The 66,989-nt window shown below is 50.4% G+C and overlaps 2 protein-coding genes across 4 annotated transcripts; both read right to left on the bottom strand.

Annotated features, from left to right (window-relative positions):
- Positions 1–11,977: 11,977 nt before the first annotated feature.
- On the bottom strand, positions 11,978–32,178 carry LOC143837017 (protein BTG3-like). The gene is made up of 5 exons (XM_077336418.1): positions 32,071–32,178; positions 20,534–20,715; positions 15,866–16,003; positions 14,340–14,544; positions 11,978–13,422 (listed from the first exon to the last, which is right to left on the bottom strand). The coding sequence occupies exons 2-5, from the start codon at positions 20,704–20,706 to the stop codon at positions 13,237–13,239; spliced, it is 702 nt and encodes a 233-aa protein (XP_077192533.1). The 5' UTR covers positions 20,707–20,715; positions 32,071–32,178; the 3' UTR covers positions 11,978–13,236.
- Positions 32,179–44,220: 12,042 nt separating this feature from the next.
- Positions 44,221–59,178, bottom strand: LOC143837016 (sperm acrosome membrane-associated protein 6-like). Of its 3 annotated transcripts, none has more exons than XM_077336415.1 (9): positions 58,951–59,178; positions 57,942–58,019; positions 56,129–56,197; positions 53,961–53,984; positions 53,764–53,841; positions 50,390–50,493; positions 46,746–46,902; positions 44,993–45,206; positions 44,221–44,284 (listed from the first exon to the last, which is right to left on the bottom strand). In XM_077336415.1, the coding sequence occupies exons 1-9, from the start codon at positions 59,144–59,146 to the stop codon at positions 44,251–44,253; spliced, it is 954 nt and encodes a 317-aa protein (XP_077192530.1). In that variant the 5' UTR covers positions 59,147–59,178; the 3' UTR covers positions 44,221–44,250. The 3 variants fall into 3 exon arrangements, with proteins under 3 accessions (XP_077192530.1, XP_077192532.1, XP_077192531.1); XM_077336417.1 differs by having other exon boundaries at positions 58,955–59,063; XM_077336416.1 differs by lacking the exon at positions 57,942–58,019.
- Between the last annotated feature and the right edge of the window lie 7,811 nt (positions 59,179–66,989).

Here is a 66,989-nt window from a genome sequence, read left to right as displayed (position 1 = left end):
ACATTGGGGTCACAAAACTGCAAAGTGTGCATACTGGATGAGAGATACACTTCTCGGTAGCAGGGTGCATGAACGAGATCTTGCGGTATTTGTGGACTGTAAGCCAAATACGAACAGCGGGATGCGGTGATATAGAAGGCAAATGCAGTCTCGGGCTGCATCAATGGAGGCATCACATCAAAATCGCAAAATGTCACCGTACCGCTGTAGACCTGCATTGGTGAGACCCCACCTGGAGTACTGTGTGTACAGTTCTGGAGGCCTCCCTTCAAAAAGGACACAGACCAAATGGAGAGGGTGCCGAAGAGAGCGACAAGGATGATCAAGGGCAGGGGTAGTCAAAATGTGACCCTCCAGATGTCCATGGACTACAATTCCCAGGAGCCCCTGCCAGCGAATGCTGGCAGGGGCTCCTGGGAATTGTAGTCCATGGACATCTGGAGGGCCACATTTTGACTACCCCTGATCTAGGGCCTGGGGACCAAGCCCTATTTTTCTTCTGGAAAGCCGTATTTTTCTTCTCCTGATTATCTTGGGGGCTGGACTTTAGGGCACTGTACCCCACTGAGGTCCCTATCCTCCCCAGGCTCTACCGCCAAATCTCCAGGGATCTCCAAATCTAATCTGGCAACCCTACACCCCCCCCCCACCATTCCCAGGTAGTGGCCGGGGGGGGGGGATCTGGGAACTCTCCTAGCAAGATCAAAGCACATTGGGGACACAAAAAAAATGTGTGATTCTTTGGCAGAGAGAGAAGACATGAGAGCATAAAAGAAGTGCCAAAGAACGGAAGGAGTTCTAAAAGTCAGCCTGTTCTTAAAAGCCTTCTGTAGGGTTGGCAAACTCCCAGTGGGGCCAGCTGGAGAGGTCCTCAAATTACAACTGACCCCCAGACATCAGTTCCCCTGGGGGAGATTGCAGCTGTGAAGGGTGGCCTCCATTGCATTATACGCCACTGATGAGGTCCCTCCCTGCCCCACATCCCTTCCCTCCCGGCTCCACCCCCAAACTCCCCAGTCATTTCCCAGGCCTAATCCCTGCACTGCTGCATTACAAAACTCCAGATCTGAGCCTGCTAATTAGGTCCGGTTGCCTTGCAAATCCGGGGAAGAATTTTAATCGGCAGGCTGAAAAAACGAGCCTTTGCAGTTTGCTCTCCCCCTCTGACCCCGTTGGCAGAACTCTAAAGGTAAAGGTAAAGGTATCCTCTGTGCAAGCACCGAGTCATGTCTGACCCTTGGGGTGACGCCCTCCAGCGTTTTGTTGGCAGACTCAATACGGGGTGGTTTGCCAGTGCCTTCCCCAGTCATTACCGTTTACCCTCCAGCAAGCTGGGTCCTCATTTTACCGACCTCGGAAGGATGGACGGCTGAGTCAACCTTCAGCCAACTGCTGTGATTGAACTCCCAGCCTCATGGACATCACTTCAGACAGCATTTCTGCTGCTTACCATTCTGCGCCAGAAGAGGCTTCCTTGGCAGAACTCTGGTGCCTTGCAAAGAGAAATGTAGCCCCTGGAATCTTTTTTTCCCCTCACCTGCCAGGAGCCCCTTCACTTGCTAGATTATTTGGGGGAGAGGAGCAGCAAGGAAAGGAAGAAGACACCTGGCAAAGCTTGCCCCGGCATGGAGATGGGAGGGATTGCAGAAGCTTCATTGATAGAATTTCTGCCTGTCAACTAAATATAAAAGGCCCAGGAACAGGGCAGGGATGGTGGGGAGGGGGCCGGCCTTGCACCACAAACTGTGAAATGTTTGGGCGTGTCCTGAGTCTCTTCAGAATGACCATCTTGTGCCTTTCCAAGGTTGCACACTTGGCAGGACTCCAACAGGTGCAGATTAGCTATTCCCTCCTTTCTTTCAGGCAGAAAGATTGCAGACTTGCAAAAACATTTCAAAGAGGGCAGCATTAGCTCCTAAAGTTGGTGGGCGGAGTCAGGGTTGCCGCTAAAGATGCCTAAGAGGTCCTGAAGGAGAGCAGCCGTCCATCCACCAGCACAGAATTCTCTAAACCTCAGAATTATTGTAGAACTCTCAGAATTCTCTCTGCATTGATCAATCTTTAAAAACCTGGGGAAGGGGGGAACTTTGCAAAGGGAGAGAAGTGAAATCCACAGCCAGTGTAGGGTAACCAGACCCCCTGGGTCACAGGCAAGGGGTGGGGTTAGGCTGCCAGATCAGTTTCCGGAGATTTCGGGGTAGAGTTGGGGAGAACATGGACCTCAGTGGAGTACAAGGCCGTAGGGTCCACCCCCCAAAGCAGCCCCTTCCTCCAGAGTGGCTGATCTCTGGAGTGTGGAGACGAGCCTTAATTCCTGGAGAGCTCCAGGCCCCACCAGGAGTCTGCCCTAGATTTGCCATCTATCGTTCGGGAAATACCTGGAGACGGGAGGGGGGGGATCTGGAGATGTTTGGAGAGGGGAAGGAATCTTGTGGGGTTCAGTTGTCAACTTTGGGCTCAAAAGTAACTGGAGATTCTGGAGGCGGAGCCTGGAGAGGCTAGGATTTAGGGAGGGGAGTGACCCATATGGGGTATAATGCCATAGCGTTGGCCTTCTAAGCAGCCACTTTCTCCAGGGGAACAGATCTCTGTCATCATCTGTCATTCCAGAAGATCTCCAGCGACCCCCTGGACCAGGGGTAGTCAAACTGCGGCCCTCCAGATGTCCATGGACCACAATTCCCAGAAGCCCCTGCCAGCGAATGCTGGCAGGGGCTTCTGGGAATTGTGGTCCATGGACATCTGGAGGGCCGCAGTTTGACTACCCCTGACCTGGACCCTGGCGATAGGTGTTGCCAGAACCTCCCTGTCAAAGCTGCCTTTGATTGGTTGATTTGGGGATTTGTACCCCAACCCTCCCAGCCGGCTGCCTTGGGGTGGCTTTCACACATGCATAGCTCTGCAGTACTATTTATCTATTTATCTATCTCACATTTCCAGGGCAGATACGCTCATTTGTAATCTGTAATTTATAATGAGATCATTTGTAATTCCAGGAGAACTGCAGGTCATGCGTATCTCTGGGGTTGCCAGGTTCTCTCCAGCCTCCAGCAGGGGATTGTGGAGGGGGAGAGGAGAAGGAGAAGGAGAAGGAGAAGAAGAAGAAGAAGAAGAAGAAGAAGAAGAAGAAGAAGAAGAAGAAGAAGAAGAAGAAGAAGAAGAAGAAGAAGAAGAAGAAGAAGAAGAAGAAGAAGATTTACCAATAAGGTAAGTAGGCTGAAGCCTAGGGCCTCAAAATCTTGGGAGCCTCCAGCCAAAGTGCACATTTTTGACATATAGACCTTTCTTACACATGCTGTCATAACTCACTGCTCTAAACAAACCTTCAGCAATTTATTCCACATATTGGTCACTCTTTTAATTGGGTGGGTTGTTTGGCTGCTGGGGACGGTTCTGAAGCCTCCGATTGGTGGAATCTCCCTCCCCCCCACCAAGGGCCAATTGCTGCTCCTGCTCTGGATTCCGCACACACACCCCTTCCCTTCAGGCCTGCTGTGAAGGGAGCCTCTAACAGCCCCTGACTGAGGGGAGGGAGGCATTTCCTCTCAAGAACCACGCAGGGGGGTCAGGGGACATGGGCATGCTTTCCTTTTGAGGGGTGGAAGCTTTCCCCTTCTGCCTAACCATTGGCTGACAGGGAGGCCACCGAAAAGCCCCTTCTCACTTAAAATACTGCTGTGGCCATCCTCACTGCTCAGTCAAACCATGCATGTCTCTTCTCTGCAACACTCTGAACATTTGAGACCTACTGTGCAAGGTTGTGCAGATGAAACTGGATGCTGTTGCAGGGGTTCTTTTGTCTCCTGTTTCAACTGCACAACAATCTTCTTCAGTAGGCCTCAAGTGTTTCCTCCCTACAACAACCTGTGGGAGGCCTCAAATGTTTCTTTTGCACAATAGCCTTGTTAATCCTCCAAAGCATCAGTTTTTGCCTGCAGAGATGATCTTTATAGTCTAGAGATAAGCAGCGATAGTAAAGACAATGGTAGAGGCTTGCAGGCTGAGGTTTGGGGTGGAGTGGTGCAGGTGTGTCCCACCTGGGCCGTGGGCTCTGCCAACTCTTACTAGCAACAATTTGTATTTTTTGGCATAGACAGACAGACCAGCAAGGGTCCTGAGAATCTGGAAAGTGCAGGGAGATCTAAATAAGGAGTATTTAGACGCTATAACTGTAAATGGCGAACAAGCAACTGACTGGAGAGACACAGGAGCTGAATTGACTTTGCTCAAGCCTTGCCTGATAAACAAAAATCACTATTTGCCATGAAGGTCCTATGAAATAAAAGGCATCAGTGGCCCAGAATTTCAAGTGGACTTAGCTTGGAAGTTCACATACAAAGGGTTAACAGGAAAGTAGACAGTGAGACCTTGGGGGAGCAGGGGGGGGGGAAAACTAGCTAAACCCAATGAAAGTGAGGTTTGAAAGTGGGGCTTCAAAAGGGTACCATGCCTCAGATTCCCCCCTGCAAAAGAGCCATTTCTGCCTGGGGAGCTGATCTTTATACTCTGGAGATGAGCAGTCATTCCAGAAGATCTCCAGGTCCTACCTGAAGATTGGCTACCCCTGGGCTGGAAATATTCCTTGAGGTTTGAAGAGGTCTCCAAAGGGTGCATACCTCCACAGTCACCCAACCAGCCACATAGCACCCCCTGAGCTATTTCAGGTCAAGAAAACATTGCAGAGAAGAGGTAAGGTTGCCAGGTTGGTGTAGGTTCACGTTCTGGAATTCCACACTTCCTAGGTGTGCTTGAACCTGACTTGGATCAGGACTGCTGTGCACAGAGAGATCTCCTCTTAGGGCTGGCAGCTTCTAAGTGAGTCACAAAACCCACACTAAACCATGAGCTAGCACCTGTTGCATTACAGCACACAATGGGCTTTACTACTAGGTATCAATGAAACGTATACCTTCTTTTCATTCTCCACAAAGAGATTCTAAAATCATTTTTGCAACCTTAGTCAAAAGGGCCTAGTCAGACACTCGGTAGGAAAAGCCACAGAAGCTATTCTGGAAAGTTACTACAGTACATTGATAAGGTACTATAGTAGTACACTGATGCCCTCCGTCATTTGTACTCTGATGTTAGTGGGAAGGATGGTGTTAAGCGTCAAGGTAACAATCTTTTGCAGAAAGTGGAAGAACTGGAATTTGTGTTTATGCTGCATTTTTGGACCCATGTGCCAGGTCATTTTCACCAGGTCAGCAAAGCCATTAAGAAAACAGAACTGTTATTGAAGACTTGTGCACGTTTGTGCAGTTCACTTCAGGATTTTTAAAGCAAGACCAGAGAAGATTTTGGTGAGCTTGAGCAACAAGGGAAAGTCACCTTGCCAAAGGTCAGCTGCCACAAGGAGACAAAGAGTAAGGAAATGACAGAAGTGCAGCTGGCCCTGATGGTTTGGATGAACCCTTTTCAAGAGACACGTTTAGGATAAAATCCTTTATTCCTGTCCTGATGGTCTTCAAGCCAATTTAAGGAGGAGAGCTACTACGGACACTGCTTGTGGCACAAATGTTTTCCTTTCTTGCTAATCTGGCAGCATCTAAGAAAATAATTCGGCAAGGTTTTGAGCTGTTGATGGAAGCATACTCAGAAGATGTTGACCTGAAACTTACTGATCAACTTTTGCACTTTTACTGGTATAAGAGACCAAGCCATAGGCCTACAGATGAGCACCCTCTGTCATACAGAGCTTTATCAACTTATATACAAGGGGGAAATGCAGATGGCCTTCCCTGATGTGGAAGCAATCTTGCAGCTATTTCTCAGCTCATTTGGAAATATAAAGCAAAATCTAATTCTGCTAAATGAGTAAACTGTGTCACAACATCCAGATTCAGCCCTATGGTGCCATAGGATAATTCTTTGCTCTCTATCAGGGCTGTGACAAGCCCAAGGCCTCCCCGCTGGCTGCATGTGGGGAAATAGGGAATCAAACCTGGTTTGCCAGATTAGAAGCTGCCAAACCTAACCACTACACCAAACTGTCCCAGATTCAGGTTGGGAGATTTGGGAATGGAACCTGGGAAGGAAGCTTGAAGTCTGACATCCCTACTTGAGATTAGTAACTCAAGTAGTCTGCCCACCTGCTTTACTTTACTCTCTTCTCAGCTGCAGCTTTTTGATATAAAGCTGTACCTCTCATACCAACTGGAGCACCTAACAGGTAAAGGGAGATAAGCTTTGTCGGCTGCTAATTGCTGGAGATATTAAACTGTTTACTTAAAGGAGCAAAGCAGCTCCCCACCACCACACAGGGAAAACTAAAGTTAGCCTTTTTGGGCTCCTGCCCTGCCTAGGTAAACTACTTTGCAACTGTCATTTTAAGAACACAAAAGGATCTTTTATGTGGCTGGATAAAGGTAATCTCAGATTTAAAGCAACCAGTTTGGAAGGGTGTGTGTGTGGGTTTTTTGTTTTTGTTTTTTCCTTCCTGGGCTCCTTGAAATGCAGTTAGGCCAGACAAGGTCGCTGTTATCACCTTTCCTGCGTTATCAGGTGTGAAAAACAGGCTAGAGGGGAAAAGCAATCAAGAGAGAACCCATTTTGGTCACCCTGCAAATCCCTGACCAATTTACCCTGATCTGTGGAAAGTAAGTCTAGCCTGGCCTCCTGCAGCCTGGGGTCTTTGGTGAGAGCACTTATTTATTTGTTTACCCAGCTTTTCTCCCTGAGCAGATTACAAGGATGTTCTTCCCTCCTTCACTTTATCCTTACAACAACCTTGCGAGGTAGGTTAAGCTAAGAACGGCTGGCCCAAGGTCACCCAGCGAGTTTCAGGGGTAGAGTGGAGATTTGAACCTCAGTCTCCCAGATCTTAGTTCACGGGTGGCCAAACTGTAGCTCTCCAGGCATCCATGGTCTACAATTCCCAGTGCTGGCAGGGGCTCATGGGAACTGTAGTCCATGGCCGTCTGGGGAGCCACAGTTTGGCCACCCCTGTGCCCAACAGTCTTAACTGTTTTATCATGCTGATTTCCTAAAACCACCCACAGGGGGAAGAAAAACATAAAGGGAAGTAGCTAAAAGACGGGGCTTTCTATTGGGAAGAAATACGATTGCTTAAGTGATTGTAAGGAAGTCCCTTTGGCACCCTCTTCCCCTTGGGACACGGGACTCCTATCTGCCTACTTTACAGGACTGAGCCAAAATGAAGGGCTTTGCATTCTTAAAAGAGCTGCATGGATGCTCAGGGTTGTGGCCTCAGTCTTGTGTGTGGGGGAAATGGGCTTGTGTAGTTGGGAGGGGAATGGATACAGTGGCCATCAGCCTGCAAGTTATTTTCTTTATGATTTATTTACCAATTTTCTACTTGAGACTCAGGGTGGATTAAAGGTGAAGCAATGATAGTGCTTGTAGCCCAGCCATTCTATGTTGTGACCCAAGTTCTCACTTTCCATTTATGTACCTCATTTATGCTGTCTTTCTCTTCAACGGAGACCGTCCTCCATTTTACCCACACAACAGCCCAGCAAGGTAGGTGAGCCAAAGTAGGCGTGGCCAGCCCAAGGTCACCCACTGAACATCCACGGCAAGGCAGGGATTCGAACCTGAGCCTCCCGGATCGTTCTCCAACACTCTGGTCCAACATCAACATGCTAGCGATGGATGACATGCTGTAGCTATTAATGAATAACAGGAGCGTGTGTACAGATGATAAGGCACCAAGCCAGGAGGAAATGCTAAGCCTGTGGGGGAATGTTCATAGAGAACTGCAGGGCAATGTTCAGAGGGAACAGTGGGAGAAAGTGCACGAAGAGTGCTAGAAGAAGAAGAAGAAGAAGACTCATTACTGAAGAAGAGTTGGTTCTTATATGCCACTTTTCTCTACCCGAAGGAGTCTCAAAACAACTTACAGTCGCCTTCCCTTTCCTCTCCCCACAACAGACACCTTGTGAGGGAGGTGGGGCTGAGAGAGCCCTGATATTCCTGCTCGGTCAGAACAACTTTATTAGTGCTGTGGCAAGCCCTAGGTCACCCAGCTGGCTGCATGTGGGGGAGCGGGGAATCAATCCCGGCTCGCCAGATTAGAAGTCCGCACTCCTAACCACTACACTAAGCTGGCACTCTATTATTATAACATAGATGGGTATAAAGAGATCCAGAGCCTGCCCTTTTAGACTCAACCATGTATTATGAAGGCAAAGGAGGGGAAACTCAAATGCAACAGATTTTGTTCAAAGCTAGATTGTTGATCGAGCTTCAGAACAGACTTTGGCCTGTCTGCAGGACTTTATGTATTACCTCATTCTGAAATGATCATTCTATATCCTGCATGATTCCACCCACATCTGTAATCTCAGGAAGAAAGAAGGGCTGTAATTAGGGTTGCCAATTCCCTGGAGATTTGAGGTGCAGTGTCCCAGGCGATCTCCAGGCCCTACCTGGAATTGGGAAACCCTTGGCATAAATAAGATCTCTAATAATGTCAACAGGAGCGGTAAAGAAATCCACAGTGGATCCTGTAGTCCAGGGATAGTCAAACTGCGGCCCTCCAGATGTCCATGGACTACAATTCCCATGAGCCCCTGCCAGCAGATGCTGGCAGGGGCTCATGGGAATTGTAGTCCATGGACATCTGGAGGGCCGCAGTTTGACTACCCCTGCTGTAGTCCTTTTAGGGTGTTGTCTGGGCAGCAGTTCTTTCCCCATAGTTTTGGATTGTGAAAGTTTTTACCCAAATACACACAATTAGCTGGGGAGGGGGGGAAGCCTGAGAATAAGCGTATTAACTGGAAACCTGCCGCCCGTCATAGACATGCAAGCAAATAGCCCCCTCTGGTGGCCTTAGGCAGAATTGCATCTATGCCGGTCTAGCCAGATTTTAATGCAGGGGTCCCCAACACAGCGCCCGTGTCCGCCGACCCCTTCCTGGTGCCTGCCGACTGGTTTTAGAAAGTGGGCAGGACCAGTTGGTGCTTTTGCCCATTATACAGCTGGCTCCACCTCCATTTTGGGGGGAACTGATCTCTGTAGTCTGGAGATCTGCTGGAATTGAAGGTGACCAGATTGTCCTACTTTTGGAGGAACATCTGGCAAATTGGACTTATGTTGCAAGTCAAAAATATATATTACAATACTATTTTTGCGTTCTATGCATTCTGTGAAAAAATTTGTTGCTCCATATAGACCAAATCTTTAATCAAGAACCCCCCACACACCTGGTCAATGGTGTCCCGCTTTACGAATGTTAAAATCTGGTCACCTTATGAGACCTCCAGCCCGCATCTAGAGGTTGGCAACCCTGCAGTAGAACGTGAAGAAATGCCACAAGAATAATTTAAGGTGGTACAGAACTGTTATGTATCCGGAATGAAGGAGTTATCACTTCCACACATACATTTTTTTTAGCAGGAGATCTGTGCTTTTAACAGTCACTCAACAAAGCTGAGTTTAACTGGGGAAGATTTCCTTGTCTTTAGTGATACACTGACTGAAAAAGTTTCGCCTGTTGGATTTCTCTGTGAAAGATGCAGGAAATCCCATCAGGGAGAGAGCAGAAATGGCAGCTCTGAAGAAGGGGAGGAGAATTGGGTTTTATACTCAGCTTTTCACTGCCCAAAGGAGTCTTAAAGTGACTTATAATCGCCTTCCCTTGCTCTCCCCACAACACACACCCTGCGAGGGAGGTGAGGCTGAGAGAGCCCTGATATTACTGAAGAAGAGAATTGGTTCTTATATGCTGCTTTTCTCTACCCGAAGGATTCTCGAAGGAGCTTATAGTCACCTTCCCTTTCCTCTCCCCACAACAGACACCCTGTGAGGTGGGTGAGCCTGAGAGAACCCTGATATTACTGAAGAGAGAGTTGGTTCTTATATGCCACTTTTCTCTACCCAAAGGAGTCTCAAAGCAGCTTACATTTGCCTTCCCTTTCCTCTCGCCATAACAGATACCCTGTGAGATAAGTGAGGCTGGCAGACCCATGTCAGGACTGCTTGGTCAGAACAGCACTATCAGGACCGTGACTAGCCCAAGTCCACCCAGCTGGCTGCACATGGAGGAGTGGGGAATCACACACGGCTCGCCAGACTTGAAGCTGCCACTCTTCACCACTACGCCACGCTGGTAGGAAGGTCTGATTCAGATATGGAGTTTCTTTGAGACCCAAAGATAGAGTAGAATTTCAGCCCAATGCAGGAAGACATGGTGAGATGTGGCCAGCAGGGCAAGCAAGAGGATCAGGGGGTTGGAGCACCTTCCTTGTGGGGAAAGGGGGAGGAGTCTGGGACTTTTCAGTTTAGAAGAGATGGGGAGGGGGGGATGATGACATGATAGCATTTTGTAAAATTATACATGAAGTAGAGAGGGTTGGTAAAGAGAACTTTTGATCTCTTGCCCCCAAATAGTGGAATTTGAGGAGCATCCAGCGATCAAATCCTGCATCTTCCCCTCTGATAATACCCCCTCCAGTTCACCCCTTCCATCTCATACACCCTGCATGATCCAAAGTTCACAGAAGCCACAAATATCTTCTGGTGAGCTTTCCTAAGGCTGTGCTCCTGGTGCCAGGCAATCCTGGCAAGCTCACCCACCAAATTTGGCATCCACCAGCCATTTGCCTCTAAGGTGAACTGGCCCCGATTTCCCATAAGCTCGACAGTAGCCCCGCCCACACATGAACACAAGAATCGGCTCATATATGCGTACACCAGTTTGCAAGAGAACACCAATACGCATTCACTTGACAAATTAAACTAGGGACCTTCTTCTGGATGGCAGGTTTAGCTGTGCATGCATTGAATGCAACATGAGAATTCCTCAAAGCACAACTAAGTATACAGTCAATATGGATTGTACGTACATTCACTGTAACTTGAACTTATTCTGGACCTTACTTTTCCTAAGTATATTCAAATGACCTGTGAATTTATCATAATCTTGTCTCTTTGCAGGCCAGAGGATATAGGGATGGCCACAGACACAGATGGCTTTAAAAGGGCGCTAGATTCATGGAGGAGAGGTCTATTAGGGGCTGCTAGCCATGGTGACTAATGGGAACCTTCATGTTCAGAGGCAGTGCCGGAAAGCAACATCAGAGGAAGACTTTGGCCTCTATGGACCTGGTTGGCCACCGTGTGAGACTGGCTGTTGGACTAGATGGACCTCTGGTCTGATCCAGCAGGGATCTTCTGATGTTCCTATAAAGGCTTCGGCCTTTATGCCCTGTTGTTGGATGTCCAGAGGACCTGGTTGGCCACTGTGTGAGACAGGCTGCTCGACAAGGTCTGATCCAGCAGGGCTCTTCTGATGTTCTTATGAAGGTCTCAGCCATTATACCTTATTGTTGGGCCGCTAAAGGAACTGGTTGCGTACTGTGTGAGACTAGATGGACCCTCACTGGTCTGATCCAGCAGAGCTCTTATGTTCTTATGAAGATCTAGGGCTTTCCCGCCTGTTGTTGGACCTCCAGAGGACCTGGCTGTCCACTGTGTGAGACAGGCTGCTCGACTAGATGGACCCTCACTGGTCTGATCCAGCAGGGTTCTTCTTATGTTCTTTCTTCTGCCTGCCTAGGGCTTGTTTTTAGATTGCCATCTCTGTGGGGCAGAGATTTTTGTTCTTTTCTGCCTGAGATAACAACCTTCCCATGAACAAATTAAAGGTAAAGGTATCCCCTGTGCGAGCACCGGCTCATGCCTGACCCTTGGGGTGACGCCCTCTAGCATTTTCATGGCAGACTCAATACGGGGTGGTTTGCCAGTGCCTTCCCCAGTCATTGTCTTTTTACCCCCCAGCAGCAAGCTGGGTACTCGTTTTACCGACCTCGGAAGGATGGAAGGCTGAGTCAACCTTGAGCCGGCTGCTGGGATTGAACTCCCAGCCTCATGGGCAGAGCTTCAGACTGCATGTCTGCTGCCTTACCACTCTGCACCACAAGAGGCTCTCTATGAACAAAGTATCAGATATTAATTTATTTATTTCTCTCTCTGACACCCCTCTACCCTGCAAAACACACATCCTTCCGTCACTCAATGTTGTTATCATTTTTTATTTTGTTTTACGCATAGAAAAAAAATCCTTTATTCCTCTTTAAAAAAAAGGGCAACGGTGCATTAAAAACCAGCGGCAGGTAAAAAGTTACTTAAGACAATTATTTGTCATCTTATAAATTAATATTCCCGATTGGTCTGTACAGAAGAAAACAATATATAAACTATCAACATCAAATAATAATATTAATAATACTTGGCCCAACAACAAGTCCTTCCAAAAATGCAAAAATTTTTAAACACCTTCTAATTTCATTCTTGAAAACAGCATCTCTTGAGGTAGGTTAAGTATTATTTGCAGAGTTTGTATGCAGGGATTGCATTGTGCAAGCATAGACATTGGTATCATGTGCCGAATTCTGTACCCTAAAAAAACTCAGCTCTCCTTTCTTTCTTTCTTTCTTTCTTTCTTTCTTTCTTTCTTTCTTTCTTTCTTTCTTTCTTTCTTTCTTTCTTTCTTTCTTTCTTTCTTTCTTTCTTTCTTTCTTTCCGGTAAAACAGCAGAAAGCAGTTGGGTGAAGTTTGTGATCCACGGTGAGGAGGCGGGACTCCGATGTGCTTTGCCCCGCCCACAACTAGCAATGTCCGGAAAAGTTAGGGAAAATAAGCCAACCGTTTACGCATGAGCCAAGCCATGCCTAGTTTTGTTTCAGCCATAATTTAGAAGTGTTTCTTTTGTTTTCCGAAAGCTGCTGTTGCTCTTCCAGTGTTACAGAAACAGGAAATCTCTGAAGGAAAGTCAGAGGCGGAGAAAAGAAGGAGGCAAGAATCCCAGTTTTCTAGATCTTCACAGAATCGTATTCTTCTCCCAAGCTCAAAAAAAAAAAAAAAAAGTACTCCTTTTTGAAAAACCCGCAAATATTTAAAAACGTCTTTACTTTGACGGAGAGGAACTGAAGCCCCCAACAGGTCTGGCTCGAAGTTTCTGGTCCGGACTGTACACACAAGTGCTGGTTAATACACAATCGGAATGCTACACTCATTTCAGCACCACAGGCCCTCCCTCCACGTGCAAAGGGTGGAGGCGGAGGGATTAAGAGACAGCCAGGATCCCTTCTCTTAGCATATACTTCTGAGGAGAATCCCTAGGATTCAGTCCTCACCAAGAGGGAACAAAATGGCCGCTGGGTTCTGAAATTAGGGTCGCCGTTTGTCTCTGCAGACGCTGGAGGGGAGCGTCTCACGGAGAGCACTGAGTGAGGCCTACGGCCTACCGGCTCCACCCAGCCTCTCCCGCCCCCTTCACGCTTTGGACGCCCGGTAGGTGAGCCGCTTCACAAGGTTGGGGTTGGGCTTCCGGCGAGCGGCTGGTTTCGAGGCCACGTCGACGTAGTAGACGGTGACCGGCTGGAAAGCCGGGATGTAGCTGACCAAGGGTTGGGGACACGGGACCCAGAGGGGAGACGGCATGTAGAAGTACTGCGGACCCTGGGGGAAGAAAAGAGGAGTTGAAAGATTGAGGTAGTTAAAAGGAACACACGTCTCCCCTACTGCTTTCGTCTGAAGGCAGCATAGGAGGACTTGTCAGATCTCAAAAGCTAAGCAGAGTTAGCCCTGGTTTGTACTTGGATGGGGGACCACAGAACAGCGTGGCGGCAAGAGAACACCTCTTGCCACAAAAACATAGCACTAATGCAGTGGCCTGCAAGATAACATAGCACTAATGTTAACATAGAGCCTCTTGTGGCGCAGAGTGGTAAGGCAGCCGTCTGAAAGCTCTGCCCATGAGGCTGGGAGTTCGATCCCAGCAGCCGGCTCAAGGTTGACTCAGCCTTCCATCCTTCCGAGGTTGGTAAAATGAGTACCCAGCTTGCTTCTGGGGGGTAAACGGTAATGACTGGGGAAGGCACTGGCAAACCACCCTGTATTGAATCTGCCATGAAAACACTAGAGGGCGTCACTCCAAGGGGCAGACATGACTCGGTGCTTGCACAGGGGATACCTTTACCTTTACCATAGCATTAGTGCTGTTAGCATCAAAGGTAAAGGTATCCCCTGTTTAAGCACCGAGTCATGTCTGACCCTTGGAGTGACGCCCTCTAGCGTTTTCATGGCAGATTCAATACGGGGTGGTTTGCCAGTGCCTTCCCCAGTCATTACTGTTTACTCCCCAGCAAGCTGGGTACTCATTTTACCGACCTCGGAAGGATGGAAGGCTGAGTCAACCTTGAGCCGGCTGCTGGGATCGAACTCCCAGCCTCATGGGCAGAGCCTTCAGACTGCATGTCTGCTGCCTTACCACTCTGCGCCACAAGAGTCTCTAATGCTATGGTAACATAGCACTAATGCAGTGGCCAGCACACCACAGCCGTTCAAAAAAGTAATTCGGATCCTTCTCCCCTCACCTGTTTGGTAGAACTGCTTCCAGGAGGCCGACTTTTGCTTGTCACTACTGGTACGGCTGCCCCAGTTTTAACTGACCCCTCATCCTCCGACGAGCACTCCGAGGGAGATTCGGAATGGTAGTCAGACGTCTCTGGCTCTGGCGATGCTTTGCCGCTGCTTCTCTCTTCATCTTTGACCTTGAAGTACTGGTTGTTCTCCCCCAGCCTGTTGGGGACAGAGTGGGTAGAGGTTAGGCCATTGGTGCTTCCCTGGAGGGCTGACCGTGTGATACTCTAGCAGGCAGAAGATTCAACAGGCGCTTTTGTCCATTCCGGCTTGCTATGCAGCTGATAAAGACAACTGCCAGGAACATTATTACTACCTCTACAGAAGCTTAGATGTGCAGCGATTGGGCTATCGGTACAAGTCCGACATATTAAAATGTGGGGTTCGCTGCCAGAGGATTTTGCGATGGCCACAAGAATAAATAGGGTATGAAGTAGCAACATCAGGAGAGGGCCTCAGCCTGGATGTCCTGTAGTTGGCCGTCCAGAGGAACTTGTTAGGCACTGCATGAGGCAGGATGTGGGACTGGGTGGAACATAAGTCTGATCCAGCAGGGCTCTTCTGAGGTTCTTATGAAGCCTCGTCCTCTGTGCCCTGTTGTTGGCCGTTCAGAGGAACTGTTTGCCCACTGTGTGAGGCAGGATGCTGGACTAGATTGACCCCTGGTCTGATCCAGCAGGGCTCTTCTGAGGTTCTTATGAAGGCCTCGGCCTCTATGCCCTGTTGTTGGCTCTCCAGAGGAACTGGTTGGCCACTGTGTGAGGCAGGATGTGGGAGTAGATGGACCGCAGGTTCCTCTGGAGGGCCAACAGCATGGCATAGAGGCTGAGGCCTTCCCCTTATGTTGCTGCCTCACCCAGCAGGGCTCTTCTAATAAGGCCTCCATTCCCTGTTGCTGGACCTCCAATGGTCAGCCCCTGCGAATTAGGATACTGGACTAGATGGGAGTATTGGTTTGATCCAGCAGGGCTCTTCTAATGTCCTCAGATTCAGGAAACGGCATCTGAACCCAACTCCCCATTTTGTGTTTTCATGTTTGTACCTCATAAGTAACCCTCCCTCCCAATACAGAGCTGCAGTCTGGCAGGATGGCCTTGAGGACAACTGAGGCTGCAGCCCGCATTGAAAGGACATACAGCAGGGGTAGTCAACCCGTGGTCCTACAGATGTTTGTGGACTACAATACCTATGAGCCCCTGCCAGAGTTTGCTGGCAGGGGCTCATGGGAATTGTAGTCCATGAACATCTGGAGGACCACAGGTTGACTACTCCTGACCTAGAGTGTGACCTTTTCTCTTCTGAATCCTGAACCACAAGAAAGGGCTCCCATCATCAAAAGCAAAGAGAGTTGGAACCTGATGGATATCCGCGCCACCCACACAACGCCGCCCCCAGCCACGGACCAACACCCGCATTCATCACCAGATGGCGCTAGAGACTCAGCCCCAAGAGGAAGGAGCTCAATGTTCAAGGACCTCACCTGCAGCTGACTTCGCCAGGGTCGATCCAGATTGAGATTTCCCGGGGCAAGGCCAGCTCCGAATAATCAAGACCGCAGTCCGTGCAAGCTTTCAGGAGGGAGGCATCCACCTTCTGCCATTTGTTGATGCGGATACACCTGAGTGGGAGGAGTCAAAACAGGGCTGAGATGTAGAGCAAGAAGGATCTTGGGAACAGCAACTAGAATCATTTCTAAAAAACATTGATTGCTCAACCTCTAGTATATTTAAATCCTGCTGTGTCCGGGGAACGCGGAATCCATGACTTTTCCCTTCCTCATTATAGCCTCACAACAGCCCTGTGTGGTAGGATAGCCCTGAGGTCACTCGGGGAGCTTCCATGGGAGAGTGAGGATTTTTACCTTGGCCTCCCAGATTCAAGCGCAGCATCCTGATCCGTACATCATACGGACTCTCGCTCCTCATAACAACCCTGCAAGGTAGCCTTCATTGACCTAGGAAGACTAGTGACTTTCATGAGCCAGCTGTGGTGGGAATGGCGGCATACAAATATAAGTAAGACATTAAGACATAATAAATAAATGCCTCAGTGGGAGATAAAGCCACCTAAGCCGGTGGCCACGCCTACTTCTTGCAGCAGTGAGTTCCGTAAGTCCGTCATGTGACGGACTTTGCTTCGTTTGTCTTGAATTAACGGCCCATCATCCGTTTCTACCTGGTCAGCCCCCACCCCCCAAGCCCTAATAATACGGGACATCCCCTCTATTTATTTATCTATATCTATTTTAACATTTATGGCAGCAGAGACTCATGGGAATTGTAGTCCACGGGCATCCAGAAAGCCACAGTTTGGCCACCGCTGCTATAGAGAGCCAGTTTGGTGTAGTGGTTAGGAGTGCAGACTTCTAATCTGGCATGCCGGGTTCGATTCACCACTCCTCCACATGCAGCCAGTTGGGTGACCTTGGGCTCCCCATGGCACTGATAGAACTGTTCTGACCGAGCAGTGATATCAGGGCTCTCTCAGCCTCACCCACCCCACAGGGTGTCTGTTGTGGGGAGAGGAATGGGAAGGCGACTGTAAGCTGCTTTGAGCCTCCTTCGGGTAGGGAAAAGCGGCATATAAGAACCAACTCTTCTTCTTCTTCTTCTTCTTCTTCTTCTTCTTCTTCTTCTTCTTCTTCTTCTTCTTCTTCTTCTTCTTCTTCTTCTTCTTCTTCTTCTTCTTCTTCTTCTTCTATATGGCAATTCCATGGGGTTTTCAAAGCCAGAGACAAGCAGAGGTGGTTTGCCATTGCTTGCCTCTGGGTAGAGATCCTGGAGTTTCTCGGGGGGCTTCCCGTCCATCCAAGAACTCACCAGGACTGACCCCTCTTAGCCTCCAAGACCCGCCAGGATCGAGCTAGCCTGAGCTGCCCAGGTCAGGCTTTGGAGAACTGACTTCTTAAGGCGTTACGGCACCAGTTACCTACACTTGGGACAGTATCTTCGCTCAGGGACACGATGTCCTGTCCAGTGTACTCAGTTGCGTACCGCGGTGCACAATAGAATTGCCGCGTAATAATGGACGGATCCAGCTGGCCTCCTACAGTCCGGCCCCACGCAAGCAGCAGAGCTCTATGACCTGTGGGGGTGGTAGCGACCCAGCAGCCAATCCCTACACAAACAGTGTCCGTATCGGCTATACAAATAGCTCCGAGAGGTACAATACAGCTATTTTCACAGCTCGCTCGGCAAACAATTGCACTCCAGAAAGCGGCATTAGGCCACCGGTCTGCCATGCACTCCGGCGAACGACATGGCTGCGTTGGGAGCGCCTAAACAGCCCTCTGCTGCCAGGCCACACCCCATCGAGAACGGCCTCCAGCGCAGAGCATAACTCCTGCAGCTCCTCCTTTCCTGCAATCTGCTCCCCGCGATTACAGAAACAAACGCAGAATCTGGCGCCCCCTGGTGGCAGCCACTGGCTCAACTGGCATCATTTCTGGGAACAAAGAGCAGGAAGGAATGGGCAGGGTGGCCAATGCCCAAGTGGGGCCCTGGAGATCTGGAATGGTTACTGATCTCCAGATTACGGAGATCAGTTTCCCTGACGAAAAAAAATGCCTGCAATGGACAGGGGAGCCAATGAGATGATGCACTGCTGAGGTTCCTTCCGTCCCTAAGCTCCACCCCCAAAATCTCCAGGTATTTTCCAGTTCAGAGTTGCTGACTTAAGAAACAGAAGACCTCGGGAGGTTAAACAAGCAAGGCAATGTCTGAAGCGCCCGTGGAAGTGCCACAAAAGGACAATTTGGCTAAACATTGACTGGGCTCCCTCTGCATCATGGTGTCTAAACTTCGGCTCTCCAGATGTATGTGGACTACAATTCCCATGATACCATGCCAGTACTATCAGGGGATCATGGGAACTGTAGTCCGCATACATCTGGGGAGCCACACTTTGGCCACCCCTGCTATGCATGGCCATCTCCCCATCCCAAAAAAACCCTGAAATGAAGAACTAAATGCTCTTGAACGTGCCAACTAGCAGATTCGCTGGCACAACTGATTTTAAGGGTTTTTTATGATTTGAAGGTTTTAATAATATATCATGTAAAGTTAAAATTATTGATAAATTGTATTGTTTTGTGTGGTTGCCCTCCAATGCAGCTGTTCTCGCCAAGGCAACTATTGCCTAGAGATCAGTTGTAATTCCTGAAAGTCTCCAGGAGGTTGGCAACCCAGCTGGCTGCACCTGGAGGACTCGAACCCAGCTTTTGAGGTTAGAGTCTGCCACTCTGTATTACACCATGCTGGATCTCAAGACTGAGTGGGAACCGGGGCGGGGGTGGGAGGGAGGAGGGGTGTCAAAAACATGATTTATGCCAGGGGTAGTCAAACGGTGGCCCTCCAGATGTCCATGGACTACAATTCCCAGGAAATGCTTTTGCCCCCAGGAAGGCCACAGAGCAGGCAGGCCTCCTAGCACCCGTTCTTTCCCTGGGTGCAATGAGCTTTGCCCCCAGTGCTAAATTAACCCGATCCCCTGCAGTTCTCTGGGGAGAAGGAATGCAGGATAAATCAATATGTCCCATCCCCCACACAGTCAAAAAAGAAATAGGAGTAATAAAGAGGAGATAAAAGGAATAAACATATCAAAACTGAGACTCAATTTGCAGACCAGCTGGTAGGTGAATTCCAGTTCTGAAGAGTCGAAAGTTACTGCTTAAGATGTAAACCACAAACAGAGCTTTTTAAGCAATTCATTCTGACTTCATCACTTCCTCAGACCTCAATACAGGTGTTTGAGGGGGGGGTTGTTTGTGCTCTGAAGGAAGTGAGAAATGACTATATAATGTTGAAACTCAGAGCGGAGTTTCTCACTGCGGAGGGGCAATATTAAGATTGTACAACTGGAATTGGAACAGCCTCATGAAAAGTGGGGGGGGGGAGTGGCGAGCAGACGCTTAACTGATCCCTACCAGACTTGAACTCGGGTCTCTGACCACATGCCCCAGAGAGCACTGCAATCTAGAAATACCAATCAGATAAGACCCCCAGTCCCAAAGAAATACATCCGGCCTCAACCAAAACCTGGTAGAATTAGCTTCCCCAGGGAGATCAAGTTCCGCCAGAACTGCAAGACAGAGCTCTTCTGCCAGGCCTGTGGCTAAGGTCAGCTAGGAAGTCACACCATCTGAATACCCTCCCATCCCTCCTTCTGCCTAGTTAATATAATCAACGGTAGATTTTGCTGTCATTTACTGGTGCATTGAAAGTGCATTGTTGATTGTACTGCTGTCTTAATATTATATTATACTTGTTGTCCACCTCTGTGATTTGGCAACTCCAAGAGGGGTGATATAGTAATAATAATAATAATAATAATAATAATAATAATAATAATAATAATAATAATAATAATAATAGGAAAAGCAAGAAACTGTTACAAATAGTTATTCTTCATGCTATGCAGAAAGTTGCTGCATTAAAATGAACCGCCACCCCCCAGGGGAGGGCTTTTTAAGAACTGTAACCTCCGTAAAGCAATCCATTAGGTTGTTCTGGCAGATGCTGTTTAGCGGGGGTAGTCAAACTGCGGCCCTCCAGATGTCCATGGACTACAATTCCCAGAAGCTCCTGCCAGCATTCGCTGGCAGGGGCTTCTGGGAATTGTAGTCCATGGACATCTGGAGGGCCGCAGTTTGACTACCCCTGCTGTTTAGAAACTTTATGACTCTTCGTGTTTAGAAACCGCACAGTGTGGGGCTCAAGGTGTCAGACTAGGCTCCAGGTTCGAATCCCCACTCGTGCCTTGGGAAGCTTGTTGGGCGACCTCAGGCCAGTCACACACTCTCAGCCTCCCCCTCCTCACAAGGTTGTTGTGAGGAAGAAACAGAGGAGAACGACACGAACTAACTTGCTTTGGGTATCCGTTAAGAATAAAGGGGGCCGTTTACATACATTTTAAAAAATTATAATCAAACGCAGGGTTTTAGACCAAGCAAAGGGGTCTCTGTCACTAACGGGCTGGTGTCACGTCATGGCAGAGTGACGGGTTCAAATCCCGTCGAGTCTCATTGAGCCCAAACCCCACCGTCCCAGACGATGCCTCACCTCTTGAACATGGGGATAGGCACTGAAGCGCTACCCCCCCCACCCCCACCCCCTCGGCCACCCACCCTCCACTGAACACGTGGGTGTACCTGTACGCCTGTCCTTTGACGGGGTTCTCGGGGTACCAATGATCGCTGAAGCGTTCGCACAGCACGGTGACCAAACTCTCTCCAAAGCGTTCCACCTGCCCCTTGGCCATCTTGTCATATCGATTCACCAGGCGGGAGAGGAACCTGACGCCCGTTTCCACCTCTTCTTTCATGATGACACCCTGCCAAAGAAACGGGGAGCCCTGGTCAGTGGCCGAGCTCCTCGAGGCCGAGGTTTCCCTTGAAAACATGCCCCTTCCGCCGGGGTCAGGATCCTGCCCTCCCGATAACCCCAACGCCCGGCAGGTAGCTGCGGGTTCCTGCCCGGGCACAAAGCAATCTTTTGTGCTGAAGTTGTGACACAGACCATTAAGAAGGGACTCGAGCTCATGATCTCAGAGTGAGTCACCCGCAAGAAGGGAGATTGCAGAGCTCTTACATCAGTGGCCGGCAACAATTGGGTCATGACTCTGGAAGGGGCCAAAGGCCGTTGGGTCTGACTCGCCTGCCCCCTGGAAAACAAACACTTCCTGCTCCCTTGGACAGCCCCATCCCGAGCAACAGACGCTGCAGGTGGCGAATCTAGGCTTGCCAGCCTCCAGGTGAGCCCTGGAGTTCTCCTGGAATTAGAAGGGTCTCTAGAGAGGTTTCCCTGGAGTAAATGACTGCTCTGGGGGTGGGCATTAGGGCATTATCCTCCCCCCACCCCCAAGGTCGATCTGATCTCCAGACCTCAAAGATCCACCCCTTCCCCCCAGATCTCCAGGAATTTCCCCCCCTAGAGCTGGCAACTGTATGAGGGCTCACAGGAAGCAGGGACGCTTCACTTCTAGGATAAAGCCAGTCTTTCTTCCCTGCCTTGCCAAGATCAGAGTAAAAAATGCTGCAAAGGGACGGTGCTTAGGGTTGCCAACCGCCAGATTCTGCCTGGAGTTCCCCTAAAGTCACAACTGACTCCAAAGATTGGCTCCCCTGGAGGAAATGCCAGCCTTAGAGGCACCACATCCCCCTTGGGCTTCCCTCCTTCCCTACGTTCCACTCTCCCCAAGCTCTGGCCTGAAGCCTCCAGGAATTCCCCGACCCTAAAGAGCAGGGCCACGTTCTGATTGTAGCATAGGTCTTGTCGCTATCCACACACCGTTCCTGAAAAGGCTGGCGAGTGCTGCTGAAAACTAGCCGGATTCAGAGGGTTCAGTGCAAAAACATGTGCCAGACAACTCGTGCAAGTGAGCCAAGCCATGTCTGACAGAACATCGACATTTATCAGCTGTCTGAAGAGGGGACCAACAAATTGTCCATGAGCATGAGGGGGGCATCTTGGTACAGGAGTGTGGGTCAAAACCCAAGCCCAAAATCTCTCTTTGTGATTCAAAGACCATCTCAACAGCAGAGAAGGTTGCGACCACTGGGTTGGGAAATACCTGGAGATTTGGGGGTTGGATCCTGGGGGAGGCAGGGTTTGGGGAGGGGGCGAGATATCCGTGCAGAACAACACTCCGGAATCCATCTTCCAACGCAGCAATTTTCCCCAGAGGAACTGATCTCTAAAGCCTGTAATCCCCAGGGACGTCCAGCCACCACCCGGAGGCTGGCAACCCTAGCCATAGACCCAATTACATAGAATCATAGAGTTGAAGGGCCCTCCAGGGTCATCTAGCCCACCCCCCTGCAGAATGCAGGAAATCCACAGCATCTGTATTTTAAAATGCTGTCTTCTGGCTTTCTCTTGTAGCCCAATCTCCCTTGCAGGAAGGTTGTGAGGCGAATGAGTAACCCAAGGTCCCCTCCTGAGGCAAAACAAATTTGAACCCACGTCTCCCAGCCACTCTACTCCCCCCCCCCCTCCGTGGGGTCTCCTGGCAGCCCCTCCCCCTGCCGTTCTGGGCCACTTTGAGGCGGGACTGGCTTTCGCCTCTCACTCTGACTTCCCGGCACCAACCACCCCTTTCCGCCTGACACTGCGTGGCCCGTTTCCTGGAATGGCCTGACTCTGCAGAGGGCCTGCCCACGTCGGGACACGGAAGTACACACCGAGTTAAGTTGCAAGCAGTTGCAACAGAGAGGGTGGGCCCGAAAGGACCAAAACAAAGGGGGGGGGGAGAAAGGAGGAATGTCGCATGCTCCTTTACATCAGCCTGAGCGCATGATGACAGGCACGTTCACTGCCTCTCGCCAAAGGCGGCTGGCTTGTCCTCCGCCAGAGATTGATGGCTTGTTGTTGCCAGAACTCGAACAGGACATGAATGTAGTCCAGCAGGCTCCTGTGGGGGCATTGTTTTGCTCCGTCGCGGAGGGGAAAGAGAGGAAGAAAAGAGGGTCAGCCTCACCCCAGCCACCCAAGATTTATGATGCTGTTTTGTGCGGCTGGATTTCGGAGGGTGTTTGCAATGAGAGGTGGGGCGGCGCAGCGGTTAGGGCAGGGCTCCCCCCCCACACACACACACAATACACCTTTTTGAGCCTGCGAGCAGCTCTGGAACTCTGGCACAGGAGAAGCCAAGCCCTGGGTGAGAATCCAGACGGTTTATTTACACAGTTGAGTTTTCCGACGGATTCTTCCCAAGGTGTGGGGGAAGGAAGCAACTGCTGAAATCCTAAAGCAGGGGTAGTCAAACTGCGGCCCTCCAGATGTCCATGGACTACAATTCCCATGAGCCCCTGCCATGGGATTTGTAGTCCATGGGCATCTGGAGGGCCGCAGTTTGACTACCCCTGTCCTAAAGTATACTGTAAAAGTATCAACTGCACACATCTGTCAAAAGAGTTTAGACCAACGCTCGGAGGCAAGCTCTACCAAAGGCCAGCCGCCACGCTCACTGAATGGAGCCTCCGTTTCTAGGAGCAGTCTACCTCCAAACACTAGTTGCTTACTGTCGTAAAGAGAACACTGCCCCGAGTCTGAACCTGTCGGGGTGTTCCCCTTTCACTTACAGCCGCTTCACACCAAGAATAACAACTCCCTGTAAGGGGTAGAGCGCCAGCCAAGGGTTCTGGGAAATCTAGGTTCGAATCTTCTCTCCACCATGTGATCTCGGACCTCGCCTCCCTCACAGGGTGGTTGTGAGGAGAAAACCAAGGCGAGGAGACCAATGGAAAGTGGGGAATAAATCTGTTTTTCTGTCTGTCTATCTACGTATTTCATCCTAGCCACTGAAGAACAGCCCCTCCGAAGGAATGTTTAACTGGTGGGAAATTCTACCATGATAAACTTCAAAAAAACAAACAAACAAACAAAGAGGGGGGGGGAGAAAGAAAATGCCACCGTGAAGTAGCCCCAAATTTCTTTTAGGAAGCCTTTTCTTCGTACGGGGGAAGCAGAGAAAGAGAGCCGCCCAGGAGTTATTTAGGGCCAGCTCTTCGTAAGGCTTTCTGGTTCTCAAACAACACCTTGAATTGTGCCCTGAAGATCTGGAGCAGGGGTAGTCAAACTGCGGCCCTCCAGATGTCCATGGACTACAATTCCCAGAAGCCCCTGCCAGCATATGCTGGCAGGGGCTTCTGGAATTGTAGTCCATGGACATCTGGAGGGCCGCAGTTTGACTACCCCTGATCTGGAGGGATAAAAGCACAAATGGAAACGGAGAGGTCAGAACAGGCCAGGGTCCTCGGTGCACCTTCCTGCTCCAGAATCCAACCCATGAAGACCCTGGGGAGTATTCCAAATACGGGATTCGCCAATCCCACCCCAGTGGTCATTCTGCCACCTCGGGTCTCTGCCCCTGCAGGCGCATGAGCTGATGTCTCCTGGCCTCGGCTCAGTTCAGCCGTCTCACCTGCCTTTGTCCCCAGGACGGTGAAAACTGAAGCGACCTCATGCTGGATCCGGGCCAAAAAGGTTGCACAAAGCACATTCTTGGAAACGACGGACAAAGGACCACAAAAACATGACGTCCAAGGACCGCACACCACTTGGGAGGCTGGCCAGAGCGCCAGGGCACCATCCACAACAAACAGCATCACTGAGAGATCCAGGTCTGAATCCTTGCTGTCAGATAGGTGTGCCAACCTCCAGGTGGTGACTGGAGACCTCGTAAGGAAACAAGGACATCAGGAGAGCCCTGCTGGATCAGGCTAATGGACCGTCTAGTCCAGCGTCCTGTCTCCCACAGTGACCAGCCAGTTCCTCGGGAGGACCAACAACAGAACAGAGAAGACCTACTCCTTATGTGGCCTCCTGGATATGGGATTCAGAGGCTTAGTGCCTCTGAAGGGGGAGGTTCACCTCAGCCACCCTGGACTCTTCCTCCATGATTCGATTGAATCCCCTTTTAAAGTCATTTATAATTTTTAAAAAAATCTCCTGCTATTACAATTGAATTGGCCGCTTTGGAGGGTGGACTCTAGAGCAGGGGTAGTCAACCTGTGGTCCTCCAGATGTCCATGGACTACAATTCCCATGAGCCCCTGCCAGCATTTGCTGGCAGGGGCTCATGGGAATTGTAGTCCATGGACATCTAGAGGACCACAGGTTGACTACCCCTGCTCTAGAGCATTATGCTTCATTGAAGCCCCTCCCTCCTCAAGATCAACCTCCCCAAATTTCTCAGCCCAGAGGTGGCAAACCCAGCCAGAGAACAGCTAGATTCGAGTCCAGTAGACCCTCAAGAAGCCCAAAGGATTTTCCAGAGCCCCCTCTAACCTTACTCCGCCATGGAAACTTGTTTTCTCACACTAGCCTACTTTACAGGGTCGTTGTGAAGATAAAATGGAGCAAGGGTGAATGACGTGAGCCACCTTGGGTCCCTGAAGGAGAGAGGTGGGGTATAAATGAACAACCAAGAGATAACCTGGCCCTCTCCCCCCAGCTCCACTCAAAAGACACCCAATGTTGTTCTGAGAGCCCCCCCCCCCCAATCCTTGAGACTCTTCAAAAGGCATTTCAGTTCTCTGAAGACAAGCCGGACAAGCAAAACCAGTCTCTCTCGGCCCTCTATGGTTTTATTTGCCCTGTAGGTCTCTTTGGCCAAACAGGTTTGTGAAATGGTACCAAAGGGGGAAAAAAAGACCCTTCCCAAACTTGTTTTCCAGAAGCGAAAGCACACCTCCCCATTCCCCACCCACTAGTCAAAAAGTATTTCTATTTCAGACAGTGCAGTGTAGAGGTTAAAGAGCAGCGGGCTCTATCGGGAGAACCAGCTTTGATTCCCCACTCCTCCACATGCAGCCAGCTGGGTGACCTTGGGCCAGTCACGGTTCTCTTGGAGCTGTTCTCCCAGAGCTCTCTCACTCCCACCAACCTCCCAGGGTGTCCGTTGTGGACAGAGGAAGGGGAAGGTGTCTGTAAGCCAGTTGGGGGCTCCTTTGGATAGTGAAAAGCAGGGTCCAAAAAAAACAACAACAACCCTTCGTCTTCTTGAGAGAATCCTTTTGCAATCACAAAAATGAGGAGCGAAATTTATGGTAGGGTATGAAGTGAGCAGCAACTCCCGAAAGCTCATCCCCGGACACAAATTTTGTTAGTCTTCAAGGTGCGACTGGACTTGCTCTTTTCTCCTGATACAGATAAACAGGGCTGTCCCTATCAAAAACGAGGCAGCCATTCCAAATCATCCAATTCCGCCCCCCAGGAATCCACTGGAAGCGAAATCACAGGACCTGCGTAACTTTGCACCTTTGCATGGCAGGACCGTGGCACAGAGCCAGCCCATGGCAAACAGGGTCTGACCATCTCTGACCTTGAAAACCCTACCGGGTGGCCGTAGGTCAGCTGTGACTCAGCAGCACTCCCTATACGTCACTTTGGCGCTTCAGCTTTGCGTCAGTTCTGTGGTTTAGACTTGGGATTTTTGCGTTTCTGCAGCCTCTTTCCTCAGTCAGTCCTCCCCCCCCCTTTCATCAGATGCACTGTGCTGAGATGGTCAGGTTCTCAGTCATGAGCCACTGTTCCTGACAGCCCACTGCCCCTATCTTGAAGTTTGGGTCTTTTTGGGAAATACCTGGAGATTTTTTTTTTTTGGGGGGGGGTAGAAGCTGGGGATAGCAAGGTTTAGGAAGGAGAGGAACCCCATTAAGGTACAATGGCTTAAGGCCCACCTAAAACGTAGCCATTTTCTCCAGGGAACCTGATCTTGGTCATCTGGAGATCAGTCCGGATTTCAGGAGATCTCCAGGCCCCACCTGGAGGATGAAACCCTAAAAAATCAAGAGTGGGGCAGTGGGGGTTCCCGGCTTATTTCCTTGGCCAGTAGGGTTTCCAAACTTCCCCCTCCTTCAGCTCCTTGCAAGACTGAAAGCAAAACAAGAACGGAGGTGAAGTTTATTAGCCCTCAGTGTCTTTGCTTCTCCACCAGCCCTCCTGGGGAAACTCTGTCCTTTCCTCAAGTAGGGAGGGAGGGATAGCAGGAAGGGCTTTCCAAAGGCCGGGATCCCCAGGACAAAGTCTGGACTTTCCAGCTTGTTCTTCCCTGTGCCCAAAGCAAAGACAGTGAAAGGTAAAGAGAGAGACGGTGTTTTTCTCTTCTGCAGCTGAGCAGCTCTCCTGTTTCACTTTCTGCTACCCCAGAAGGTGATGAGGCGGCTATCAAGCAGGGGTGGCCAAACTGCACAGTTCCAGATGTCCATGGACTACACTCCCCATGAGCCCCTGCCAGCAGGGGCTTGTGGGAATTGTAGTCTATAGGCATTTGGAGACCACAGTTCGGCATTTCAAGTCTCTGAGACCAAAAGCCAGTTCTGATTCTCCCATACATACAGACTTTGTCCTACACCCCCTCCCTCTAACCCAGGGGTAGTCAAACTGCGGCCCTCCAGATGTCCATGGACTACAATTCCCAGGAAATGCTTTTGCCCCCAGGAAGGCCACAGAGCAGGCAGGCTCATTGCACCCAGGGAAAGAACGGGTGCTAGTAGGCCTGCTGCTCTGTGGCCTTCCTGTGGGCAAAAGCATTTCCTGGGAATTGTAGTCCATGGACATCTGGAGGGCCGCAGTTTGACTACCCCTGCTCTAACCAAACTTGCAATGAGTACATACATAGCTCTGGGAGCATTTTGATCAAAATATGCCCTGCTTTCTGTCCATCGTATTGCTAGATGTTAGAACATTTAAGAAAAGAAAAACCTGCATTGCTAAATAGGGATGTTAGGATAACCCTGCCTCTGATGAAATCGCTGCCCCCCCCCTCTTCCGTTTCCCAAATGGCACTCCAGGGAGGAGGTGGGGGAAGGCCCCAGTGTATATTGTTAAACTCTCCACCTCTGTGGTTTACAACTTCCCCATGGGGAAATCCCTGCTGCACCCACGTGGCATGCCCACACATTCGAAGGGAACTGGGTGGTTAAGAAGGGCAGCGTCCTGGCCAAGCCAGAAGTGAATCTGACAAGCTGTGAATTTTTCCCAGCCATGCGCAGCTCAATCGGGTTCTGGGAACGCACACATGCAAAGTGAACCACTGTACACTCCAGCCCTTAGGAGACCAGTATCCGAAGCTCGCCCCACAGTCCTGGCCAAATCCCTTTTCTTCAGCACCCCAAGGTGTCAAATGGTTACAGGAGGATCACAAGCAGATGGCTGGGAGCGCAAATGCTTCGCGCCACTCCTTTCTGAGAGACAACAGAAACAAAAACCAGCGCCCCACCACAGGGTTCCAGCCCTATGACAAACCCCACCTGGCAGATGTTTCTCAGACATTTCTCAAAGGCAAAAGTGCATGCCCCCCCCCAAAGCAGGAAGGAGAGCTGTTTTTCATACCCCGCTTTCTACTACCTGAAAAAGTGCCAAAGTGGCTTACAAAAAAACATTTCCTTTCATCTCCCCAAAACCAACCCCCTGGGAGTTCTGTGGAGCTGAGAGAGCTCTAAGAGAACTGCTCTGCACAAACAGCTCTAAGCGAACTGTGACCAGCTCAAGGTCACCCAGCTGGCTATATGTGGAGAGTGGGGGATCAAACCCAGTTCTCCAGATTACAGTGTGCCACTACACCACACTGCAACCTCATGTGCACTGCCAACCCTGGCAAACATGTCTTTGTCACACTCCAGAAGACCCTTAAAACATTAGGAGCACCACAGGCAGGCACATGGGATTTCGGGAGGCCGACAGGAACGGTCTTGCTGGGTCAGACCAATGGTCCACCTGAGCCCAGACTTCCAAAGTCAAAGATCTGTTCCGCTGTTGGTCCCACCGAATAGTACACAGACCACACTGCTCCTGATCAAGGAGGTTCAAGCCCCCGAAGGGCTCTCCCTTCACAACCGGGTCTAATCCAATTCTGATCTGAATTAAGAAATATGATCTGCTCTCTCTCATGACTCCACTGCCAGTATGACCTCAAAGCACTATACCACTCTAAAATGTAGAGGTTAAGGAATCAGACTAAGAGCTGGTAGGCCCAGGGTCGAATCCCCCACTTTGCCGTGGAAATTTACTGGGTGACCTTGGGCCAGCCTCTCGGCCTAACCCACCTTGCAGGGTTGTTGTGAGGATAACACAGAGAACAAGGGAAATTGTTTTAGATGGTGGGGATTGAGCCCCTTTGCATGAGAAACAAGGCCTCTGCCCCCCCCCCCCCGATCCTACACTTATTCCAATAGTTTCCTAGGTGATCCTTCTGATTCATAGCATATTCCTTTCGCACCAGTCTAAGCTAGACAATGCAAAAAGCCCTTAATCACATGACAGAGAGAGACAGACAGACAGACAGAGAGAACCTTTATTGGCATAACAGTCACATTATTATGCCAATAAAGGTATTTGATTGATTGATAATGGTCACATGACATTTGGGAGGGTCTCCTTCCATACAAACTGGAAGGAACACAGGTAGGGGCCACAAGGTATGTGAGGTTGCATCCCCCTCAATTTAGCCTCTGGAAAGGTGTATGGGAAAAAAAAAAACCCATGCTACTGTGATCTTGTTTAGAACTTGGGAGCGAACCAGGGTCAGCCCTGGCTAGTATTTGGAAGAGAGACCACCAGGAAGTCTGGAGGCAGGCCACGGCAAACCATCTTTTCCAGTCTCCTCCCTTGAAAACCCCACGGCACATAAAAGAGATGGGGGGGGAAACCACCTGATCAGCTCCTTCTCTTCCTACAATCAAGATTGGGATGCAAAATATTGCGTAGGGTGGGAAGTGCCATCAATTTACCGCTGACTCATCTGCCCTTAGGGGGGCGGGGGCGGGTTTGAGCATGGTCTGCCCGTGGGTAGCAACCCTGGGTCTGCCCTGCAGGAACAAATCAGGCCTACTGAGATCTAACAAGACCGGGCTAATCTGGGGTCAACCAGGCCAGAACAAACGAAAGATTAGCGGACAATGTAATGTACAGATTAGCAGGTCAAGGGAACACCCAAGAAGGGTGAGGGGCTGGGATCAAGTGTCTTAGGGAGGGGTGGCCAAAGGACTACAGTTACCATGAGCCCCTGCCAACCTGTGCGGGCCCAGGCCACCATTTCTGACCTGATGCCACACGTCACAAGGTTTCATTGCTTTGCTCTTCCTGCATCTAAAACCCTTGGCCCACTTGAGAATCCAACTCCCTACCACGGACAGAGGAAGTTGGAGGTCAGGTTGCCAACCTCCTGGTGGGCCCCAGAGATCTCTCCGAATTCCCACTAATCTCTAGACCAGGGGTAGTCAAACTGCAGCCCTCCAGATGTCCATGGACTACAATTCCCATGAGCCCCCTGCCAGCATTCGCTGGCAGGGGGCTCATGGGAATTGTAGTCCATGGACATCTGGAGGGCCGCAGTTTGACTATCCCTGCTCTAGACAAAAGGGGCGAGTTTCTCTGGAGGGGTGGCCTTCAGGGCATCATAGCTCCCTGAGGTCTCTCTCCTCCCCAGACCCGATTGATGGCCCAGGGCAACAAAGTAACACAGGTAGGGTAGTCTCAAAAGAACCTGTGTATAGAACAATAGAGTCACACGAAATTATATAACCGATAACCACCATTTGCACATCCCCCCCCCCCCGGACCACCCTTATACCATTTTGCTAATTCACCGGGAAAGGGTCCCCAAAAGGCAATATCCGTCCCTTTGCCCGTCTCCCCTGGGGAGTATAAACAATTCCAGTTACTTCCACTGGCCTTGGAAACAGAGTAACACATCAACATTGGTAATATTGGCCGCATTTCAAGAGATAGTCAAATACATCCTTCTCATAAACGAGGCCTTGTGATTAAGAAATAATTCCAGAAGCCAAGTCACACAGAAACAAAAAAACAAGTTAACAAAAAGGAGCCAAGTTACAGAACGTTGCATTGTCACATACAAGGTTTTAAACCCTGAAACGGGCATTTTAGGAATCTTAGCATTTCATAGCATAGCAAAAGTTCAAAGTTCACCCCCTACTCCATCACTGCCCCCAAATCTACCTGGATTTTCCAACCCAGAATGGGCAAGATTGGTTCAAGATATGAAGGGGGGGACACCTTATACTGGGGTGGTCACATGTCTCCCCCCCCCCCAGCCACAAGCAGAACATGGGTAGGGATAGGGTTGCCAGATCCAGGTTGGGAAGCACATGGAGACGGAGACTCAGTGGGGCCAGTGCTCTAGTCCAGGGGTAGTCAGCCTGTGGTCATCCAGATACTCATGGACTACAATTGTAGTCCATGAACATCTGGAGGACCACAGGTTGACTACCCCTAGTCCACCCTCCAAATAATCCCTTTTCTCTTGGGGGAGTGACAGGAGAGTGAGGAGTAATACCCGGAGTGGGGTGGGGGCTCCAGGTCCTACCTGGAGGTTGGCATCCCCAGCAACTAATACGACAATAACCGCTCAGTGGTCCCACAGACCTTTGAAGAGTTTGCAATGACTCCGAAATCAATCCGGTTTTTAGCGGCGGGGGGGGGGGCGTCGAAGTTAAAGACTGGCCTGGGGCCCCCAGCGGATGGGTCGTATCTTCAGCTTCGGGGGAGAAAAGAGGAAGAAGCCGGCGGAGAGGCAACGCGAGGGGTCGAGAAGGGGAAGCGGGCGGGCACATTATGGGATGGGCGCGGGGCTTGAGGATCGGGGCAATGACCGGGCAAGGACGGGGTGGGCGGAGGGTCGGTGGCAGACAGAGGGGGTTAGCGGACGGAAGTGGGTCTGGGTTTAGGGGTCAGGATTGAGGTGGGGGCTTTTTTGCCACGGTCAGGCAGAGGGTCTCAGCAGGCAGCCGGAACGATCCAAACCGGGCTACACCGGCGTGACTTACGGGAAACGGTGCGTAGGATCGCGCCCCGTTCGGGGAGAGAATCAACGCAAAAGTCGCGCAAGAACATAGAGAACAAATGGGGCGGCGGGGGAGAGGCTGCCGGTTGCCTACGGGCAGGTAATGACCTCAGCGGAGGGTCCGATCGAATCCCAGTTACGGGAAAATCCTGGGGGCAGAGATTTTTTTTTGGGGGGGGGAGGTAAACACGCAGGCGGAAAGTACTCGACTAGGGTGTGTGTGAGTACACGTGGGTGCCCCCCACCCCACCACAATCTTACTGAAATTAACAAAGTCCGTTCAAATCTGTCAGGCAAATAACCCAAAGTTAAGGAAATCGCCTCCCTAACACCCCCCCCCCCCATCCCGTCCACCCTTGCCCCGATCCCAGCGGCTACCTCGCACGCCTCGTCCTCTCCTCTCGCCGCCACGCGGTTCTCTGTTGCGGTCCAGCGAGTGCGTGTCCCTTCCTGGCTCACGTTGAGTCACTCGGACCGCCCCGCCAGCTGGAAAGGGGAGGGGATTCCCTCGCGTTCCGCATACGTCACGGACCATACAAGGAGATCCTGACCGCGTGGGAACTTCCAGGTATCGGGGAGATGCAAGGGAGCGGAGGGCGGTGCCAGGGGGCGCTGTGGTTGGGAGGGTCTCAAGGTGTTTTTTTTTGGGGGGGGGAGTCGCAGTTAGGAAACGTGTCCCTAACTTTTTATCTTGTTTTCCCCTCCAGATGTTGGTGCTTTCCTATGACGAATGAGATTTCTTTTCCCCAAATATTTGGTAGTTTAGCAATTTATGTGCCTCCTCCTTATGTGCCTAAGGCAGCTTGGGGGTCTCTGTGTTAAAAAATACTGGATATTTAATATTAAAAGCAGCATGAAGAGTTGGATGTGCTGAGAGGAGAACTAGTTCTGTTGGCTTCTTTCACAAGGTGGTGTTAAAGTGCCTGGGGAATCTGGGTTCGAATCTCCACTTGGCTGACCTTGGGCCTGGCAAACTTTTGAGTCCAGCAGCATCTTGAAGACCAACGAAGAAAATGTCCGAGTAGAAGATTTTGGAAGCACATGAAAGCTTCTGCCCAGATTAAAACCTTGTTGGTTTTCATGGGTACACTGGACCCAAATTTTGTTCTGCTGCTTGGTCCAAGACGGCCAACCTCTCTTCTCGAACCAGTCACATCCAGCCTTGATGAAATCAAGTCAATTAATAAAATTATTCCCTCTGGGGACTAGTTCATTGTGGCCTAGCCTCTCTCTCCCATTCGTCCTCCCTAACATTCCCCCTTTGAAAATCGATATTGCAGTATTTCTTTTTTATTATTATTATTTTGTACATTTTATTATGCTTATGAACATCTGCAAGTAACAACATCACCACTGAACAAACAACAACAACATAAAACACATACAAAAATAACACAAACATCACAATCACAACTTAAAATTTGACTTCCCACCCAGCTCACCTTCCTGGACAAAAAAACCCAACTCCTGTGCTAAGAGAAATTAATTAGAGTTCTGTGCTGCTTTCTTTATGCTTTGTAAAATATTGCAGAGTCTGGAAAGATTTTCTTTATGTAGTTCCAGAAAGGTGTCCAGTGTTCATAATATTTCTCCAGGTCATTGTCCTTTAGGAGTGCCATTAATCCAGCTGAGTCTGCAAAGCTCAACATCATCTTTAGCCAGTCTCCTCTGGCAGCAGTTTCTGAACTTCTCCATTTAGCTGCATAGATATTGCAGTATTTCATGCCTAGTGATCTCCGGAACTTAGTGTATGCCATGGGTCGAAATGAATGAGTGTTTCACCTATTTAGGCCACTAAGGAAATAGACATGAAAACGTGTTTTATAACCAGGCCATGTTATGGCATAAATTTATGGCAGTGGTTCTCAACCTCGGGGTCGGGAACCCTTTGGGGGTCGAACGACCCTTTTACAGGGATCGCTGCAGGGCAAGCAGCTTGGCCAGGGGTGGGGGCACCATCCACACAACAGCCTTATGGGGTAGATCGAGATAGAGCCTTCGTCTGTCTGGAGCAGTGAAAAACAGTGAGATCAGCATGGTGGGACAAGAGGCAGAATTGAACTGAGAAACCCTGGGGGGGAGGAAACAATTTATATACAATCATGAACAATGGATCTTCATGCCATTGGTCAGTTTTGGTTTCATTGCTGTGAAAGAACCCTTGCATGATTTTATGGTTAGGGCTCACCACAACATGAGGAACTGTATTATAGGGTCACGGCATTAGGAAGGTTGTGAACCACTGGGGTAGAAGGTTTTGGAGGCACATGAAAGCTTCTGCCCAGACTAAAACCCGATTGATCATGAGGCCACTGGACTCAAACCTTGTTCTGCTGCTTGGTCAAAGACGGCCAACCGCCTGGCTCTCTCTTCTCAAACCAGTCACATCCAGCCTTGACAAAATCAAGTCAATTAATAAAATAATCCCCCTGGGGACTGGTCCAAGGTGGCCTAGCCTACATCTCCCATTTGTCCTTCCAAACAATCCCGTTTTGAAAATCAGTATTGCAGTATGTCATGCCTATGATCTCCGGGATTTAGTGTGTGCCATGTGTCTAAATGAATGAGTGTTTCACCCATTCAGGCCACTGAGGAAACAGACATGAAAACGTATTTTATAACCTGTCCACGTTATGGCATAACCTTATAGGAATAAAGGTGGCTGTTTGGTTCTACACTTTGGTCACCAGGCTCCCAGCGTGGTTCCTTGTCCACCTGGAGATTGGCAGCTGTCGTTGCAAGGAAGATGAAGAAAAAGAAGGCAGCAAGAGATGGAAACAGGAGTTTTGTCAAAGACTGTTTCATTTCTGCTTTTGCTTTGGCAGACTACAGTCCGCTGTTTCACGTACTGGGAGGTAGTCCTGCTATAGAGGGGAAGCCCCCCCACCCCGCCCTACTGCACAGTGAACATCTGCTCCTTTTTTCTTGAGTAGCATAGCAGTTAGAGACCTGGACTTAGGTCTGGGAGACATGAGTTAAAATCTCCACTCTGCCATGGAAGATTGCTTTGGCCAGACACACTCCTAGTTTAACCTACCTCCCAGGAGAAAAAAAACCCAAGAGTCCAAAAACACCTTGAAGAAGGGAAAGATCTGGGGCAGGAGAGGAGCTTTAGTGAGCAGCTGAAGGAACTTTTTCAGATACCTCTTTCAATTCTTCAGGTATCGGGAGGAGTGACTTCCAAATACTCCACACACACCCCGCCACAAATCTTGTTAGCCTTCAAGGTGCTTGTTAGTCTTCAAGGTTAGTTTTGCTCTTTTCTCCTGCTACAGGCAGACTTAAGATGGCTGTCCATCTTGACCTCCCTCACAGGGTTGTTGTGAGGCTTGAATGGGGAAAGGGAGAACAGTGTGAGCCACTTGGGAAGGGGGAAAGTGAGCTATAAATGAGGCAAATACAAAAACCCAACAGTCTGTGGAACTTCATGCTGAAATAAAACTGTATTGAAGAAGAAGGAGGAGAAGGGGGAGGAGTTGGTTCTTATATGCCGCTTTTCTCTACCCGAAGGAGGCTCAAAGCAGTTTACAATCTCCTTCCCTCTCCCCACAACAGACACCCTGTGAGGTGGGTGAGGCTGAGAGAGCCCTGGTATCACTGCTCAGTCATAACAGCTTTATCAGTGCCGTGGCGAGCCGAAGGTCACCCAGCTGGCTGCATGTGAGGGAGTACAGAATCGAACCCGGCTCGCCAGATTAGAAGTCCACACTCCTAAACACAACACCAAACTGGCTCTTGTGGATTATCATAAAAGCCCTGTGTTTGGAGACCCCTGTTTTCTCCTTTGTGCATTGACTTCAAAATGTTACCCTGAGCACTTGGCTCCCAACCAGCACCAAAGATACGCAGCATGAGGGTGACACTTGAAGGAACGGCCCAGAAACCATCAGGGAATTGTCTCACTCCAACAAGGAGCCATTTTTGCTGACCCCCAGGTTGTGGAACCTGACCATGGGGGTTGAGAATGAGATTGGTTTATGGGCAGGGGAGTCACACCCCTCTCCCTGCCCAGCGATTGACTCAGAAGAATCTTTTCTACCATTGAGGGCCATTCACAAGATTCTGTTTAGGGCAGTGGTTCTCTACCTGGGGGTCAGGAACCCTTTGGGGGTCAAACAACTCTTTCCACAGGGGTCATGGCAAGGCAAGCAGCTTGGCCAGGAGGGGGAGCACCATCCACACAACAGCCTTGCGGGGTAGATCGAGATAGAGTGTTCGTCTGTCTGGAGCAGCGGAAAAGAGCGAGATCGGCATGGCGGGACAAGAGGCAGAACTGGACTGAGAAACCCCGGGGGAAAAAAACAATTTATATACAATCATCATGAACCACGGATCTTCATGCCATTGGTCAGTGTCGGTTTAATTTCTGTGGAATTAAACCGAAAATTAATTTCTGTGAAAGACAACTTGCATCATTTCATGGTTGGGGGTCACCACAACATGAGGAACTGGATTAAAGGGTTGCGGAAAGTTGAGAACCACTGGGGTAGTCAAACTGTGGCCCTCCAGATGTCCATGGACTACAATTCCCAGGAGCCCCTGCCAGCGAATGCTGGAGGGCCACAGTTTGACTACCCCTGGGTAAGGGCTTCGATCCCATCTCAGCTATAATCGCTCTGTTAATTATGCCCCAAACTCTAGCTAAACTGTTCTGCCAGTTAACACCCCATTCCACCCCCACTTATACCTGGCTTTCAGATACCCCTGGGGTTTCTTCACAGCCCTGGAAGGGTTTCCCAAATGGGTGGGAGGTAATTTTTAATATATTTTGAAAATTTGTTAAAACATTTATCGGGTGACGTGACCTGATCACATCATGTCATGTCAGCCTGGCCCACCCCTCCCAAAATGGCCAGGGATGGGTCTGGAGGGGCCCTGGGTGGGCGTGTCCACAGCTGGGCTTCCCACCCCTATTTTGCATGATTGCATCATTTCTGGGATTTCTCAAAGCTTGACGAATGTTCCAGGGGTTTCTCAAAAAGTTGAGAACGGCTGACCTATATGTTTTGGGGAAGAAATGCTGTTTGATTATATTTGAAGAAGTAGGCCTGGAACACAGAAGTTTATCCCTTGAAATCTGTTGGTCTGAAAATTGTCCTTGACTCAAACTTTGTTCTGCCCCTTCAGGCCCACAGGGAGACCCACCTGAATCTGTCAGATAAGATGAGCTTCCCTATTATCCATCCCAACATTGTTCCCAATTAGCCCCAAGTGGCTAGCCTGACCGCTCCCTTGAAGCTATGCTGACTGGTTTTGCATCAAAAAGAAGTCTATTGATCAATTGAAGAGCTCACAGTGGCCAAATATTGTCAGAGCTAATCAGAACAAGATATTGGGGGGGTAATTATTCTAGGGTCAGCTCAGTAAGGGACTAAGGGGAAGAGAAGCCTTTCTGCTTACACCCCCCCCCCCCGAAGTGCCTTATGCTCTAGGACTTCCTGGTGATCCCTGGCCCCAGGGAGGCTCATCTGGCCTCAACCAGGGCCAGAGCTTTCTCCATCCTGGTCCCCTACCTGGTGGAACGAGCTCCCGGAGGAGATCAGGGCCCAAACGGAACTCGAACAGTTCCGCAGGGCCTGCAAATGGGAGCTCTCCCGCAAGATATTTGGTTGAAGTCAACTTAAACTGCTGCTTACCATCGCCCCCCCCCATCCTCCCTCCTATAGCACCCACCATAATTCCGCCCAACCCACAGGGCTATCAGTATGAGTTAAATTAATGTTTCCCGCATTTTTTCTACTGTTCCATGTTGCTTGTTTCACTTCATTCATTATTGTTAATCTAAGTTATCTGTATTGTTTCTGTTGTGTTTTATGTGACCCGCCCTGAGCTTTCAGGGAGGGCAACAGATGGATGGATGGATGGATGGATGGATGGATGGATGGATGGATGGATGGATGGATGGATGGATAGATGGATAGATGGATAGATGGATAGATGGATAGATGGATAGATGGATAGATAGATAGATAGATAGATAGATAGATAAATAAATAAATAAATAAATAATAGGGATCATGACAGGAGGTGGACAATGGCAAACCACATCTAGATGCCCCTTGCATCTCCTAGTTACAATACCACCCCATTCAATCAATCAGTCAATCAATCAATGGCAGGGACAAAGGGCCAGAAAAGGCCAGAAGACAAAGGGAGATGTAATTATCTCTGATCGCAATTGAATTAAGCCAAGAGCACTCCCCCTAGCAGTACAAAAGAGCAAGGATCCAGAGGGGGTCTTGAGGTATTGCTCTTTTCTATTGCTACAAACTGACTAAGATGGGGCTACCCATCTTGACCTGATTGAGCCCCGGAGCGCTACTTAAAGATAACGCTGCAATCAGTGGCCCTACCTCACAGGGTTGTTGTGAGGCTGACAAGGTACTGCCTGTGGAGTTCTTCCAACGACTTTAAATAGGATGGTCCCGGTTAAATAACTGGCGGAAATAACAGAGAAGGCTCCAAGCAAATGTGTTGCCCTTGCATCTCCTGTCCTCTGAGACTCTCAGAAGCGAATTGGACCCAACAGCAGCTGAGAAGGGAGGGCGGGTGGGCAGCGAGGCCAGTGGAAGAACAGGAGAGGAAGCCAGTTTGGTGTAGTGGTTAAGAGTGTGGACTTCTATCTAACCTGGCAAGCTGGGTTTGATTCCCCGCTCCCCCACATGCAGCCAGCTGGGTGACCTTGAGCTAGACACAGCACTGATAAAGCTGTTATGACCGAGCAGGAATCTCAGGGCTCTCAGCCTCAAATCCCTCACAGGGTGTCTGTTGTGGGGAGAGGAAAGGGAAGGCGAATGTCAGGCACTTTGAGCCTCCTTTGGGTAGAGAAAGGGGGCATATAAGAACCAACTCTTCTTCTTCTTCAGTAATATCAGGGCTCTCTCAGCCTCACCCACCGCACAGGTGTCTGTTGTGCGGAGAGGGAAGGGAAGGTGAATGTAAGCCGCTTTGAGACTCCTTTGGGTAGAGAAAAGCAGCATATAAGAACCAACTTCTTCTTCTTCTTGTTTCTTCACCATCTTCTCCAGTACTGTGCATCTTTTATCTTCAGAGACAAAGTGCCATCTCTATGCTGCTCTCCTCAGAATCCTACGATTGCAATGTAACTTGTAGAGGAGTGGACATAGCAGAACAGTTTTGGAGAGAACACAGCTAGCTCACACCACTAGGAAAGCCAAGCCATGTCAAAACTGTTGGATCTGTAGAGTGCATGATTCAGCGGCATATGGAGAATGTCCTACAGGGGGAATCAGAGGAGCTGCGTACTTAGCATAGTTAGATGAGGAACTTCCTCGTGTTCTTCAGATAATCTCCAGCCTCCTGCAGCATTGAGTGCACTTCCTCCCTGCTGGCCTCCAGAACTGACAGACTGAACGAATGCAGAACGACAGTTAGACAGTTAGTTAGAACTCTCTTACCTCTTCTTTCTATGCAACATTAATTTCTCTTCTTAATAAAATGATTTCCTTCTTAGCTTGGCGCCTCCCACCTTTCTGTATAGTGAAACTGGTCCCACAGGACCCATCAAACAGGAGAGCCAGTTCCGGCAGGTCTCTTTGCATCACGGACAGGATTACTGACAACTGTCGTGTTGATTGACAGTCGTAAAGAACCCGTATCCCAGTCACTGGTTGCTGCTATTCCTTTCTTAGGGAAAAGCACATGCGGGGCCTCACAGTAAGCCATAAATATCCACAAGACCGCCTTGGTAAATTGCTTTCAGGCCCTGAGAGAAATCGGTGCCAAGATTTCCCTTTCTGTAGAAACATTTCGAAGAACTTGGGTTTCCCATCTCAAGATGTGGGCTGGAGTTTTCCAGGAATTAGAACTCGTCTCCAAACTACCGAGATCAGCCCCCCTGGAGGCAACAGCCTTTGCGGAGCTGTCCTAAACCAGAGAAATGGAAAGATTCAAGTGGGCAGCCGTGTTGGTCTGAAGTAGCACAATAAAATCAGAGTCCGGTAGCACCTCTAAGACCAACAAAGATTTAAGCTCATGCCTTAAATAAATCTTTGCTGGCCTTAAAGATGCTACTGGACTCTGATTTTACAGAGAAATGGAAGTCCTCGAGTGACATCACATTCCCACTGGGCTCCCCCCCCCTCCCCAGACTTGGCATTCCCTATTATTTGTTCTTCCCCTACCTAATTTCCCCTGGAGTTGGCATCCCTACTGAGAAACTCTTTAACCCCATACAACGAGGGTGGCCAAACTGTGGCTCTCCAGATGTCCATGGACTACATTCCCCATAAGCCCCTGTTGGGAATTGTAGAGAGTGTAGTTTGGCCATCCCTGCCATACAATATCTTGCCTGTATGGCAGTGGGAAGGGCCAAGTCATATCTGACACGGGGACCCATAGAGTTTTCAAGGTATAAAACAGGGATTGTCTAAACCAGTGGGTCCTAATTTTTTGCAGGCTGCCTCCCCACTGCCCCCCCCTCCACACTTACGAACACACCCCACTTTCCTGGTGTTAGGCCTACTGCAAATTCAAAACACAACATACTGCCTACATTCCTTTTCGGGTTGTTTTGCAGCAGCCGTAATCCAGCATGGAGAAAAAGTATAGAAGTTCTTTGTAAAAGTCACTTTGGGTCCCCGTTGGGGAGAAAGACAGCCGGGGAAAGAAAAAGCAAGAGAGAGAATCAAGCAGTAGAAAAATCCCATGGCCAGGAGCAAGCAGGAGAAGGCTTTCCCGGCCTTCCAAAAATGGAGACTTTGGGGGAAGGGTTACCAACCCTGGGTGAAAAAATTCCTGGAGATCTGGGGTGGAGCCTGGAAAGGACAGAGTGAGTAGGGGAAGGAGGTCAGCAGAAATATGACCCCCTCCAGCAGGGGTAGTCAAACTACGGCCCTCCAGATGTCCATGGACTACAATTCCCAGGAGCCCCTGCCAGCGAATGCTGGCAGGGGCTTCTGGGAATTGTAGTCCATGGACATCTGGAGGGCTGCAGTTTGACTACCCCTGCCCTACAGCCCACCTTCTGAAGCTGTTGTTTCCTCCAGGAAGGTAAGTAGAGCTGACCACCAAAGAAGTCCAGGATTGTTACTACCCAAAGGCAAGCCACCTTGGAACATCTCTCACTAGGAAAACGCAGCTGCCTACAAATTCCTCACTGTCCCCCTGGATCCTTCCACTGCCCCCAGGGGGGGGGGGTGTACTGCCCTTTGGAAACCCCTAGTCTAAAATAACCGGGGAGCCCAAGAGAAGGAAGGAGGCCCGTATGGTTTCAGACAGTCAACTCATACCGTAAGCTTGTCCTTGGCCATTTTGCAGGCCCTGCAGAACTCTGACAGCTCCTTCAGGGGCCGGATCTCAGCTGGCAACTTAATTCACCAGATTGGAGCCAGGACCAAAAAGGCCCTGGCTCTGGTCAAGGACAGGCAAACAACTTTGGGGCCAGGGATTACCAACAAACCCCTGCTCTGCGGACACTGCTTAGGATCCAGCTCTGCCTTTCCAGGTGCCTCCCACTCTTTTGGGGAGATGTGAAAAAAAGATTTGAAGAAGAGCTGGTTTTTATTCCCTGCTTTACGCTACCTGAAGGAGTCTTCCAAGTGGCTTACAATCGCCTTCCCTTCCTCTCCCTGCAACAGACACCCTGGGAGGTAGGTGGGGCTGAGAGAGCTCTGGCAGAACTGCTCTGTGAGAACAGCTCTAACAGGACTGTAACTAGCCCAAGGTCACCCAGCTGGCTGCACATGGAGGAGCAGGGGCATAAAACCCGGCTCGCCAAATTCGAAGCTGCCGCTCTTAACCACAACACCCAGCTGGCCCTTGGTCCTGAACCTTGGCAGGCTAATTCACAATCCCATATTTCATTCCTGGAAGCTGAATGCGCAAGTTGACTGTTTTTTTAATTATATGATGATGATACATCTATGTACAGTCTTTGCTAGGGAATGGCAGAAGGATCCAGGAGAGGGAAAAGCCAGGACAGGTCCGTGTGCTTCTTCCTGATTCAGGACTACTCCATATCTATAGCCCCCCCCCCCAGCTCTAATGAAGGCTTTCGAAATTGTCCCAGCTTAGAGATTAGCCTGAATGGAAATCTTTAAAGCCTTTAGAATCAAACAATGACCCATCCCAGATTGCAAGGGGATCCTATCTGGGAGAAAGCCCCTACAGTTAGGGACGCCAGCCTCCCTGGAATTACGGCTCAACTCCAGACTGCAGAGATCACTTCCCTTGCAGAAAAGGGATGCTTTGGAGAGGGGGACTCCAGTGGCGCCTCTGTCAGCCCCAGATCCCACCTCCAGACCTAACAAGAGGGTCAGGCTGCAACAAATAAAACCACACAGTAAAGATTTCTTCTATAGTGGAGATGTATAAAATTAAAAGCAGTAGGGGTGTGAATAACAGACTATACAGTCTATATGCATTCCTGGGGGATGGGTATGCCCGATGTACCCCAGGAAACCACCTATGCGCCTTTGTAGCACATGCAATGCGCTGGGTTTCACGTGGCGCAGTGCACACGCTCATTCGCCAGGAATGTGTGAGCCGTAAGGGAGGGCAGTATAAAAATCGAATGAATGAATGAATGAATGAATGAATGAATGAACAGTACGGTCTAATATTCTGGAAGGTAATGCTTTTAATTGTGAATGTGCACCCTATTTAATAGCTTCACACTTTTGACAAAATGAGTTTGTTTCCTTTCTTTTGTCCTTTGCCCATCCCTGAATCGCCAGGAGTTTCTCCGGCCTGGATCTGGCAACCCCACCCTCCCAAATCCTGTGGAATAAAGGGTGGGATCAGCCCATGGGTTTAGCAGGGCGGAGCTCCATTCAGGATCCCGCGGTGATTTAATCAGGGCCGCTCTTGTGTTTTCATGTAAAGAGGACCAAGCCCTTAGCAATCCCAAAGCAAAGCCGTGTTACAGCGCCATCTAGTGCATGTTTCTGGTTCAGTGGGTTCAAATGGGTAGCCCTGTTGGTCTGAAGTAGCACAATAAAATCAGAGTCCAGGGGCACCTTTAAGACCAACAAAGATTGATTTAAGGCAGGGGTAGTCAAACTGCGGCCCTCCAGATGTCCATGGACTACAATTCCCAGGAGCCCCTGCCAGCGAATGCTGGCAGGGGCTCCTGGGAATTGTAGTCCATGGACATCTGGAGGGCCGCAGTTTGACTACCCCTGATTTAAGGCGTGAGCTTCCAGTGCAAGCACTCTTCCTCAGACTACAATTCAGTGGGGTTTACTTTCATGAAAGCACGTTCAGGATCCCTGCGGCCTTTGCTGTGGCGAAAATTGAGGAGGATGCTTGGCTAACAAAACAGATATGTATTGTGGCACCGTGGCACATCTTCCCCGGAAACAACGGGCAGGGATGCATTTCCTGCATCAGGGTTGCTAGGGCAAGGATCCTGGAAGGTAAGTCCCAGCTGTGGCTCCTGCAGTGCAAACTCTGCCTCCCCGCACTCCTGTTTGGAAATTAGCCCCGGCCAACGCCACTGGGGGTTATTTGTATTCTGCTTTTTCAGCCAATCCGAAAGATCTCGGATGCTAAGCAGGGTTGATCCTGGCTAGTATGTGGATGGGAGACCTCCAAGAATTTGGGTGGGGTTCCTCTAAGGCAGGGGTACTCAAACTGTGGCCCTCCAGATGTCCATGGACTACAATTCCCAGGAGCCCCCTGCCAGCATTCGCTGGCAGGGGGCTCCTGGGAATTGTAGTCCATGGACATCTGGAGGGCCGCAGTTTGACTACCCCTGCTCTAAGGAGCACAGGGGTCAGGGCACAGAGGCAGGCACTGGCAAACCAGCTCCAAACACCCCTTGCCTGGCTGCCAGGCAATCCTCGGGGCTCCTGGCTCCACGACACACATGCCACGCCATAACTGAATAGCCAAAAGATGGCCAGGGAGGCTTCTGGGTCCGTTCGTGCTGGACGGAGCAGAGCTGGCATTGGTTTCATTTTGTTATTTCCTTGCTTCATCTGTATCCTGCCAATGGGGTCCCAAGGCGGCTTGCGCCATTTTCCTCCCTACCAAGTTTATCCTCGCAACAACCCCCCTGTGAGGTAGGCTAGGCTAAGTCATCCAGCGAGTTTCCATGGCATGAGTGGGGATTTGAACCTGGCTTTCCCAGATCCTAGATGGACACTTTAACCACTGCACCATGCACCACGCAGACTGGACTACACAGTCTTAAATATGATCATGTCGTCCCCTCCCAAAATGGTCAGTGATGGGCCTGGAGGGGTTGGGAGGAGGAGGGGCCCCAGGTGGGCATGTCCACAGCGATGCTTCCCAACTATATTCTGCAGGATCGCACCACTTCTGGGGTTTCGAAAATCCTGAAGAATGTTTCAGGGCAAAAGGCTAGATAGATAGATTGATAGACAGACAGAGCGAGCCTCTGGGAAAGTGTGGGATATGCATGTAAAAATAAATAAGATTTAAAAATTAAAGTCTAGATTGCTTTTTACACAACAGATGTGTTTTTATTACATAACAATATGTCTTTGTATGGTCTTTGCCAGGGAACGGCAGAATGATCAAGAGGGAAAAACTGGGATGTGTCCGGTCCATGTGCTTCTTCCTGATTCAGGGTCACTTCACGTCTGTAGCCCAAAAATAAACTCCCCTGGGGAAGACAGGAAGAAAGACAGTGTGCGTCTAGGGCTGATGGAAGCTTCCCTTGCCTCTCCTAAAACGGCTGCATGAGCTGCCATATTGTTTCTGAGTCCAAGAGATGCTGGTCAGGACCTTGAAAGCCCTGCAGGGCCGAGGACTCTCTGGCTGAGACGGCCACCCCTTCCCACACGTCCCCCTGGGCATACGTCCCCTCTGTATGTAGAGACAGACAGATAGAGAGATGAGAGATGGGCGGGTGGATGGACGGACGGACGGATGGACGGATGGGTGGATGGATGAGTGGGTGGGTGGCAGAGGTAGATAGATTGAAAGAAAGATATATAGAAATAGAGATAGAGATAGAGGATAAATTGAGAGAGAAATATAGAAATGGATGACAGAAATAGAGATGATATAAACCAGAAGTAGCCTAACCATGGCTCTGCAGATGTACTTGGACTACAATTCCCATGAACCCCTGCCAGCACTGGCAGGGGCTTATGGGAATTGTAGTCTATGGTCATCTGCAGAGCCACAGTTTGGCCACCCTTGATATAAATGAACCAATGACAGCCCAAAGAAACTGAATGTTGTTTGGGGCTTTAAAAATTCAGTACGTGTTCCTCAGGGAGGAGATGCTCAGCAGGGGCCCATGGGCAGAGAGGGTGCCCAGCACCTTCCCTCCCTCACTCTCTGGGGGTGCCCTCTAGACACTCACATGAGCAGGAGGGTCACCAGCATGGAGCTCAGGAACAGCCCCAGTAAAAGGAGAAGGACGCCGGTCTTGCGCAGGGAATCGGGATCCTGTAGTAAGTCCTGCAGGGAGGAGATGGGTTCCACCACCTCAACCGACGCCACCCCTGGTGGGGGGTTCAAGATGTCGTGGAACATGGCCTGCAGCTCCTTTTCCTTGCCCAGCCGCTTCACTGTCACTGCAGCAGGAAGGGAAGGAGGCAGGGGTCAGCTGGTGGCAGGAAATCTCCGGGAAGTACAGCAGAGACCAGTCCCCCTGGTGAAAAGGTGGAAGGTAGATTCTGTGGCTTGATGCCCCACTGCAATCCTTCCCCTGCCCCCCCCCCCAGGCTCCACTGCCCAAGTTTCCAGACAGATCCCCCCTCTGCAAAGCCCCATCCCATAGGATCCTCTGAGCGGGTCAAGCCATCCTCCCTCCCTCCACATGCAAGAATTGCTTTGCCATTCAGTTTCATAGGAGTTCCAACTCTGGGTTGGGACATGGAGGACCCGTATGCAGCCTGTGCTGAGGCAGCTGGTTGTGGCCCAGTTCAGATTCAAGGACTTGATGTTGACCTTTAAGGCCCTTCGCGGTCTGGGGACCACCAATCTAAGGGATCGTCTCTCACCCTATGTCCCTGGCAGGGCTTTGCGCTCCGCTGGTAACAACCTCCAGGTTATACCTGGCCCCAGGGATGCTCGCCGGGCCACGACCAGGGCCAGGGCCTTTTCGATCCTGGCCCCTACCTAGTGGAATAAGCTCCTGGAAGAGCTGCAGGCCCTCGGAGAGCTTTCTGCTTTCTGTAGGGCAGGGGCCGTTAAGGCCATGGTACCGGGCCGCCAGCAGCCGCGCCTGCCTCCCCCCCCCCCGCAGCGAGAGGGGGGGAAGAGGCAGGCGCGGCCGCTGGCACGCCAGCGACGCAAACGCGCACGCACGGAGCCGCCGCGCATGCGTGTTTGCATCCCCTGCTGGCGAAAACACGCACATGCGGCTGTTCTGTGCATGCACGTTAGCTCCACCTAGTGGTGAAAACGTGCATGCGCGGCAACTGCGCATGTGCGTTTACGTGCAGCTGCTGTGGCCGGGCCGCCGGCTCTCTCCCACCCTTGGAAGCGGTCCCCGACTACAAGAAGGTTGGGGACCGCTGCTGTAGGGCCTGCAATACGGTGTTCTTCCACCAGGTATATAGTCGGGGCCAGTGCTAGGGGAGGTGCCATGGATCCCCCTCAATAATGGCACCGAACATCCTGGTGCAGCTCGGTCTCCCCCTACGCCGTCCTCCATATGAAGTTTTCACCATCTGTTGGGCTTATAATGTTTCAGTTGGGGTTTTGATGGGTATTTTATTGGGTTTTATTGTTGGATTATCTGTGGCGACCCGCCACGAGCCAGCTTTGAGAGCAGTGGGCTGTAAATCAAATCAATCATTCAATAAACTCCTGGAGATTTTGGCAGTCGAACAAAGCTTGGTTGTTTGGAGATTGCCTGTAATTCGGGGAGCTCACCAGGTCCCACCTGGAGGCTGGCAACCCCCAGAGTGTGGTCTTCATGGCTGGGATACCAGTTCCCTGCCCCGGCTGTTTAAAAGGCCTGCTCGGGAACCCAATGGTCACGCTAAGTTTGCTGAGATCTATGATTGGGAGAAGGATGGCAGGGAGGGCCTGGGGGTGGCCGGCGTAAAGGCCCCCTCTGCAGGCAGGTTCTTTCCCCGTCCTCCGAAAAGGCCTCAGGGTCTCACCGTTGAGATAGAAGAACTTTCTGACCAGCACGTCGTCTTCCTCCGCGATCTCACAGGCGTAGGTTCCCCCGTGGGCTCCCGTCGTGGGTCGTATCAGGAAGGTCAAATCCATTCCGGTGTAAAGGACCTCGAAGTATGCCAGGTCCTGGCTTATGATCTGCGAGGGAAAGGGCGGAAAGAGAGGTGGTGTCACAGAAACGGGGAGGAGCCCTTTCTCCAAAGCAACCTCACTGTTTTTATTCCCGCAAGGGGCTCGGAGCAGCGTGGAAGGTTCATTCCCTCCCCATTCTGCTCTTCTGACAACCAACCCATGGGGCAAGCTCCGCAGAGATAGACTTCATGACTGAGCAGGGATTGGGACTCGGGTTCTCTCAGTCTTTCCCAGCTTGTGGGTCAGGGCCCAAGGAGAGTTGCTAGGCCTCTGGAAGCAGCCCTCCCTAACGCTCAGCTCAGCCCTCAGCATCCCTGTCTTTGTTTTCCTGGTCGCCAGCTTCTCACATCCTCATCTCTGCCTCCCTCTTTGGGACAAACATGGGAGGGAAGAATGTTGCAGTCGGTAATTTCACACTAGAAGCCGGAAGAGGTCAGCGGGTCAGAGGGAGCTGTTCCGTGAGCCTCCAAGCACACCTCCTTGAACTCTGGCTCTGGACCAGTGGATGGAGGAGAAGGAGGTGAACCCTCACCGGCTACTTGGGATTCGTAGCATTGGAGTCTGCAAAATCTGCCGTGCACATGATTCAAAAGGATATGAAGAATATCCTACAGGGGGCACCGGAGAAGATAGGTAGGGGGCATATTCAGATTAGAGACTCCCTGATGTTTTTCAAATAGTCTCCTTCTGAGTCCTGATTGGCTACTTTGGAGACTTCCTGCTCCTTCGAGCCCACTTCCTCCCTGCTTGCCTCCAGAACAGAACAGAACAGACTGAATGAACAGAACAGTTAGACATTTAGGTCTAACTCTCTCTCTCTCTCTCTCTCTCTCTCTCTCTCTCTCAACTCACTCTCTCCCTCTCTCCCCAAAGTTGTTTCTCTTCTAAATAAAGCTATTTTATTTTTTTAAGTATCTGAATTAATCCAGTGCAGCCAGGTGCCTCTTGGCAACCTCTCTGTCCAGGTCAGCCTTCCACCTGGACACCATACCTTGCCTACTACCATTCCCTGATGTGTCTATATTCTTCCTGGAAAACACAGAGGCAAAATAGGTATGGAGCCTTTCTGCTTTCTCTCTGTCCTCTCTCAGAGTCTCTCCATCTTCACCCAACAGCAAGCCTAGTAGGTTCCTCACTACATTTCTAGCTGAGAGAGAGAGAGAGAGAGAGAGGAGGGAAGAGCTTGTGAGGAGGAGGAGGAAATTGCCTTGAGCTAAGCAACCTGAGATAGGCAATTTGGAGATAAGCAAGGAAGGAAGAAGATTTTTATATCCTGCTTTTGACTATCCAAAGGAGCCTCAAAGCGGCTTACAAACACCTTTTCGTTTCCTCTCCCCACAGCAGACACCCGGTGAGATAGAGGTGGCTGAGAGAGCTCTGTGAGATTTGTGGCTGGCTCCAGGTCACCCAGCTGGCTGCATGTGGAAGAAGGAGTGGCGAATCAAACCTGGTTCTCCAGATTACAAGCTGCTTTTCTTGGCCACTACACCACGCTGTCTCTCCCTGTCCATCCTGCCTTATCTAATTGTCTTCCTGCAGCTCCCTTCGGGGTCTCCTTCTCTGTATATCAGACACTGTCCTTTCCAACAACAAATTTGGACTTGTGGGGCACGGTACTCAAAATTAACCACTGTACTGGCTCTCCAGAACAAAAGGGAGTGGCAGAACAATGAGCAGCCAGGGTGGTGGTGGAGTGAGTTAGTTCCCTGTGGCAAAAGGGTTGTGGTGGGATCCTTCCTGTCCCTTCCTCGTCACCTTTGAACGCTGCCGCTGTTCTTACTACATGCATCATTTAGAGCCAGCGTGGTGTCATGGTTAAGAGCGGCGGTTTCTAATCTAGTGAGCCGGGGTTGATTCCCCGCTCCTCCGCATGTAGCCAGCTGGGCAACCATGGACTAGTCACAGTCCTGATAGGGCTGATCTCACACAGATCTCTCAGAGCTCTCTCAGCCCACCTCCCTCACAGGATGTCTGTTGCAGGGAGAGGAAAGAGAAGGCAATTGTGGTCCAGAGGGAAGCTTCTGCACTGAACCTCAGGTCTTTCTGTCCTGCTGAGACAGGGGTCTCAGGACAAGATAGTTGCCAAAAAAAGCCTTTCACACTTTGTTTCACACTTGGGTGGAGACAGATGGGGCCAGCAACAAATGGTAAAGTTAAAGCTGTAAATCACTAACATAGACAGTTTTATTTCTCCTATATGTTTTTGTGAACTACAATTGAATTTGAGGGGACTGATTGGCTGTTTTGGCACAGAATTATCCTATGTATTTGAATATTGTGACATGGTTTACTAATTTCACAGAATTAACTTCTGCTTTATATTCCCTCTGTTATGATGGTTGTTCATTAGTCTGAGGAAGAGTGCTTGCACTCGAAAGCTCACACCTGGAATAAATCTTTGTTGGTCTTAAAGGTGCCACTGGACTCTGATTTTATGGATGGAAGAGTTTAATTTGTTTCTTATTTGAACCACCAGGGGGCGCGAGACCGCCCACCACCGCTTGAGAGCATGAAACTCTCAACATGAAACGAATTTCTCAGTCCCTCAATTTGGAAAATAAGGGACAGAATTTTTAAGAGCTTGCCATTGCCACCAAATAGGATACATGCGTCACAGAATTCAGATCTCCCTTTCCCACAACAAGCCACAGACCGAAAGCCTGTCTGCCGCCCTCCAGGTGTCCATGCACTACAATTCCCATGAGCCCCTGCCAGCATTTACTGGCAGGAACTCATGGGAATTGTAGTCCATGGACATCTGGAGGGCCACAGTTTGACCACCCCTGGGCTAAGGTTTGGATGCATCCCATCCAGCTTCTGTCCATCTTTAGTCATTTTATATGTATGTATGTATTTATTTAATTTCTACACCACTGCTCCTAGACCAGATAGACCAGATAGGCTTACAACGTAACACATCCATAAGAATCAACATAGATGTTTTAAAAATCCTCCGACCCTCCCCAACTACCCCCTCCCCTACCAGCTGTAAAGTTGCTGTGTCTGGGAAGATGTAATGCAGGCAGGATGCCCGAGGGCACAGGAAAAAGAGGGCCAGATCTTCTTTGCCCTGTCCTCAACCAAACACCTGGCGGAAGAACTCCATCCTCCGGGGTCTGCGGAACTGAAGAAGTTCCATCAGGGCCCTTATCTGTTCTGGGAGCTCATTCCACCAGGTGGGGGCCGGAGCTGGAAAAGGCCCAGATCCTGGTCGGGGCCAGGCAAACTTCATCAGGGCCAGGGACCTCCAACCTGTTTGCACCCACAAAGCACTGAGCTCTGTGGGGGGCATAGGGGGTTAAACAGTCCCTCGTATACACTGGGCCCAGACTGCATTTTATTTGTATTTTGCCTTAGATGTCATTTTATTGCGATGCAACCTGCCCTGAGTCTCTAGAGAAGGGTTGGAAACCAATATCATTATAAGGAAAATAAATACAAATAAATAAACAAGTGCTGGGGGGAGAACCTGGGCTCAGGAACCGTCACTTACGTCCTTGGCAAACTTCCACCGGATTATGGTCTCGGGGGGAATTGTAAACTTCACGGTGCAGCGCAGAATGGTGATGTCCCCTTCTGCTTTGTGAACATACCGAACTGAGGGAATGCGAACAGAGACAGAGACAGAGACAGAGAGAGGAAACTTTCCGTTAGAAGGGCCCTGATCCTGGTATTTTATTGACATTTTATCAACATTGAGATAAAGACTCAAAGTCTAAGAAAAGAAGAAAAACAGCATAAGAGCTGAGAACAAAGTGAAAGATAAATCAGAACATCGGTTTTCAATTTCTCAGCCCCAGAAACCTGTAATATTAACTAGTGGCAAAATCACATTCGACACAGAAGTCGCTGGCTTGCTCTCAAATTCTTAGAAACTATTAAAATCCCCCCTCTTTCTTTTTCCATCTCTAACAAATCTTATTGGAAGCTTCACCTTCACTCAATTTGTTTGTTTCCCCCTTGCTCTGCAAGAGAAGGGTCCGAAGAGTCAGCGTGGTGTTTGGTTAATTGATGTCTGCAGTCTGGAGGTCAGCTGGAATTCTAGAAGCTCTCCAGGCCTCACCCGGAGGTGGGTGGGAAGCAACTCCTAGCTGGGCACTCTCAATGTAAAGGGAGAGGAGAGAAGTAAGTATAGTTGCCAACAGGTTGTTACTTTACTCGGGAGTGAAAATGGGCATAGGGTTGATGTTGTTTTCTCCTGGCTTGCTGGCAACCATAGAAGACAGCTTTCTGTTATACTGGGGTCCAGACAAACCGAAGAAGAAGAAGAAGAAGAAGAAGAAGAAGAAGAAGAAGAAGAAGAAGAAGAAGAAGAAGAAGAAGAACTTCTTATATGCCACTTTTCTCTACCCGAAGGAGTCTCAAAGCAGCTTACAGTCACCTTCCCTTTCCTCTCCCCACAACAGACACCCTGTGAGGGACGTGAGGCTGAGAGAGCCCTGAGATTACTGAAGAAGAAGAAGAGTTGGTTCTTATATGCCATTTTTCTCTTCCCAAAGGAGTCTCAAAGCGGCTTAGTGTTGCCTTCCCTTTCCTCTCCCCACAACAGACACCCTGTGAGGGAGGTGAGGCTGAGAGAGCCCTGATATCACTGCCCGGTCAGAACAGCTTTATCAGTGCTGTGGCGAGCCCAAGGTCACCCAGCTGGCTGCATGTGGGGGAGTGCAGAATCGAACCCGGTTCGCCAGTTTAGAAGTCCGCACTCCAAGAACTAAGAACTCCATCTGCCATGGGTATGCTGAGAGCCCATGTATTTTTGTTGTTGGACTAGCCTCTGGGAGACTCAGGGCCATTTTGCACGGCTTCAAAATAGCACAATGGTTGCTAATTGGAAACGCTACTAATTTGCCATAACCCACGACGTCGTAGACAATCTGCAACAATCCTAAAACCGACCCGCAAAAAGCGCTTCGTTGTGGCGCTTTCAGGGGAATCCAGAAAAGTGGATTCACCCTCCGGATAGCGATACACTCCTGCAACCAATCTGCAACAGTAGCGCTAAAGACCTGTGCGTTACCATTGTTGCTGGTTCTTCAAAGTCCCTTCCCCTGGCTCTCTCCTCCAAACTTCCGGCGAAGCGATCGCCATTTTTTTTTCTCCGAGCGAGCGGGGATAAACGCACCGGCGAGCCTCTTTCTGTTTAGAGGCTTCCCTGGCTTCAGTCCTTCACCTTTAGTCACTAAGCACAAACCACTTAAAAGCCCGTTTGCTGAAATAAAGTCCCTTTATTTTTTACACATAAATTCAGCCGAAAATCGGGCCCGTGAGAAGGGGGGGGGGGATTTTTTTTTATCACTCGAGGCAGCGTGCAAACGATCATACAATCAAACGACAGCTCACATTAGGCAGCTGGATGGGTCTCTCCGTAGCAACGAATCTACCTAGATTCGTTGCTATGGGTCGTTTTTTTTTTTTTTTAAACCTTTCTTAAAGGGAAAGGGGCTGTTTGGGAGCATGCTAACGGCTGCCCATTGGCTGCTTGACGGCCAGGGGCGGGACGAGCTTGGCAATAGCGCTTCCTTTCTAGCGATTTCTGCCGAGACCGGAAGCCTGTGGGAAACGCTAAAAAACGCAACTGATTCCACTACAAAGGCAGGTATGCATAACGACGAATTCCACTATTTTAAATGGCGATTTTTCATTCCGCAAACAATTTGCAACAAAGATCCCCGTGCGAAAAGGCCCTCAAGTTTGAATCCCCACCCCGCCATAGATTCTGGGTGGGTGGCCTTGGACTAGCTGCATAATCTTGGCCTGCCCTACCTCACAGGGTTGCTGTGAGCATTAAGTGGAGAGGACAAAAATTGAGAAATGGCCAAACGTATAGCATTGGTCAGAGAAAAGTCTTTCACTTCAATAACTTTATGGCATTTTGGAAACCTTTTATTAACTTCTTGTAGGAAAGAGGAAAAAATTAATGGGTGACTTGTGATTTTGGAGATTATAGAAAGTAAATGTAGAATATTTTACCCATCTTAATATGAAGAAACATATGTACTGCATAATCAGATATAATGTATAGTTTATGGTTTATGGGCTGGAGAAATATAAAAAAGTATATAAGAGCCAGCATTGTATTGTGGTTAAGAGCCTCGGCTTCTAACCTGGCAAGCTGGGTTTGATTCCCTGCTCCTATTCCACATACAGCCAGCTGTGTGACCTTTGGCCAGTTACAGTCCTGATAGTGCTGTTCTGACCAAGCATTTCTGTCAGAGTATCAGCCACTTTGACACTCCTTCAGGCAGTGAAAAGCAGGGTATAAAAACTAACTCTTCTTCTAATGAAAGAGATGTAAGATGTCTGTACTTGTCCCCCCCCCCTATTTTTCTCCTCTTCAATGTGTACAAAAACTTTAATAAACATTCAGTTTTAAATAGCCAGCCACAGTGGGTCTGCATTAGTGGAGAAAGGCGAGGTATAAATGAATGAAATAAATAAATTCTGGGAATTAATCATTAATCATTAATCTCCGGAAGCCACTCTGGTCATGGCTCTCCAGTTTTTCATTCCTTCCTCCTTTGACCCAAAGGGAGCTTGGGATGCCAACCTCCAGGTGCAACCTCAGGTTCTCCCAGAATTACAGCTGATCTCCAAACGACAGAATTCACCTCCCTTTGAGTAAAGGGCAGATTTGGGAGAAGGGTTGGGCAGCGTCATATCTCCACGGAGCCCCCATGCATCCCCAAATCCGGCCTTCCCATGACACCTTACACAAATCTCCTGGAATATCCCAACATCCCTTGCAACCCTAGGATGGAGCAAAACGGAGGTTCCTGAGAAGGGCAAACATGAGTCTCACAAGGAAATGGAATGTGTGGCAAATACACAGACAACAAATCTAGGAGTGGGGGTAAGCAGGGGGCATACTTGGGCAGTCGATGGGCAGCGGGCAATCCGTGACGTGGCAAGAATCGCATCTGTAGGAACGGGCCTCCTTCTGGAACCCTGCAAGGGGGAACAACGGTGGCTAAGAGGGGGGGACGGAAGGCAGGCACAGCGGGGTGAAGGGGGACTCTCTCAGAATGGGGAAGGAGGAGAGGGAAGCACTGTGGTTTTGGACTCACCGCATGGCGGGATGCAGGCTGGAGCTGTAGAGGAAACAGGATTTGGTGCATTAGTGAAGATCAGTGCGGGTGCCCTCTGAAACGATCTCCCCAATTGACATTTTGTTCGAGTTGCATAAGAATAAAGTTGTTTAATGATGGGGCAAAACAGACTGTTTCAAAACGGTACACGAGAACTGCCCGAAAAAGACTCCCAACAGTTTAGAAAAGTCAATGGAGAACAAAAGCAGGATTTTTATAAAATTGCCCTCTGCATTCCGGTCATGACGGCGCCAGGCAGGCCTCACAGGGGAGGGAGTTCCAGAGCTGAAGAGGTCCTCTCCCTTGCCTACATCCGCCAGGCTGTGCATGGGCGGAGATGGGGCAGTTAGTGTGGTGCAATGGTACAGGGGTAGTCAAACTGCGGCCCTCCAGATGTCCATGGACTACAATTCCCAGAAGCCCCTGCCAGCGAATGCTGGCAGGGGCTTCTGGGAATTGTAGTCCATGGACATCTGGAGGGCCGCAGTTTGACTACCCCTGGGTTAGCAGGTCAGACTTGGGTTCGAATCCCCACGGGACCCTGAGGCTCAGTGGGTGATACTGGGACAGCCACTTCCTTTTGGCCTGTCCTACAGGGTAGCTGTTGGGTGTAAAATGGGGAGAACGAGGTAGGCTGCTCTGGAGGGAGGGGCAGATAAAAAAATATAATAGGGAGGATATAACTGAGGGCCAATTTAACAGCATCTCATTTATTTAATATTTATTTATTATATTTCTATATTGCCCAGGGTGGTTTACATAAAACATATGGGAGTACATTATAACCATACTAGTTATTAAGCCCGCTGTAAAATGAATACAGCGGGTGCTAGCCGTTCCCAACTGCCCTGGCAGCGCTGCCCGGGCGGCTGGGAAGGACTCCCCCCCTGAACTACCCCCCCAAACACACAGGCTGAAGCCGTTCCCAGGGTGAAGGTTTGGCCACGTGGAGGGTTGGGTGGGTTGGGAGGAGCTTTACGCCTCCCAACTGGTCCGTGCTGGGGCAAGGAGCCAATCAGCAGCCGTGCGATTGGCGCTTTTGGGCCGGACTGACAAGCAGAAGGCCCAATCGGGAGGCACATCCAGCAGAAGGGGCCAATGGGCACCCTTCCTCATCCCGGACAGGGCCCACCCTAAGGGCCCTTAGTCTTTTATTTCTACCGCACCCGCGGTGCGGTTTAAAGATGGGCAAGTTGATCTAGGCAAGAAGTTCATTCTAAATTTTGGCCATTTTTGGCTTGATAGTTCCAAACCCAGGACTTTTCATTTCCTTTTGTCAGGCCTATAAAATAGGGTGACGCTCTTCACTGCTGTTACTAGCGGAATTTTCCAACGGGTTGCCCAGGGAAGCCCCACACAGAGTGTGTTACGGCAGTCTGACCTTCCTTTAACTGGAGTGTAGAAAACAGCAGGGAGGCTGTAGAAGAGGGTCAGCTGGCATGTCAGCTCAAGCTGGTAAAAGCCCTTTGAGCCACTGAAGTGCCTTTTGTCACCCCCTAATAAGGCTGCCAGCTCCAGCTCTGGAAAATCCTGGAGATTTGGGGGCACAGCTTGCAGAGGGCAGAGTCTAAGGGAGGCAGGGACTTCAGGAAGGATCTAGTTCCAAAGCACCTGTCAAGCCATGCAACCCTTAGGATGGAAAGCCCCTTCCCCTGATGAAGCCAGGCCCAGCTACGGCTTGTCAGAGACGGTCAGAGAGGTTTTTGACCCTACTTAGCATCCGGGGCCTTCTTGGTGGTCCCCCACCTGAGCGCTAACCAGGGCCGACCCTTCTTTGCTTCCGGGATCTGATGGGATTGGGTCATCCTGGGCCATCCAGGTTACAGCATGGTGACGCCTAACCACAGCCCCCAGGGGACACCAGTAACTGGGCCTGCTTACTGGAAACCATTCTAGGTGACTCCGGGGCTGGAGTCGGTAGGATTTGGGGTGAGGAGGGAATGCAGTGGAGCAGAATGCTATGGAGTCCACCCTCCAAAGCAGCCCTTTGCCCCGCAGGAACTGATCCCTTTTGTCTGGAAATGAGCCATAATTCCACCTGGGATGCCTAAAAGAACCCATGAGAAACCAAAAGTGGGAAAGGTTTCGGAATGGTCCACCCATGGGAGCCATTCTCTCCCCCCACCCCCCCAGCCTCCCAGCGTTACCTGCTTGGAGCCCCTCCACTTCCTTTTGAACCTTTGCCGCAGCCTCCGGTATGGCTTGAGGATATGGCACTGCGGGGAGAGACACAGGTGGGTGCCCTGGGCTGAGTTCTTTCAGTAGAGCAACTTGAATTCCGCACGCAAGGAAAAAGAGTGCGGACCTCATGGGTGAGCCCAGGAGCTGCGCACACTGGTGAGCCAACCTTTAAGGCCACTCACATCTGATTCCTGCCCCATTGCTTTTCTCTTCCTCTGCCCCCACTGCTCCTCCCCTCTCAATTCAGCCTGGTCTTCCCTTCCCGGAGCCGCCCCCCCTCCAACTGAGAGCCAGTTTGGTGTAGTGGTTAGGAGTGCGGACTTCTAATCTGGCATGCCGGGTTCGATTCTGCGCTCCCCCACATGCAGCCAGCTGGGTGACCTTGGGCTCGCCATGGCACTGATAAAACTGTTCTGACTGGGCAGTGATATCAGGGCTCTCTCAGCCTCACCCACCCCATAGGGTGTCTGTTGTGGGGAGAGGAATGGGAAGGCGACTGTAAGCCGCTTTGAGCCTCCTTTGGGTAGGGAAAAGCGGCATATAAGAACCAACTCTTCTTCTTCTTCTTCTTCATTCTGTGCTTGGTTAACAGCTGTAAATGTCTTTCATTTCCTGGCACATGGGGATAAACTGGAGTAATGATTACCGATAGGTTTTCGATGTATTTAAAAAATTTTAATTTCTAGTTTATTTTTAACCCATTGCGAGCAACCCTGAGACCGCTTGGAGAGGAGCGGCCTATAAATCGGAACATCAAGTAAATAAATATTTAATGGCCTACATTTGTATTCCACTTTTCTCACTGAGACTCAGTTGCAGAAATATATATTTGTAAAAGGTTCAGTCCAAGAAGGGATGCAGTAGAACCAACGTAGATGGAAAATGGGCGCAAGGCACTGATGCACCATAGCAGGGAGATGTTTTTGTGGGATTCAGGGAGTTATATTCTACGATAAGGTGTTTGGAAACCCTTCCTGCAAGCAAAGGGACCTGGCTCTAGTAGAAGAGACTAAGGGGGACATCTGAGCTGAGTAGTGGTTAGGGTCGCCAGCTCTAGGTTGGGGGAACGGGTTTGGGGAGGGAAGATCTCAGCAAAGTATAATGCCATAGAATCCACCTTCCCAAATGTCCGTTTTCTCTGGGGAAAGTGATCTCGGTCACGTGGAGATAAATGGTGGTTGGCAGATACCCAGGTGCTGCCTGGAGGTTGGCAACTGTGGATATGATGTAAGTTAGTATTTTAACAATCTGGACTTTCCTCTTCCGCTTGCGCTGTTTAGGTCAGCCTTTTAAAACCTTTTGACCAGACCCTGAAATAATTTTTCAGACTTCAAGGAGCCCCGGAAGTGATATCAGATGGCCACACACCCCCGCCACGCCCCTCCAAAAGTGACTTCACTGGCCACACCCTTGGCCCTCCTTTTGCTCCCTCCCACTGCCTTTTCTACTACTATGACAGCTATGTATCATGAAGGTCGGAAAGAAGAGGAGGGGCTGGGAAGACAGCCAGGACCCTCCCCCCCCAATACCATGCCACTTGAGAACTCCCACGGGCCCCTGGTTGGGAATGCTTTAGGTGATCAAGTTTTCTTTCTTTTCCCTACCAGGAATGCATAGACCCAACAGAGACGAAGATCCTGTGCACACCCACCTCGGAGTCTGTCCCCTGGAATCCACAAGGACATGCATCCAGGTAAGCATGCAAGGGTGTCAAATATTACTTTTTAGCTGCCTTGGGCCCCTGCTAGGAAGAAGTTCTGAGAACAATCGATGACCTACCCTTGGCCATGCCTTTCTCTTCCAGGTAAAAGAGGATCCTGCCAAAAATGTCTTTCAGCTTTTCCATTTCAGACACACCTGGGAAAATGAGACAGGTGGTGAAGAGCTCTCCTACAGCCTCTCTGTTTAAGCGGTTACCCTAGAGCAGGGGTAGTCAAACTGCGGCCCTCCAGATGTCCATGGGCTACAATTCCCAGAAGCCCCTGCCAGCGAATGCTGGCAGGGGCTTCTGGGAATTGTAGTCCATGGACATCTGGAGGGCCGCAGTTTGACTGCCCCTGCCCTAGAGGCTGGGGGGGGGGGGCTGGGGGGAAAGGGGCAGGGCCTGTCAGAGTACCTACTGATTCTATAAGCTGAGGGTTGAGGTGTTACTTAGCAAAAACTCTCAACGAAGCATCACATTGCTACAGTCTCCCCACCTTGAAGCTTTAGAACAGGGGTAGTCAACTTGTGATCCCCCAGATGTCCATGGACTACAATTCCCATGAGCCCCTGCCAGCAGGACATCTGGAGGACCACAGGTTGACTATCCCTGCTTTAGAGCACTTCCCCGAAAAACACTGAAAGGAATCACAATTTTTGAATTTCTGGCCAAATCTTGAGATCTACCTTTGGATGCTGCCCTCCTCATCTTTCAAGGTCAGAGTTCCACAAAGTGGCACCCACTGACACCTTCCCGTCAAGTATTTTAAAAAAATGGGTGGCGCTTTTGCCCAACAAGACTCCTCATTGGCTATTACAGGTTTCATTGGCTTTGCAATTGAAAAAAAATTGTTGCCAAACAGTTACTATATGACTGAAGGTAAACCACGGCGGCCATTTTGAAGCTGGCTCCACCCTCTCTGGTGGCCATTTTGCGTCTTGTGTCCAAATTCCAGAAGTGCTGGCTCAAAAAGGTCAGGGAACCTTGGTGACTAAATGCCATGAACTTTACAAACCACGAACCATCTACTCTGCTTGACCCGAGGCGCGACTCTTTAAGTGCAGCTCTGAAATGGACGCTACTTACCCACCTGGATTTTGACGTATGGCTGAAAGGCGGCCGTTAGAGCACTCAGGCAGGCCTTTTGCTGGCCATTAGCATAGCCCAGAAAGTACTCGCAGACCCGAATGCGCTTGCCCTCCGTGGAGAAGCAGTATAAGCAGGCTCCAGCCTGAGAGGAGAAGGCCAGCCAAAGAAGCACGGGGTACCCTGTGGGTGTCATCCCCAATGGGTAGGAAGGCCCCAGGGATCCCCTGGAGATGGAATGCTCAAGAAAAGAACCCCTTGGTGATGTCATAATGGTAAAGGTATCCCCTGTGCAAGCACCGAGTCATGTCTGACCCTTGGGGTGACGCCCTCCAGCGTTGTCATGGCAGACTCAATACAGGGTGGCCTTGCCAGTGCCTTCCACAGTCATTACTGTTTTACCCCCAGCAGAAAGCTGGGTATTCATTTTACTGACCTTGGAAGGATGGGAGGCTGAGTCAACCTTGAGCCGGCTGCTGGGATTGAACTCCCAGCCTCATGGTCAGAGCTTCAGACAGCATGTCGGCTGCCTTACCACTCTGCGCCACAAGAGGCTCTTCTGGTGATGTCATAAGGGATCTCAAAGACTGTTATCGTGAAAAATGCTTATTAGCCACCTTTCTTGTTTATGGAGTTCGAGACAAGCTTGTGATATTAATAAAATGCATAACAGAGTACATAGAATACACAAAATTATCATTTAAAATTACAACTTAGGGTCGCTTTAATTAATTAATTAATATATATATATCTTCTTTAAACCGCCCGTGGCGCCACGGGCGCCACGGACTAAATAAAGCGTTAAGGGCTGCCAAGGTGGGATTTGTCCGTGATGAGGAAGGGTCCGGATTGGACCCTTCCTCAAGACAGACAATCGGAGGGACCAAACGGCAGGCGCGCAGCGCCTGCTGATTGGTCCCTCCGATTCCCAGCCCCAGCAACTGCGAGCCGCGCGTAACGCGGCTCGCAGTTGCTCCCGGCCTGACGTGGCGAGAGGCGCGAAGCGCCTCTCTCCGCGTCAGGCCACCGCCCGAGGGAACCCCCCGGCAGGACCCCCGAGGGAACCCCCTGAAGATTCTTCAGATAACTGTCTTTCTACGTCGCCTTTCCGGAGAGGCACCAAACGTCATCGGGTACGGCTGAAGATCCTCTCAGTCAGGACCTTTACAAACGGCCTCACTCCGCCTCCAGAGCGAGGATGGTGGTGGGGGAGGGAGGGAGGCGGGGAGAAGAGCAGGATTCGATCCATGCTCTTGACTCACGGGAAGTGCCGAGCTCCTATTGCTCGCCGAGTAGCCCGACGCCGAGAGCGCCTGTCGCCCCGGGAGACAGAGGCGGCAGAAGCCGGAAGCGAGCATTAAGTGTTCATTCGGGCGGCTGGCGGAAGCGCCCGAGGGCTGCGTGCGCGGAGCGGAGCGGCAGGGCAACCATGGGCTGCTTCTTCTCCAAGAGGAGGAAAGAGGCCAAAGAGCCGCCGCTCGGCGCTGAGAGCGGGGACCGGAATGCCGCCGGCGACCCGGGAGCTGAGAAGCACCCGCAGTACAGTTGGGACCAGCGAGCCACGGTGAACCGCCATTCCTCTCTCGCCTCTCGAGCAGCCGCCCCTCCGGCCAGGGCAGGGCGACCCTCGAGGGGACTTGCCCCCTTCCCTTCCCTTCCCACCCCTGGAGCCCTGCACTCCGCCAAGACCCGCCGCTCCTTCCCTTCGCCTCCCGCCTGGCTTCTTCCTCGCGCCTCTGCATGGGAGCCGCCCGTGCCTGTTGTGGACAGCAGTCGGAGCGGACCTCGAGGGCCGGGCTCCTGCGCGCTTCTGGCGGCCCTAGGAGGCTCCGCGGCCATCCTCGCGTCCTCCGGAAAGCGCCTGGGGTTACTGCTGCCGAGGGCTCCCTGCCTGGCACAGGCCCCGTGCCCGGCCCCACAGCGCCACCCGACGTGCCCGCGCCGCCGCCCCGCCCGCCTCTGGCACCGCCGCCGCCATCCCAGCCCGTGCCCGCCGCCACAGCCTCCCTCACGGCGCGGCCAGGTGGACGCCCAGCCCACGGACCTCCCTCAGCCCCATACACGCATGCCGCCGCCCGAGGGAGCCCCCGGCCGCCGCCCGGGGGAGACACCCCATCCCTACTCCTTTCCCACCCAGGGTCCCTTCCCGATGGCCATTCCCCACCGCCGCTTCCCCGCACCCACACACACACAAACACACACACACACAGTCTCACCACCTAAACCCCCATAGCCGCCCCCTTGCCCAGCCGCCACTTACCAGCAAACACAGACACACACACAGCCACCCACCGACCGCGCTCTGCCACCCCTTCCCCCACCAAACACATCCAAGCACACACTCCTCTCTACCCCCTCTTCCCTCCCCCCTCCCCCTCCCCCTCCCGATTTGCCCCCCATTCCCTCAACCTACACCCCCCTGTCCCCTCCCCTTTCACCTACCTCTCTGCCTTCCTTCCTTTCTTCCTTCTTACTTCCTGACTTCTTCTACTTCTCCATCACCTTCCTGTCTCTCTGTCTTTCCGTCTTACTTGCTTCCTGTCTCTCTCCTTTACTTCCTTTCTCCCTTCTACCCATCCCTTCAACCACCCCTTGCCCTTTTTTCTCCCTCCCCTTCCTCCTTTCCTCTTCTTCCTTCCTTCCTTCCTTCCCCACAATCTGTTCTCCCACCCTCTGCTAGGGCCCGTTGTATTTCTTTGACAGCGGGCTTATTTTCTAGTATATATATATTTGGATTTATATACTGCCGTTCCCAGGAGGGCTCACGCCAGTTTACAACAATAAAAGAAACACATTTAAGACCCCATAAAACTTCCCTTATTATGACCAATGAGTACTATTAGTCCTAATATTGGCAGGCAAAAAATACACTAAATGGGCCTGACTCTGATCCGAATTGTGGATTGCTGAGAGTATCCTGAAGCAAGCCACAAAACACAAGGCCTTTTCTGTGCTGGCACCCGACTTGCGGCATGGCCTCTGTCTCCAAACCATCACGGATGGCTCCACATGGATAGACACTTATTAGCTGCCTTCCTTCTTTAGAGAGCTCTAGACAGCTTATGAGATAAATAAAAATTTAAAAATAACACAAAACAAAGCATTTAACAGGTCTAGAAATTTAATAAAAGTAATTTGCTTTTACAGGAGGAAATTAATTTGGGCTTGCTTCCCAGAGCTTACTTTGGGGGGGGGGGATTTTCCATCATGCAATATAGTCAGTCCTCTGGTTAGCACTTGGATGGAAGACCACTGAAGAAGTTAAGGATGCCAATCCCCAGGTGGGACCTGGGAATCCCCTAGTTTTGCAACTCATTTCCACGTGACAGAGATCAGTTCCCCTGGAGAAACGGCTGCTTTAGAGGGAGAACTTCATAGCATTATAATCCATTGAGGTCCCTTCCCGTTCTACGTCCTGCCCACTCCTGGCTCCACCCTGAAAGTCTCCAGATATTTCCCAACCCAGAGCTGGTAACCGTAGAAGCCCGGGATTGCTCCCCTGAGGCAGGCAATGGCAAACTTTCTCTGAACATCTTTATTTATTTAATTTATATACCACCTTCCCCGGAGGCTCAGGGCGGTTTACATAAAACATATATAAACAATACATGAAACAATCCAATCATGCCATAGAATAGTTTGCTTGGAAAACTCCATGACGGGTGGCCATGAGTGAGCTGTGACTTGAGTTATTTTAACGTGGTTTCTACAGGGCGATCTGGTTACTGGTTGACAGAACTGGGTGGGAAGACACGGTGGAAATGCACTAAATTTGGCGTCTGTGTCCTCCTTGAGGCTGCCAACCAAATGACAGAGACAGAGATCAGCTCCCCTGGAGAAAACGGCTGTCTTGCAGGGCGGATTCTATGGCCTCATAGCCTGCTGAGTGAGGTCCATCCCCTCCCCAAACCCCACCCATCCAAAATCTCCAGGTATTCCCCTGCTTGGAGTCGGCAACCCTAGCAGGGTCCAAGGTTTTTAGGGTTCCCATCCCCTGCCCTGCCCCTGCGTCTCAAGCCCAGTCAACAGCTCCCTGCATGAGCACCTTGGAAAGGATCGGGACCTTTCAGGGAAACAAAGAAGGCCGGAGACAAGGAATTTGCTCATTGTGGCTGTTCCCCCGTCTGTGCAGTTTGGGAATTTCTTGGCATCCTGACAGGCACTAGAAAGTGGAGGGGCGGGAGGGAGAAGCATGTATGCAAGACTGCAGTGGGAAAGTGGAGAGAATGGTAGGCCTCAGACCTCTGTGGTCACCATGGAAACCAGACAGCTCACTTGAAGCTTAGAACATGTCCTTTTGCATGGGAGGGGGGGGATGGCAGGAGGTGCCCTTACAACTAGATCGATAGGCGAACGGAGAACTAAAGAGACTGTGCAAGCCCTCCCTCCCCATGCTGTGCTCCTTCGGCCCTCCAAATCTACCTGCCTACCTCCGTGCCCTTCAGTGTGTGGTTGTGTGTGTGTTTATATATATATATATGTACGTATACATACACACACACACACACACACACACACATATACATATATTTCCCTCCTTAAAAGGTTGCAAAAGCCAGTGACTGTGAATGGCTGCTTCCTCATGGAAGCTTTAAAGCAGAGACGGCCAACATCTTAAGCCCTCGAGGGTCGATTTGCACATTGGGAAGCCCTGGCTGGTGTGCTTCCTGGGAACTGCCCCACCTCAAAGGACTAGGATGCCAGCCTCCAGGGGGGAGCCGCTGGAGAAAAGGGATGGCTTGGAGAGAGGCCTCTATGCCATTGTACCCTTCTGAGGTCTGACTTCCCCAAGCTCCCTCCCTCCCCAAATTTCTCAACCTGGATCTGGCCACCCTTCTTCCTCTATCCCCGTCAGGAGCCAGTGGGACCCTAAAGAAATGGGGGCCAGACTAGGAGAAGGGACTGCTGGTGGGGCAGGGGGGACAGGACCAGCAGTGCTGTCTCGCGGTCTGCTCACATGTGTTCATTGTCATACTACACACAAGTGTGCTAAGGCATCAAGAAGAGTGACGTCCCTGTAGTGCAACCACTGCCGGCCATATTAGAGCAGGCCGTGCACCCTCTGTGAGTGACTGGCCCCTCGGCAGGCTTGAGCAGAGTTAGCCAGTTCCACAGAGACAGTTCTCCAACTGGGCCTTTTCGGAGGGGTGTGGCTTCTTTAGATTTGGCACTCGGCACCTGCTGAGAGGCATAAAGTTCTTACCGCCAGGATTTTAACAAAGACCATAAGCTAAGCTTGGAAGCTTTAGGATGCTCAACTGTGTTCACAGCCATGTCATTCATTCCCATGTGGACAAAAAGAAAATGAGCCATGGGTTTGATCAGTTTTAGCATCTGGATTGTAATCTTTCATCTTTACCCCTGACAAGCAACACCCTTCTTGGACTAAGAGGGACAGGCCTAGCCATGTGCCGTTCCATGCCCCTCTGCAGAGAGTCACGGATGACCAACGCTTTCCTTTTCTCTTAAGTGTCATTTCTTCCTGCCCCCATGCCCTCTTCACTCCCTTTGTTTTGGTTCCTCCTCTGCCCTTGTTGCTGCTTCCATCTCCTCCGCAAGGGCTTGAAATCTATTCCTAAATTCCTACGGCTCCAAGTGCCGTCTTGCTCAATGCCTTTGGGCTCGTGCTCCAGAAGTAAAGGGAATAGAACGTCGCTAGATAGAAATCTGGAGGTTTCCAAGGTCTCTTCCATGCTCTGTCACTGAATTAAAGAGAATATGTTGACTTCGTGGCCTTTCCCAAAGTTCCTTTTAAGGACAATGTACAGACTTTAGCTGGATAAGTTTAGCTGGATCAGAGAGGAATGGGAAGGCGACTGTAAGCCGCTTTGAGCCTCCTTTGGGTAGGGAAAAGCGGCAGATAAGAACCAACTCCTCCTCCTCCCCCTCCCCCTCTTCTTCTTCTGTCCCCATAGATGATCCCAGGGGAAGCACCATGGTATGGCCAATCTTGTGAAATCTCTGAAGTCAAGCAGGGTCAGTACTAGGACGGGAGACCAACAAGGTCTCCAGAGACCAACAAGGTCTCCTCCTCTGCAGAGGAAGGCAATGGCCAACCACCTCCGCTTCTCACTTACCTTGGTAAGCCCTTTGCTGGGGTCGCCATAAGTCATTCATAATTCATTAGATTAAGTATTGCTGCAAGTCAGTTGTGACTTGCTGGCACTTTCGTCACTGGAGAGAGTGCTTCCTTTGTAAACAGTTTTCCAAACAATAGATCACTACATTTTGTGATTGCCCCCATTAGCTATTGTGTGGCGTATGTATAATCTATAATTGCCTGAGCAGCACCTATTGGCCAGTGTCCATCACACTGTCAGTGGCAAGTGGCACAACTCCTTTGCCTCCTTTATCGTCACCCTGCTTAAAAAGAGAAGTCAGCCCAAAACCAAGACTCCGTCCCCAGGGAGTTCTCAGCTGCATCCTTACTGCTGGACCTTGCATGGGTTGGACCCTCATGTCTTCAAGTGTGTCATTTTGATGTCGCTCTACATTCCCAAGCAGTTAAGAACATGTGTGAGAAAATACCACTGGGAGAGGAGAGGCCCTTGGTCTGTGCTTGAAATGAAAGTGCTGCTCCACGCAGCTGCCCAGAATCTCCCACTGACTCTCTGCCTTTTCACCAAGGTGGTTAAGAACGGCGTGATGCGGCTCATGACTGGCAAAGGAAGTGGTCTGGGGAAAACACCTTACTTCAGTGGTGAGGCTGGCCAGAATTAGTTGCAAGAGAACACCACAAACAGCAGCCCGATCTCCTCCCGAAATCAGGACAAAACTTGTCGGTCCAACAAATGGCGCAAGCTGAGCATTGGTTTTTGCCTTGAAAAGTATCCCCAGGGCTTAGAGAAAGCAGTATGGGAGTGAGTTGGAAAAGCCAGTGCCTGAGGATGTTCAGTTTAGAACAGGGGTGCATTTGTTGGCAAGGGCTCATGGGAATTGTAGTCCATGGACATCTGGAGGGCCACAGTTTGACCACCCTGGTTTAGAAGGAAATGGGGAGGTGGGCATTAAAGAGGCTTGAGAACTTGAGAACCATGGGGTGGGGGAGCCATAGATACATTAAGGACAAAAGGAAATCCTTCTGTACTCAATGCGCAACTCAGTTTTGTAATTTCCTGTCATTGAGTACAGTGATGGCCACAGGCATCGATGAGCTTTTAAGAGGTTAGATAAGTGGCAGAGAGATTTATCAATCGCTGTGTTGAGTAAAGGGAGCCTCCATATTCAGAGGTACCAAAGCTAGGAGGCAATGTCCGGGGAAGGCCTTGGCCTCCAGGCCCTGCTTGTTGGCCCTCCAGGGCTATAGTCGCGCAAAATGGGATGCTGGAGATGGACCAGGTGGTCTGATCCAGCAAGGCTCCCATCTACACACACTGAGTCAATTCTGTGCCCATTTACACACACACACACACCCGGCTTGGCACATTTGTAACAGAGCAAGGTGTATCAAAAAAAGAAAAGGCAGAGAGAACATAGGAAAACATGTACAAGGCCTGATTTTTGCTTATGTCCTCAACAGTCATCCAGTTCAAACTGCATTGGGGGGGGGGGGGACAGATGTAGAACGCTGCAGCATTATTGGGGGATCAGCCATTTTGATGGTGCCTCCCTCTGAAAAGCCAGCAAGGCACAGAGACACCCGTCAAATCTGCTCCCTCGGGTGGGAAAGGAGTCGCAAGTCTGTCCCCCCCCCCTGTAGCATCTCAGCATCTATGAGGACTTTCCCCCCCACAAACCATCCTGGGCAGATTTTGCTGCACTGCTCCTGGATTAGAGTTGCAACGGGTGGCCCAGAAATGATTTGACAGCTCGGCTTACATCTCACGGGGCAGAAGGCGTGAGAGCGCATCGGCCGTGCCTGAAACCCACTGTCTGGATCCTAGATGCTCCCGGACTCAATTAGAACCTTCGCTGGATCGGAGAACCGTTCCAAGTCAACATTTCCCTGTGAAAGTTGTTGGCGCACCTGCAAAAAAGTGAGGGGGCCAGTGATGCTTGTTTGGCATTTGCTGGCAGGGGCTTCTGGGAATTGTAGTCCA

Source organism: Paroedura picta, chromosome 5 (assembly GCF_049243985.1).
Source record: "Paroedura picta isolate Pp20150507F chromosome 5, Ppicta_v3.0, whole genome shotgun sequence".
NCBI classification, from domain to species: domain Eukaryota; kingdom Metazoa; phylum Chordata; class Lepidosauria; order Squamata; family Gekkonidae; genus Paroedura; species Paroedura picta.
This window is presented reverse-complemented; position numbering and strand designations above follow the sequence as displayed.

Bases quoted from the DNA above. Each gene is read 5' to 3' on its own strand.
- LOC143837017 (XM_077336418.1), bottom strand. From the start codon at position 20,706: ATGAAAGAAGAGGTGGAAACGGGCGTCAGGTTCCTCTCCCGCCTGGTG. The intron at 14,545-15,865 runs GTGAGGTCCTTG...TGTCCCCAACAG, and splicing joins CCTGGCGAAGTCAGCTGCAG to GCTGGGGGAGAACAACCAGT. The intron at 13,423-14,339 runs GTGAGGGGAGAA...TTCTTCCCCCAG, and splicing joins GAAGCAGTTCTACCAAACAG to GGTCCGCAGTACTTCTACAT.
- LOC143837016 (XM_077336415.1), bottom strand. From the start codon at position 59,146: ATGACACCCACAGGGTACCCCGTGCTTCTTTGGCTGGCCTTCTCCTCT. The intron at 53,985-56,128 runs GTAACGCTGGGA...TTTCCTCTACAG, and splicing joins AGTGGAGGGGCTCCAAGCAG to CTCCAGCCTGCATCCCGCCA. The intron at 50,494-53,763 runs GTATGCCCCCTG...GCATTCCCTCAG, and splicing joins GCTGCCCATCGACTGCCCAA to TTCGGTATGTTCACAAAGCA.